Source organism: Vicia villosa, unplaced genomic scaffold (genome assembly GCF_029867415.1).
Source record: "Vicia villosa cultivar HV-30 ecotype Madison, WI unplaced genomic scaffold, Vvil1.0 ctg.002121F_1_1, whole genome shotgun sequence".
Lineage (NCBI taxonomy): Eukaryota > Viridiplantae > Streptophyta > Magnoliopsida > Fabales > Fabaceae > Vicia > Vicia villosa.
This window is the reverse complement of record NW_026705846.1, coordinates 234,372-306,460: the sequence shown is the minus strand read 5'-3', so window position 1 is coordinate 306,460 and position 72,089 is coordinate 234,372. Positions and strand designations below refer to the sequence as shown.

Below are 72,089 nucleotides of genomic sequence, written 5' to 3'. Positions count from 1 at the left end.
AATATGGCGCACCTGTCCTATCCTCTTCGTATCAATCATACGAATTGGTTCATGCTACTAATTTGACTCAATTTCACGTCTATTAGAAAGCCCCAATTACAACCCTAGAAACTCTATTCGGTCAACAATGGCAGCTCAGTATATAATGCCCAGAAATCCAATTAATTACACAAGAACATTCACAAACATCACACAAACCATAAAACATAAGCAAATCAACACATGGATGCATAAATCGTGCCAATCGAAACAAGGTTTTAAAGGACCTACCTCGGCTTATAGGAGGTTGTTCTGGGGGTGCTGATGACGCGTAAGTATTCAGACACGTTCCTAATCTCTCAACGAAGCTGTTGCAACTTTCAAATTGGATTGAAACGCCCTAATTCTCTGAAACCGATCTTGAGTTTCTTGGAGAATTTTTATGTTCTTGCAAGTGCTCTCTTCTGCAGATTTTCCGACCCCTAGTCCACTGGCTTATGTTGTATACTTATAGGAGAATAGAATTAGGTCAAGAAAAGAATCAAAAAGCCTTTGAATCAAATCTTTCCATGTTTGAGAAATTGATTTGATTTCTTGATTTTTAAGTTACTAAACTTGGCTTGTTTTGTATCAATTCTTTCCATTTAATTTATGCACGAAAATATGATTATATTTGGTCATAAACTCTGATTGAGAATCACCCAAAATATACTTTCTATCAAATATTTGATTTTTCATTTAATTAAATCATTAAAAATTAATTTTAAATGAAATAAAATTATGTAAAATCAAATAAAATGATATAATTTATGGCATATGTTTTGGATAGCTTGTGGACCAAGTTTGGGTCATAGAATGTAGGCCCATTTGCAAGAGTCTCAATTTTTGCCTTCTTATTTCACCTTTAGTCCCTCAAAATCATCTGACTTTGATCAAGCACATCTCCTTCAATTTTTAAGCTATGAGGGAGTTCTAATACTTTTTAGAAACCTAAAGAGGTCCTCTACAAGCCACTTTGGAACATATTTTTCATTTGGAGCTTTTATCTTGATCATATCCTCTTTGGGAAAAACTGCTTTTGAAGGATGCCTGAAAACGACCTGTAATCTTTTGCTTTGTATCTCTTAAATGAAGCATTTCTAGCCTTGGCTTGTGAGACACAAAGTTGTAGAGAATTCAATTTCCTTCAAAATAGGCTTTGAGTGGGGAATTTCTGATGTTTCATGTGAAAGTTATGCCCAGTCAAAGTTGGGTTGACTTTCTCCTAAGAAACCCTAATTTGAACCTTTTCATATTTGTTCATCTCTGAGTTTCTATTAATGGAATCATGATCAATTCTTGATCAAATGATGGTTATGCACCCCATACTTGATGTTTGCCCAATGATTAAGGTTTGGATCATGCCTTGATTGTGATTGACCTTTCAATTTGGATCAGTTGACTGTGAATTATCTGGATTATTTGAATGAGCCAGGTTTTGGAGTTTGCTCTTAAACCTTGTTATGAGAGAAGTGCGGAAGGTAAATTTTGGGGTATGACACTATGTATAACCGACCTCCCGGACTCCAGAATTTCTAGTCTAGGTGAATCCCCATACTTAGCAAACTCCTAGGGTTTATTTGAGATCTTTTTCCCCTTCCTCTTTCGTAGGATAATTAAAAAGTTCATGTGTTATCGTAGGAAGAACTGAAACAAAATTCATCCCGCCCCGGGCGCATTCTCCTTCGAAATTTCGCGTGAAGGGTTTAGCGTTCCGTCCTCCCAAGTGAAACGGGGAGGTAAAAAACGACACCACGCCCATAAGACGGAAAAATGGACTCACTACCAGTGTTAGGGATAAACCGGAAAGCAAATGGATAATCCTTAGCTTACAACGGTTCACGCCTAAGCCCTTGAATACAGTGATAGTGGACAAGGAACCATCCCTAAAAACAAATAAGAAAAAAATATTTGTAATAAGTGTGAAAAAAAGTTATTTGTAACTTAATAATGGGATTTGGAAATCATCTTTAGTAGGGTGCATGAGTCTGTCATTTGCTTTGTCGTCTATTTACAACCTTTGTACATATTGGAGTATAGGTAAACAAAGCATCCAACCCATAATTCCATTCGTGATTGGACTCCAAGTCGATGAAATATTTAAGGTAAGTTACATCCACGTAGTTTTTACTTTTGTCCACAGACATGGACATGTCAACCAAGAACACGAAGAAGCACCTCAGTGCATACTCCCTGTGGTAGCCAACCCAAAGGTCGTAGGCTTCCGGGTATTCGGTTATATCCAGGTTGTTTCCATACAACACCGCCAACCAAGAAAACTTTGCATGTGCACCCCTGGATTTCCTACACTGCTCAAAGGCTTCCTCAGGGTCAGCTCCTAAATAAAACACCATCATATCCATTGTATCAGCCCTGGAGATCTTGGAATGATCAAGTAACTTTCCTCTGATGGGAAGGTGTAAGAGGCAAGCGACATCATCTAATGTAATAGTCATCTCGCCAATAGGGAAGTGGAAAGATGACGTTTCACTGTGCCATCTCTAAATAAATCCAGCCTTCATGCCATGGCTAATGATGTTGTACCCAGAAGCACAAAGACTTGCAAGCCTAGAGTTTTGGAGTACATTTTGGAACCACTCTTCTAGAGGCTGATAAAGATTGAAAATCTTTCATGCATGGTTCATTGATTTTCAAACATCATGGTGCACACTGAAGGATAGAAAAACACTTAGAAAGGGGGGGTTTGAATAAGTGTAGCTTTAAAAACTTGACAGATAAAAATAAATTGCACAGTTATTTTTATCCTGGTTCGTTGTTAACTAAACTACTCCAGTCCACCCCCGCAGAGATGATTTACCTCAACTGAGGATTTAATCCACTAATCGCACGAATTACAATGGTTTTCCACTTAGTCAGCAACTAAGTCTTCCAGAGTCTTCTGATCACACACTGATCACTCCAGGAACAACTGCTTAGATACCCTCTAAGACTTTTCTAGAGTCTACTGATCAACACGATCACTCTAGTTACAACTGCTTAGTTCACTCCTAAGACTTCCTAGAGTATTCTGATCCACACGATCACTCTAGTTACTTACAACTTAATGTAATCAATTCTAAGAGTTTACAAATGCTTCTTAAAAGCGATAATCACAACTGTGATATTTCTCTTAATCGTTTAAGCTTAATCTCACTAAAATATTACAACAGCAATGTAGTGAGCTTTGATGAAGATGAAGATTCTGAGTTTTGATTTGAACAGAGTTTCAGCAAGTTGATATTCACAGAATAGATGTAGAATTCGTTAACCTTGCTTCTCATCAGAACTTCATATTTATAGGCGTTGGAGAAGATGACCGTTGAATGCATTTAATGCTTTGCGTGTTCCGTACAGCATCGCATTTAATGTTATACGCTTTTGTCAACTACCTCGAGCCTTGTTCACGCTGTGTCTACTGACGTAGCCTTTAATAGCTTTTAACGTTCCTTTTGTCAGTCAGCGTAGCTTGCCACTTGTACTTTCTTCTGATCTGATGTTTGTGAATACAACGTTTGAATATCATCAGAGTCAAACAGCTTGGTGCATAACATCTTCTGATCTTCTGACCTTGAAGTGCTTCTGAGCGTGATACCATCTTCTGAGCTTCAGTGCTTCTGATCTCATGTTCTTCTGATGCTTCCATAGACCCATGTTCTGATTCTGCTTCGACCATCTTCTGATGTCTTGCCAGACCATGTTCTGATGTTGCATGCTGAACCCTTTGAGACAAAGCTTCTGAGCGCTGAATTATGCGTACTCTTTATATATATTTCCTGAAAGGGAAATTGCATTGGATTAGAGTACCATATTATCTTAAGCAAAATTCATATTATTGTTATCATCAAAACTAAGATAATTGATCAGAACAAATCTTGTTCTAACAATCTCCCCCTTTTTGATGATGACAAAAACATATATAAATGATATGAATTTGCGATCAGAAAGAACAGTCGGCAAAAGACGAATTACACAGCTATAGCATAAGCATATGAATATGTCTCCCCCTGAGATTAACAATCTCCCCCTGAGATAAATAATCTCCCCTTGAAATAAATACTCAAAGAACTTTAATAAAAGACTTCCCTGATTATTTTGGTAGAGACGATCATATAAGCTTCTTGTCTTCAGAGAATTCATAGCTTCTGACTTCTGCTTCCATAGGACAGCTTCAGAACTAGAATTTCCTTAGATCCCTAGAACACTCACAGCTTCTGATTCCTGCTTCCATCTAGGACAGCTTCAGAACTTGAATTTCTTTGATCTTCTGAACATTCACAGCTTCTGATTTCTGCTTCCATTCAGGACAGCTTCAGAACTTGAATTTCTTTGATCTTCTGAACATTCACAGCTTCTGATTTCTGCTTCCATTCAGGACAGCTTCAGAACTTGAGTTTTCTGGATCTTTTAGAACATTCGCAGCTTCTGATTTCTGCTTCCCTCGGATAGCTTCAGAGCTTTGAATTTCTACCAACATCACTTCATGCTAGATTTGTATCAGAACATTGTTGAATGTACCAGAGCATCATCTGAGCATCTCTACATCCTGAAATGTTACAGAACAAAAACTAAACGACAAAAGTCAGCATGAACGAGTTAGAACATAAAATGTATGTTTGAACACATTATATGAATCAGAGCCATATAGGCTGAAATAATGTATTAGAGCAAATAATGTATCAGAGCCATAACATTATATGTATCAGAGCAAATAGAATTTTGTCAGAATAAATAGACAAATATAGATCAAATTCTATTATCAGTGCTTCTGATTCATTCTTCTTTCTTGCTTCTGATTTCTGAAGCTTGACAGCACTCAGCTTGCTTCAGTTTCCATGGTTTTGCTTCTTGTGTTTGCTTTGAAGATTCTCTTCAGTATACCTGCAAAACACTTAAACCATATAGAACTTGCAGTTCTTGTTAGTGAATGTGTGGGAGCTTTACCCAGCAACTGATAGATTTAATCAAATCATTTATCATTTATCTTTCTCCCCCTTTTTGTCATAACATCAAAAAGCAATATTTCAAAAGAATTAGATGCATAAAACGACAAATAGAGTCACTGGAATGTAAAAGCAAAGAAACTTTTTCATTGATAATCAAAAAAGGATTACAAGAAGATGTTTAACAAGCAGATGCAACAAGGAAAATAAAACTACTAAGACCAAATCCTAGGACCCTAGCTAAGACAACGTCTGTGCCAGCATGCCATGAAGGAGTGAAACGCCTCATTGACTGCTTCTTGGGCTTTCAGGCGAGGGATCAGGGAGACTTGGTCCTGATGCAGATCTTCCACCATCTTTACCAGAGACAACATTCTCAGCGGGTGAAGATGAAGAGATCATGATGGGTTTGCAGAAAAATGAACAGGTAGGGTTTGATATGGAAGAGAGAGAGAGAAAAAACTTGATGAGGAATGCAAAGAGATAGAGAAAGATGAGAGGGAAAGAGAAGAGTTTGAAGAGTATTTAAAAAGAAAATAAAATGAAACGAATGATGAAAAGCATTTAATGTTACGTGACGTGAGGAGAGATGATAAAGACAACTGAGGTGACTAGCACAGTTACCTATGGTCGGCGTCCCTTCAACTGCACGCGCGCTTATCCATGAATAGTAACGACAGGTTTACTATCCCGAGATAAAAACGTAACAGCTGTTTTGCTTTAAAAGAGGCTCTGAATCAACTTAGACAATGAAACGTTAGTAATAACTGAATCATAATTTCTAAAAGATTTCAATCAGAACTTCTGATATATAAAAAATAATCCATTTTCATTTCAGAAGATACTCATACATGAGAACTTCTCATCTTCTCATTCTGGGCATAAATCCATACTGATGTTCTTCAGAATGAACTTAAACCTATCTTCAGCCAGGGGTTTTGTAAAGATATCAGCCCATTGATGGTCTGTATCAACAAAGTTTAAAGATATAACACCCTTCTGAACATAGTCCCTTATGAAATGATGTTTAATCTCAATATGTTTAGCTTTTGAATGAAGAATAGGATTCTTAGATAAGCATATAGCAGAAGTATTATCACAGAATATAGGAATGTTACTCTCAAATATCTGATAATCTTCTAACTGACTCTTCATCCAGAGCATCTGTGTACTACAACCAGCAGCAGCGACATATTCTGCTTCTGTTGTTGATAGAGCAATAGTTGCTTGCTTCTTGCTGTACCAGGAGATCAAATGACTTCCAAGAAATTGGCAACTTCCTGAAGTACTTTTTCTTTCAATTCTGTCTCCAGCATAGTCAGCATCGCAGAATCCTACTAAGTTGTATTCTTTAGATTTTCTGTAAACTAAGCCAACATTAGTAGTACCTTTCAGATACCTTAGAATTCTCTTAACAGCAGTTAAATGAGATTCTCTAGGATCTGATTGGAATCTAGCACACAAACAAACACTGAACAGAATGTCAGGTCTAGAAGCAGTCAAATATAGAAGAGATCCAATCATACCTCTGTATAACTTCTGATCTACCTTCTTACTTACCTCATCCTTACCTAGGATGCATGTTGGATGCATAGGAGTTTTGGCTTCTTTGCAGTCTAGAAGATTAAACTTCTTCAGAAGTTCCTTCACATACTTGGTTTGGTGAACATACGTTCCTTCTGATGTTTGATTTATTTGTATTCCGAGGAAATACTTGAGTTCTCCCATCATGCTCATTTCAAACTCAGCCTGCATAGACTTAGCAAACTCCTTTCCAAGTGTAGCATTAGATGTTCCAAAAATAATATCATCTACATATATTTGACAAATTAAAATATCCCTTTTAAAGGTTTTACAAAAGAGAGTAGTGTCCACTTTTCCTCTAGTGAAACCATTATTCAGAAGGAAAGAACTTAAGCGTTCATACCAAGCTCTGGGAGCCTGTTTCAATCCATACAATGATTTCTTAAGTTTAAAAACATGATTAGGAGACATAGAGTCTTCAAAACCAGGAGGTTGATGGACATAGACTTCTTCATCTATATAACCATTTAAGAAGGCACTCTTAACATCCATCTGATAAAGAGTGATGTTATGTTGAGTGGCAAAAGAAATTAATAGACGAATAGATTCTAACCTGGCCACTGGTGCAAAGGTTTCTGTGTAGTCAATCCCTTCTTGCTGACTATAACCCTGAGCCACCAGTCTGGCTTTGTTCCTTACCACTTCACCTTTCTCACTGAGCTTGTTTCTGAAGACCCATTTTGTACCAATTATATTGAATCCATCTGGTCTAGGAACAAGATCCCAAACATCATTCCTTGTAAACTGATTCAGTTCTTCTTGCATAGCAATTATCCAGTCTGGATCTTCTAGAGCATGATCAACAGAAGTTGGCTCGATCAAAGATACAAGACCTAATTGACAATCTGCATTGTTCTTAAGGAATGCTCTTGTTCTAATTGGATCATCCTTCTTTCCAAGAATGACATCTTCTGAATGACCAGAGATGAGTCTGGATGATCTTCTGACAGATGGTTCTTCAGAAATGCTTAGATCCTCCAGAGAAGCTGATACTTGATCTTCAGATTCTTTGCTTCTGAGGAGCTCTGCTTCTGATGCGTTGCTTCTTGGCTCAACAACTTCTGATATATCAATATCACAATCTGCAAAATTATCAAACTGCTTTGGTTTTTCAGAACCAAGCTTATCATCAAACCTGATATTGATTGATTCTTCTACAATCAATGTTTCAGTATTGTATACTCTGTAGCCTTTTGAGCGTTCAGAATATCCAAGAAGGAAACATTTCTGTGCTTTGGAATCAAACTTACCAAGATAATCTTTAGTGTTCAGAATAAAGCATACACATCCAAAAGGATGGAAATATGAAATGTTGGGCTTTCTATTCTTCCACAATTCATAGGGAGTCTTATTTAGAATAGGTCTGATAGAGATTCTATTCTGAATATAGCAAGCAGTATTTATTGCTTCTGCCCAGAAATGCTTAGCCATATTGGTTTCATTTATCATGGTTCTGGCCATTTCTTGCAGAGTCCTATTCTTTCGTTCTACAACCCCATTTTGCTGTGGAGTTCTAGGACAAGAGAAATCATGGGCAATACCATTTTCTTTGAAGAACTCTTCAAAGGATCTGTTCTCAAATTCACCACCATGATCACTTCTAACCTTTATGATTTTACACTCTTTTTCAGATTGAATCTGAATGCAGAAATCAAAGAACATTGAATGAGTCTCATCCTTGTGTTTCAAGAATTTTACCCATGTCCAGCGGCTATAATCATCTACGATGACTAATCCATATTTCTTCCCTCTGACAGATGCTGTTTTGACTGGGCCAAACAGATCAATGTACAAGAGTTCTAATGGCCTTGAGGTAGAAACAACATTCTTGGACTTGAATGCAGGTTTGGAGAACTTGCCCTTCTGACATGCTTCACAAAGAGCATCTGATTTGAATTTCAGATTAGGGAGTCCTCTGACCAGATTCAGTTTGTTAATCTGAGAAATCTTTCTCAAACTAGCATGACCTAATCTTCTGTGCCAGACCCACTGCTCTTCAGAAACAGACATAAGACAAGTCACCTTCTGACTCATAAGATCTTTCAGATCTGTCTTATAAATGTTGTTCTTCCTCTTGCCTGTAAATAGGATTGAGCCATCCTTCTGATTTACAGCCTTGCAAGACTCTTGATTAAATATTATATCATAACCATTGTCACTCAATTGACTGATAGATAAGAGGTTATGTGTTAATCCTTCTACAAGAAGTACATTAGAAATGGAAGGAGAGTTACCAGACTTTATAGTTCCAGAGCCAATTATCTTGCCCTTCTGATCTCCTCCAAACTTGACTTCTCCTCCAGACTTAAACACCAGGTCTTGGAACATAGACCTTCTTCCTGTCATGTGTCGCGAGCATCCAGAGTCCAGGTACCATGACATGTTGTGCTTTGTCCTTTTTGCAGTCAAGGATATCTGCAATAGGAATAATCTTATCCTTAGGTACCCACATTTTCTTGGGTCCTTTCTTGTTAGATTTTCTCAAGTTCTGATTGAACTTGGGTTTCACATTGTAAGCAATAGGAGGAACAGCATGATAATTTTTAATGTGAGTTTCATGATATTTCCTAGGTTGTGTCACATGCCTTTTGGTGTGTGTTATGTGAAAACTTTGAGCATGTGAAGTGTGCCTAATATCATGGGAGTGGCCATACTTGAACTGATCATACAATGGCTTGTATGTGATTTTCATTTCATCAACAGGTTCAAGTTTGTATGGGGTTTCACCCTCAAAACCAATGCCTACTCTTTTGTTTCCAGACACAGCATATATCATAGAAGCTAGCTGACTTCTGCCAATACTTCTAGATAAGAACTTCCTGAAACTTAAATCATATTCTTTCAGAATATGATTTAGACTAGGAGTGGATTGTTCTGAATCAGAAGGAGATCCAACATTATTGGATAATTTTAAAAGTTTTTCTTTTAATTCAGAATTCTCCAACTCAAGCTTCTTTGTTTCAAATTCAAATTGCTTTTTCAGCTTTTTGTATTTGAGACTAATCTGAGACTTGAGTTCCAGTAGTTCAGTTAGACCGGAAACTAACTCATCTCTAGTAAGTTCAGAAAATACCTCTTCAGAATCTGATTCTGATGTAGATTCTGATCCGTCATCTTCTGTCGCCATCAGCGCACAGTTAGCCTGCTCATCTTCAGAGTCTGAATCATCTTCTGACTCATCCCAGGTTGCCATAAGACTTTTCTTCTTATGAAACTTCTTCTTGGGATTTTCCTTCTGAAGATTTGGACATTCATTCTTGTAGTGTCCAGGCTCATTGCATTCATAGCACATGACCTTCTTCTTGTCAAATCTTCTATCATCAGAAGATTCTCCACGTTCAAATTTCTTTGAACTTCTGAAGCCTCTGAACTTCCTTTGCTTGGTCTTCCAGAGTTGATTTAGCCTTCTGGAGATCAGGGACAGTTCATCTTCTTCTTCAGATTCTGATTCTTCAGGATCTTCTTCTCTGGCCTGAAAAGCGTTAGTGCATTTCTTGATATTAGATTTTAATGCAATAGACTTACCTTTCTTTTGAGGCTCATTTGCGTCCAGCTCTATTTCATGACTTCTCAAGGCACTGATGAGCTCTTCCAGAGAAACTTCATTCAGATTCTTTGCAATCTTGAATGCAGTCACCATAGGACCCCATCTTCTGGGTAAGCTTCTGATGATCTTCTTTACGTGATCAGCCTTGGTGTATCCCTTGTCAAGAACTCTCAATCCAGCAGTAAGAGTTTGAAATCTTGAAAACATCTTTTCAATGTCTTCATCATCCTCCATCTTGAAGGCTTCATACTTCTGGATTAAGGCTAGAGCTTTAGTCTCCTTGACTTGAGCATTTCCTTCATGAGTCATTTTCAAGGACTCATATATGTCATAGGCCGTTTCCCTGTTAGATATCTTCTCATACTCAGCATGAGAGATAGCGTTCAGCAAAACAGTTCTGCATTTATGATGATTCCTGAAAAGCTTCTTCTGATCATCATTCATTTCTTGCCTTGACAGCTTTACGCCACTGGCATTTACTGGATGTTTGTAACCATCCATCAGAAGATCCCATAGATCACCATCTAGACCCAGAAAGTAACTTTCCAGTTTATCTTTCCAGTATTCAAAGTTTTCACCATCAAATACCGGCGGTCTAGTATAACCATTGTTACCGTTGTATTGCTCAGCAGAGCCAGATGTAGATGCAGGTGTAGGTGTAGACTTTTCACTTTCATCAACCATCTTTTACTGAAGCGTTTTTCTCTTCCTGAATCTTTTCTAAACACGGTTAAGTGCTTGCACCTTAGAACCGGCGCTCTGATGCCAATTGAAGGATAGAAAAACACTTAGAAAGGGGGGGTTTGAATAAGTGTAGCTTTAAAAACTTGACAGATAAAAATAAATTGCACAGTTATTTTTATCCTGGTTCGTTGTTAACTAAACTACTCCAGTCCACCCCCGCAGAGATGATTTACCTCAACTGAGGATTTAATCCACTAATCGCACGGATTACAATGGTTTTCCACTTAGTCAGCAACTAAGTCTTCCAGAGTCTTCTGATCACACACTGATCACTCCAGGAACAACTGCTTAGATACCCTCTAAGACTTTTCTAGAGTCTACTGATCAACACGATCACTCTAGTTACAACTGCTTAGTTCACTCCTAAGACTTCCTAGAGTATTCTGATCCACACGATCACTCTAGTTACTTACAACTTAATGTAATCAATTCTAAGAGTTTACAAATGCTTCTTAAAAGCGATAATCACAACTGTGATATTTCTCTTAATCGTTTAAGCTTAATCTCACTAAAATATTACAACAGCAATGTAGTGAGCTTTGATGAAGATGAAGATTCTGAGTTTTGATTTGAACAGAGTTTCAGCAAGTTGATATTCACAGAATAGATGTAGAATTCGTTAACCTTGCTTCTCATCAGAACTTCATATTTATAGGCGTTGGAGAAGATGACCGTTGAATGCATTTAATGCTTTGCGTGTTCCGTACAGCATCGCATTTAATGTTATACGCTTTTGTCAACTACCTCGAGCCTTGTTCACGCTGTGTCTACTGACGTAGCCTTTAATAGCTTTTAACGTTCCTTTTGTCAGTCAGCGTAGCTTGCCACTTGTACTTTCTTCTGATCTGATGTTTGTGAATACAACGTTTGAATATCATCAGAGTCAAACAGCTTGGTGCATAGCATCTTCTGATCTTCTGACCTTGAAGTGCTTCTGAGCGTGATACCATCTTCTGAGCTTCAGTGCTTCTGATCTCATGATCTTCTGATGCTTCCATAGACCCATGTTCTGATTCTGCTTTGACCATCTTCTGATGTCTTGCCAGACCATGTTCTGATGTTGCATGCTGAACCCTTTGAGACAAAGCTTCTGAGCGCTGAATTATGCGTACTCTTTATATATATTTCCTGAAAGGGAAATTGCATTGGATTAGAGTACCATATTATCTTAAGCAAAATTCATATTATTGTTATCATCAAAACTAAGATAATTGATCAGAACAAATCTTGTTCTAACACACACGACTCTGGGATCCCAACCCCCGTGATAGTTAACTCCTAGAGGTCGATGCCTCTCTATTGTGAGACAGAGGGGAAACTCTAGCATGCTCATGCTAACAAGCCCTCTCGCGACGAGAAGACACAGTTAGGGTAGGTCGGCTGAGTCTCATCCTTTCGTTATTTTAAGCCATTATCCTTCAAAGAAGCATAAAAAACGATATTAGTATATGAGTAACAAAATAGTTTAGAGATGTATCTCAAAACACCTGGAACAACACACTTCAGATATACATGGAAGAAAAGCTTTGTTCATCTTCCATGGAAGAAACTTTGCTACAACTACCTTTGCCATCCAAGTATCATCTAAACTCATCCAAATCATATAAGTAGAGTCTACACATAATCTATTTCAACAGCTAATGCTATCTATTGCATTAAAACAAACCAATTTGAGCTAATACATTAATTAAAATTTAAAATAAGATAAATGAGAAATACTACTACAAAAAACAATCTAACGTCAGACGCAAAATCCGTTTGACGTCGGCTACGAAATTGAGGTAACATAGGTCGTCATGAAAAGCTACCCCTTATCACCTCGATTATTAAAACATAGAAGGGTAAAGTTAACTGCAGGTGGATTCAATTCCCAATATCAACATTTTTATTATTTTTAGAACTGGATGGAGAACCACAACAACACAAACAACAGTAATGGAGAACAACAACAAGCAAAAAATTAATAAGAACAAGAATAACATCAAATTATGCCTAAGAAGGAGTGGAAGGAATATCAAAGAAGGCAAACAAAAATTTGAAAAGACAAAGAGATGTAATCATTCAAGAGCTCAAGGTAGCTAGTCTACCAGAAGATCTTTCCAACTTCCAAGATAAGAAAACATGGAGAATTAAAGAAGAAATAATTAGAAGAAAACTTGACATGCGTGAAATATTTTGCCTTTTAGACTTTCAAAGATTAGATAAAAGGAAGAATCAGAAGAATTAATATAAAAGCGAAACAACTTCATCTAGAGAAATCAGAGAAGAGGAAGAATCAAAATGAGTACTTCTGTTGAAACTTTATCCAAAGAAATCAAAGAAGAGGTCCAAGTCATGAAAGAACCAAAACATAAACTGAGTATTTCATCCAATGCTGATAGAACATAAGCTTGTGTGGATGTAGAGGTCCAAGTCGTTAAAAGAGACCGTGCTACCCAACCTTTGAGATCCCTAAGAGCTCTCAGGAAGAGGAGAGCAAGAAGAATAAAGGTAAAGGCCAATCGTCATCGACTCCGATGATGACGATGAAGCAAATTATTCTTGGTCAAAATTTATGTCAGCCATAGGATTTATATATGATTAATAAAAAAAGACTTTTTTGTAGTTTTACTTAATGAAAGTTTTATTCTATGGTTTCTTATTTGTCAGTTTAAGGTTACAACTAATTTAGGGGTTTAATTCTATGATTTCATACACACTAATCTATCAGCTTTCATCCTATACTAAATCTGAATAAAACCAAAACAAAAATAAAGAAAATGCTTCATACATAAAAATTCTAACTTACAGTAGTCTTTCCCATATTCATTGATTCTTGAGATAATTTGTACGTGAACCATCCAAAATACCAAAACCAAAACCTAAAACAACCCAAAGTAATGTTTCTCAATAACAACAACATGCAAGAACAACAGTAATAGAGAACAACAGCAACAACAAGAACAACAGTAATGGAGAAAAACATCAAGAACAACAGTAATGTAGAACAACAATAATGAATAATAACAGTAACAATAAGAACAACAGTAATGGAGTACAACAACAACAATAATAATAATAACATACTAGTGAGAGAGTTTTTTAGTTTGTTATGACTCCCGGGAGAAGAAGTGTTCTTTCGTTGGTTAGAGAATTAGTGTTCTTTCGTTGGTTGGAGAATTAGTGTTCTTTCGTTAGGGCTCGAAAATTGATTTAGGTAGACAATTAAGGAATTAAAAAGATATAGAGTATTTATCTCGGGTAATCTAAAAAATTGAGGTAAATAATCATCCCGTAAAATCAACAAAAATTAAAGGCGCTTTTTTGGTTGAAAAAAAAATAATAAATAGGTAGTTTTTATATTGGATTTACAGAAAACTGAGGTAATATATCCGTCGTAATAACTAAAAAAAAATTAAGACGTCTTTTTGGTTCCATATAAAATATTAAATAAAAGGAGCTAAGAATTGAACCTCAAATCCTAAGCATATATTTATGTCGGTTTTATTTAAATACGATGTAACTCACTTATTATTATTATTATTTTTAAATAAAACAAGACGCTCAGGTCACATGTACCTGAGGTTTTTTATCGTACGTGGTGAAAGCTTCGTCATAAAAAGCATTGTTGTACTGAAACCTACTCAAAAATATGTAGATGAAGGTGTAAAGTGATCTGATGTTTAATGCAATAGTTAAAGGGAGTTAGGAATAACAAAATACAAGTAAATGTTGCTTCAAAAATTACCTTGAGTGAGAACCGGAAATGAGTAGAGTGAGGTAAATGAAAAGTTTTAATTTTCTGGGGGAGAGTCTGACGCAAGCTTTAAATATGATCACCTAGTTTGAAGATGCATCTCCGAAATAGGTTTTTGAGTAAAAAAAAAGGTTTATTCAGATATGTATCTCCGAATACACTGTACAATACCCTTCGAAGATACATCTCTGAATTAATGGTTAAAATGAAGATTTGGTGCATCCGAAGATGTATCTCCAAAAACAGATAGCATTTTAGAAATTTAGCACAGGATCTAAGAGAATGTATAAGGGTGCAATGAGAAATTGCCTAAGTTAATACCAATCCACGGTTTCTAAGCACGCATTTAAGACTTTGAAAATAGTATTTCAGTCTACGAGCCTTTCATCAAACTAAGGGTGGCAAAAGGAGTAGTGACACGCCGGGCTGGTCCGCGCACCCGCCAAATATGGAGGGTTGGTTGGGATTTTAGGTCTGTCGTCCACAAAAACCCGCCCCGCCGAAACACGCCATTCATCAAAGCTCACCCCGCCAAAACCCGTCGCCCGAAGTCCGCCCCACCTATTCGTTCAACTTGTTCCGCCTTAAGTCCACCATTTTTTAGTTAATTCTAGAAATTTTAATTCTTGATGGTTTTATTTTATACAGTTATTTGTGAATATATGCAATATTTTTTTTAGTAAAATTTGTTAAAAAGATACTTTATAAAAAATTATTTAAAAAATAAGTGAAAATTTTAAATGAAATATAAAAAAACCCTATTAATTTATTAAAAAGTATATGTAAAAATAAAAATAAATAAATAGGCGGGCAAGTAAGCAGCTGGCCAACAATTATATTGAGCTACTGGTCCTTCTCTCCTACTTGCCACCTTAACTAACGGATTAGATTCTTATGCATAGACTTGTACGCCTTACGCTTTTTTTACGGGTTTAAGGCGGAACGAGACAGACGACTTATTTTGTCACCCCTATTTCAAACGTGAGACCCGAAAATATTATCCCAAATGTTTGAGATGTCATCCCAATGCACATAAAAATGTAATATACATATTATGCAGTTTCTATTTGTGGTTAAATCTATAGTAAAGCATAAGAGTAGTTGAAGTTTTCAAAATATTATTCTCCAAAACAAATGAATAACTTTAGGAAAGTAGTTAAGGTTTTGTACGCCATCTTGGATCATGCAATATATGCTCCTCCCATCATCACCAACTCATCTTATATCTTTATCTCTCCACCTCATTTCTCGTTTCTCTTCCCTAACAAACTTTCACATTCTTAATTTATAAACCAAATTTATTATTTATTTTATTCCTCTCTCTCTCTCATTCACCCTCTACACTTCACCTACCATAATAACAGCCTCCTACACTCCAATATATATGCATATAAAAAAAAGATATTCTTGTGATTATTAGTTGCATCATGCTTATAAGACATTGATATAAGCTACTTTGTTTCTAGTTCATTTTCTGACATAGGATTTTTGTCATATGATCCAAATCTTGTGATGATATGATGATGCAGTTAACTGTTGCTATCAACTACTAAGTTTCTGTTTTTGTTTTTTTCCTTAAAATTTTTCTTATACTTTTCTTGCTTTGTTGTCAAAGAATTCCAAGAAGAAAGAAACTCCTCTAAAGAATCAAACAAGATATTCTTCTGCTTTATTTTGCATGAATGCATGTGAGTATATTATAAAATGCATATTCTAATAGTACATACATACATACAATATTATCACATGATGTATGGTTTTGAATTTTGATATCTAACAAATTTTAGAATGGTACTATTGAAGTGTGACATGAACAATTTCATCATGCAAAACTTTAGTGAGAGATTAAGACCTCTTGTTGGTTTGAATGGTTGGGACTATTGTGTTTACTGGAAATTAAGTGAAGATCAAAGGTTAGGTTACATAAATTACATAACTAATCATTCCATTTTTTTTTCTTCTATATATGTTCCAAAATTAATTATGATGTTCTTAGGAATCCTTTACTATTTCTTTCATTGTTGCAATTGGTTTGTAATTTTCTTTTCTTTTGTTCGAGTATATCTCGTTCTTGGTGTATCAGGCCTTTGAGAACCCTTAAGTCTCTGTTTAATATATCTGGATTACACACACAAAAAATTATGATGTTAATTTGTTGGTTTATATATATAGGTTTCTCGAATGGTTGGGATGTTGTTGTGGAGGAAGTGAAAGCAATCAAAACGGCGGTAGAGAAGAACATATTTTCGCGATCTCTTCATGTAGGGATACAATGTTTTCGCATCCAAGAACAAATTCTTGTGATCTACTTTCACAACTTAACACTTCCATTACTACGGATTCGGGGTATATCTTTTTCTTTATTTTTTTTTTACATTGATTAATCTCTAAAATTATTCGAAATTTGATGTTCTTTAATCTCTTGATTCAACAGGATTCATGCACAAACTCTACTAACAAACCAACCTAGTTGGTTGAATTATCCTAACACCTTGGATCCAAACACTCTACAAGTAAGTTCATTAGTTAATTTTGAATTTGAATTTGAATCCCATTTTTTAACTTCAATGTTTAATATGCAAAATGATATTTGATGTTGAGTACTAATTTTGTAGGAAACAATTAATGGGACACATGTTTTGGTTCCTGTGCCTGGTGGACTAGTTGAGCTCTTTGTAACTAAACAAGTATTGTCCCCTTTTATGTTCATTTTTTATTGGCACGAAACAAAGACGTGTTCAGTGTCCAACACGTATTAGTTTTTGACATCAACAGACACCGTAACACGTGATTAGTTTTATTTAATAATTTTTTCAAATTATTAACTGTGTCTGTATCTGTGTCTGTGTGGATAGGTTGGTGAAGATCAACAGGTGATAGATTTCATCACATCTCAGTGTATGGTCATGGTGGATCAAGAAGGGATGATGAACAACTCAATGAGCAACATGCAATCAAATCAAGCTATAGTCGACGAAATCGACGGAGATAAAACAAGCAATCGTTTTCATGCATCAGAGACATTGAATCTTCCACATGACATGTCTGTAATGAACTTCATGCAACAGTTCAATTACAGTTACAATTACAATCAGCAACAAAACCGAATAAAAAACGACGAAACATTCTCTGAAGAATACCAAGGTTCATTCCTTCATGATCTCGAAAACAACAACAACAACAACAACAACAGCAGCAGCATTCTCAAATCTAACACAGAAGAGGAACATGATAACAAAAGCCTAATGACAGATAATAATCAGTATATGTTTGTGGATCCATTAGACTCGAAAAGAAAACACGAACAAGTTGTTGGTAGATCGGATTCTATGTCGGATTGCAGTGATCAGAATGAAGAAGAGGATGATGGAAAGTTCAGAAGAAGAAACGGAAAAGGAAACCAGTCAAAGAATCTCGTCGCCGAGAGAAAAAGAAGGAAGAAACTGAATGATAGGTTGTATAATCTTCGCTCGTTGGTTCCGAGAATCTCAAAGCTTGATAGAGCTTCAATTCTTGGTGATGCTATTGAGTTTGTGAAGGATTTGCAGAAGCAAGTGAAAGAGCTTCAAGATGAACTTGAGGAAAATTCAGATACAGGAACCGAAAGTAACTGCATTGTTAATGGAAATAATAATCAATATATTGACGGCGTTCAAGCTCAACTAGATAATAATAATAATAACAGTAATGTTCCAAAAGAAGAACATGGTGGTTTTCATGTTGGAAATGGCTATGTTTCAAAACAAAAGCAGGAAGATGTAGGTACTGGTACTGACAAACAAACACAACAAATGGAGGTAAACCTAGCTGACAACTTATCTTATAATAAAATTTCTATATCGATTACTAAGAGTTCGATCGAGAGATAAGTAAAACCTAATCAACGATTGTTTCGGATAATGAGTGCTTCCGGTCGATAAACATTGTTCTATTTTTTCTATGAATACTAGTATTGTTTTTTCTCATAGCACCGACACCTCAGAAAATAGGTTTGTCTGTGTCCATGTCAGAGTGGACACAACAGTCTGGTGTCTGGGTCTGTGCTTCATAGATTTGTTTTGTATGTTGTGTCTATTTCTTATATATTGGAGGTAACTTATAGTGCAAGAAATGGATATTGCAGCCACAAGTGGAAGTGGCATTGATAGATGGGAATGAGTATTTTCTGAAGGTGTTCTGTGAGCATAGGCCTGGTGGATTTGTGAGATTGATGGAAGCATTCAACACTTTAGGCATGGATGTAATGCATGCCACAGTAACAAGCCATAAAGGTCTTGTGTCAAATGTTTTCAAAGTTGAGGTAAATATAATTTATTTACAAAACATAGCAACTTTATTAATCCATTATTATATAAATACTAAACAGCATAGTATTTGATCATAATTATGAGCAGAAAAAGGAGAGTGAAATAGTTGAGGCTGAAGATGTAAGAGATTCATTGCTGGAGCTGACAAGGAACAGATCTACATGTTGGAGTGATGAGATGACAGCAACATCATCTGAGAATGGTGTCATCAGTAAGGACCAACATGATCAACAAACTGTTGCTGCATATCATTCACACCAGTTTCATAGTTAATCTTTTGATAATTACTCTTAATTTGTCATTAATTATATATTTTTTTATAATGTTTATTGGTAAACAGTGCACGTATATGAAGCAATTCATATATGTCTTCTTGTTGATTGCTCTAGTTATTGTCATTTAAAAACATCACGTTATACTCCAATTCCTTTTTAGAAGTTTACAACTTATTTTTTAATTTCTTTATGTTGAATTTCAATTCAAATAGAAGAAATCTATGTTCACCTTGAAGTTGTTCGGGATTATCTCACATAGTCCAAAATTTATCACAAAACTTAGGTAAATCGGGTCTTATAAAATATTTTTTATGATTAAATCTAAGAGTGACAAATGGATATGTTAGCTGCGGTCCACAATCAAAAATCTTGAAAATAAAAAAGATTGACATAGTTAAAATGAAAAATTATGTTAATGCAAGAGTTTGTAGAAAAACACGGAATAAAACTGCAATATTAGAGAGAGCGTGTCTAAAAGTTTATCTCACCCTAAAAACATGGAGGAAAAACGAAAAATGTTCGGCGACGGAATTCGTTTTGCCAACTTACACATAGCCTTAGAAAATATAAGATAGTCTTGGTGTTCAAGGATCTCAAATATTGAATATAAAAATAACAAGAAAAATAAAAACTTATAAGAAAACAAGTTTGAATTTAAAATATTCACTCAAAGTTAGAGGATATAAAAGATCGTTTAGGAAAAAAAACTAGCTTCATGGAATATCCAATAAGCAATTATATATTCTCTTCTTTTCATCATCTGCTCAAGTCACCTTAGTTTCAACCAAAAATAAAATTAAAATATGAGTGAATAGAAACAAGAAGAAAAAGTGTATGGAGATTAATTAGTGCTTCAATATAATAAACTCATAAATTGTATGTGTATTTGTTTCAAAAAAGACGAGGGGATGAAATCTGATTTAAAACATGTTTGATTCACGAGTGGATGGGAGAAATATTATTAATAATTTAAATTTTTAATTTTATGATTTTATATAAGTGATATGATATTCAAAAGTGAAAATTTTATAAATATTATTTTGAAAATAATATTTGAAATATTAAGTGATTAAAAAGTCATAACTTACAAAATAACATTAAAGAAATTGAGTACACTTGTTTCATATTAAAAATCTCAACACAAATTAAATTGTGTGTTTTTGAATATATAAAATAATTTATTATTAAATATTATATATTTATATATATATATATATATATATATATATATATATATATATATATATATATATATATATATATATATATATATATATATATATTATATAATATAATAAAAAAACTATGGTTTTAAAACTTTATATAAAAAATATAATAGAATACATACCAAAATTAGAAAAAAAAACTAACATAAATAAAGATAAAAATAAAAATTTATAAAAAAAATAAAAAATTGTAGTGATTATAATTTATATTAAATAAAAAATATAAAAAATAATTTAAAGGTGAAAATAATTATAATCAGTTGATGGAAGAAAGAGAGAAAAATTGCGGAAAAAAAATTAGAAACACGAAAGAAAATAATAATTAAGAAATAATAAAATTAAATGAGGACGATTTGGAAGGACGCAAAAAATGTGATCGGAAGGATTTTGCTCCCTCCTCCCATAGTCTTTTAAAAATTGAATTAAACACATTTCATTAGAAATATCTTCTCCCTTCTACTTCATCTACTTCGAACCAAACACATCTTTAGAGAGTGAAAATAGGAAATATGTGTAAAAAAAAATTATACACTTGACATATTTTTATTGGAAAATAGTAAAAATCACACCTTAATTCTATCTATTTTTATTTTATTTTAATGAATTATTATTCAAATTTATCATTGTATTCATTTTGTAGATTTTAACATTTTTTGTAGTGAATATTTGTTTTTTTAGTATCAATTGAGGATGAAAAAAATTGCCATCTTTAATGAGACTATACACTACAAGAAAACAATTCAACGTTATTATGACGTAAACGTTTACAAATAATATAAAAAAAATCAAATTTTTAAGTAGAGTGAGTTGGAAAATTTTAGAAATTGTAGTAGTGACGTGAAAATCATGTCGCTTTATTAAAATTTAAAATAATTAAAAAATAGATTTCAGTTTTAAGATGGGAAAGTTTGAAATTTTCAAAAATATAATAGTGTTGTGGAAATTACGTCACTATTATATTTTTCAAAAATAAAAGTATATTGGAAAATAAAATGTAACTGACACGCTGACTGAGAAAAATAAATGTTATTGACCCGAAATTGTTTAATTTATGTAAATAGGGTTAGTATTTTTTATTTTAAAAATAAAAAATTATAATATTCAAAAATAATTTTAAAAAATAAAATATTTTTTAATTTTAAAATCTGGAAATACAAAATAAAACATAAAAATAGTTTAATAATTTTTTTTAAAAGTAGTTTAATAAATTTTTTAAGAAAAATTTAAAATAAACTAGATTTTTCTTACTTTTTATAAGAATTAAATAATATGATTCTTGTCTGTTAGTGGGTTTTAGCTGAACCCTAGGGATAACTTTGTATTGGATTGTTTTTTGGATATATATAATATCTTATTTCTCCAGAAAGTCTCCTCATATTTTTAAACAATTTCTTTTTATTTTCTTTAAATTAAATCATATTCTTCTTTTCGCTTAATGTAAATAATAAAAGAGAAAAAGGCATATGCACTTAAAGTGTAAAATTAGTTTAAAAAACACAATTAAAAAAACAAATTTAAATAATGTAAATCAATTAAAACACAACCATGTATTCAATTAAAACACAATTTTAATTTAAAAAAACTAATATGACATGGCAAGTGTAAATATTTCGATTGATTATATGTGTAAAATTAGTTTTCACTGTCATGTCAGTGCACTACCTTTAATTTTAGATACAATACAAAATAATACACAAATTATGTATAAAAAAATATAAAACTAAATAATGAACTTGTCTGAAATTAAGAAAATATAATCTTAATTAATAAAAATCTTGTAATTTAAAAATTATATAAACAATTAAAAATAAATTTGTACATAATTTGTATAAAAAATAGCATTCATTATTTATTACTCATAATGTGTATAAAAATACAAAAAACTAAATAATGAAAAATTAGTATATAATAACTTAATTGTGAATAATATATAATCTTAAATAATAAATAATGAATTGGTTTAAATTCTATAATACACTTTTTTTTAACTAAAATAGTTCTTTTCTTATTAAGAAATAATAAAAATCACGTAATTTAAAAAATATTAATAAAAATCTGGTGATTTTTATTAATATGAGATTTTTAATATTTCTTAGTAACAAATGTTATTTTTTATAAAATAATATTTACTCTCAATTTTAAATAAATCACATTATTTTAATAAGATAAATTTATATTATATTCATTTACTATTATTAACATTTCTTTAAAATATTTGATTTTTATATCAAATTTAATTTTTAAATAAAAAACATATATTTTTTCTAAATTTTCAACAACATTTTTACTATTTATTATTTAACTAAAATCATATTTTATTTACGTAAAATACACTATAAAATTGATATATTCTTAAATAACATACAAAATCATATAAAAACTAAATTAAAATGAAATTAAAACAAATAACAAGAATGATTAAACCGAAAAAATATATATATAAAGTGAACAATAAAAGTGAAATGTTTTTTTTATCATTTTTAAACAAATTTTATTTTATATTTTTTTTATTCTTTTTATTCTCAACTACATTTTATGTACTCATTATTCATTACTTAATTTTTTATACACATTTTGTGCATTATTATTTTGTATTTTATTTACAATTGAAACAATTTTATTATTTAATTTAAATAGAATATGATTTTATTTAAAGAAAATAAATAAGTGAAATTTGTTTTAAAATTTAAAAAAAAAAAATTACTTAACTAAGAATTTTGATTTTTTTAAGAAATATTTAAAATCACTTTTTTTTAAACGAATAGTTATTTAGTTGTTAGAAAAAGTGGAAAAGATTTATTTTTATCAAAAGAAGAAATTATGATTTAATTAAATAAAAATGATTTATTACCAAAAAAAAATTGAGATTATTTTAAATAAGAATCATGAGTCATCATTTCTAACCATTATATTAAAATAATATTAGAGATTATAAATGAGTGTAACTATTAGGATAATATATTTGTGTAATTTGATCTCTCCTCGTATATATAAGTGTAACTTTCCGTCCCTATTATCTTTAAAGAGACGAATCTCTAATGAAATTTTTTAGAGGACGAAAAGTAAAATTTCATAAATTTATAGGGACTTTAAACATAGTTTATTTTTTTCTTATTTAATTTGTTAATATTTGTAGTAAAATGTTTCACTAAAATTCTTGAAATTGGTTGATATATTAAAATCACTTTCGTAATTTAAATGGAAATGATTTTGTAAATATGCAGTATGGAATATTTTCAATTTTATCGTAGTTGGATGAGTGATACAACGTGTGGAGGAAGACGTGCACTCAAACAAAATTTTGAAAAAGGAGTTAAAGGGTTTATCACGTGGGCATTTGCTCAAGAATGTTATCGATGCGAAGGAGGAGTAAGATGTCATTGTCTTAAATGTTAATGTAGACCTATAATTAGTGACCCATAGAAAGTATAACGTCATTTGAAGAGATGTTTCATTAAAAATTATTGGGTTTAGACATATAATGGAGAAGAACTGTCGAGTAATGTACCAAGGACTACTAATCCAGCACATGCTTCAAGCATTCGAGCACAATGGAATATGGGGAACAATTTATTCAAATCGATGACATGGTTGGCGACGGTCTTGGGGTGAACGTGACCTATGATAAACCTCAAGATTTTGATAGGGAAGAGTTATCGAATGAGGAAGCGCAAAATTTTTTATCAGTTGCTGAAAGAAATGAATACGCCATTGTTTGAGTGGTTATCAGAATCAAAATTATCTATGTGTGTGAGATTATTGGCTGCCAAGTAAAATTGGAATATTCTTGATCATTGTTTGGAACTCTTCGCACAAATGATGATGGACGCGACTCCAATGAGAGACACCTTGCCTATAAGTTTTTAGGATGCAAAAAGGTTGGTTTCGAAGTTGGGCCTAGAACTAAGAAAGATTGATTGTTGAATTAAAGGTTGCATGTTGTTTTATGATAATGAGTTTGGTACTAAGGATGAAGCGTTGGAGGAATGTAAGTTATGTAAGAGTCCAAGATATTAAGTTCACAGTAATGCCATTAACCGTAAGTAAAAACGTGTAGCAGGGAAGTCCATGTTTTATCTTCTGATAATACCAAGGTTAAAAAGAATGTTTGGTTCAATGCACAAGGCAAGTCAAATGACATGGCATCATACAAATAAAACAAGTTCAGGCACTACGCGACATCCATCTGATAATGTAGCATGAAAGCACTTTGATCGGATACATCCTGATTTTGCTACAGAACCTAGAAATGTCAAACTTGGATTATTCTCTGATGGTATTACTCCATATGTCCAACCTTTTACAATTGCGTATTTTTGTTGGCGAGTTGTTGTAACCCCTTAAAACCTCCCTCATGAGATGTGCATGACAAAATCATACATGTTTTTGACTTGCTTCATTCCAGGACCGTCAAGTCCAAGATCCGGAATCGGAGTGTATTTACAACTTTTAATTTATTATTTGAAAAGGTTGTGGATTGGAGTATGTACTTATGATATATCTTGTAAACAAAACTTTACTTCGTGAGCTGCCTTAATGTGGACTATTAATGACTTTCCCGCATATGGCATGTTATCTTGTTGGGGTACACATGGCAAAATAGGTTATCTGCATTGTACGAAATACACAAAGGTGTTTACGTTGGAAAAGTTTGCCTTCAGAGGCAAGTCCACCTTCAGAGGAAGGTCTGCATTCAGAGGGTTGATCACTTTTAGAGGATGAACCACCATCATAGTCAGATTCATCTTCACACTCATGGTCACCTTCAGAGTCAGAATCACCTTCATATTAATGATCACCTTCAGAGTCAGATTCTCCTTCAGACTCATGATCACCTACAGAGGCAAAATCTCCTTCAGAGTCACCTTTAGAGACATCTTCAGAAATACCTTCAACTCTAGAAGCACGTTCAAAATTGCTCCAACCCCATGTTTCTAATTCTTTTACTATGACATATCTGCTGACAACAACTTTATTGGTGATTGGCCAATAGAGCTTATAGGCACATGTACAGTGGTAACCTATAAGCAGCATAACTATGCTTTTGTTATCCAAATTCCTTTTAGTAGCATCGAAAACATGTTTGTAACAAACATAACCAAACACCTTGAAATGGCTCGCACTTTACTTTCTTCTTGTCCATTTCTCAAGAGGAACTACTTCCTTTAACTTCTTTGTAGGACATCTATTGAGCACATATAATGAAGTGGCAAGAGCTTCACCCCACAATGTGTGACGCAAAATCTTTTCTTTCAACATGCTTCTTGTCATGTCAAGAAAAGTTTTGTTCATTCTCTCAGCAAGGCTATTATATTGTGGAGTGTATGAAGCAGTCACCTCATGCTTAATACCATGCTCCTCACATAACTTCTTGAGTTCTGCAAAGTTGAACTCACCTCCACCATTGGCTAGGAGGATATTCAACTTTTGTCCACTCTAAATTTTATCCTTCACTTTGTACTTCTTGGACTTAGAAAACACCTCGTGTTTGAAATTTATGGGAGTTACCCATGTAATCCTTGTGAACTCATCCATAAATGACACAAAGTACTTGTTCCCTCCAAGAGAAGGTACTTCGAATTACTTACATACATCAAAATGCACCACACTCGAGGCATGAGTTGCTCTTGGAGACATTTCTGATGAGAATGGAAATCTTGGTTGCTTGCCTCTCATGCATATATCACATGATTTCTCTGGTGCCACAATCTTTGGAATTCCACGTACAAGATTCTTTGAACTTAAATTCCCTAAGCTTGTGAAGTTTAGATGCCCCAATCTCTTGTGTCACAACTCACTTTCACCTTCAGCACCTATTGCACTAAGGCATTGTGTGCCTGTTGTTTCAACATTCACCTTGAATATCAGGTTTCTTCCCAGCTCAGACTGCATAATGAGATTTTGATTACAGTCATACATCTTCAAGAGATTGACTTTCATGGTTACTGAAAAACCTTTTTCAAGCAAATGACTTACACTCGTCAAATTGCTATTCATCCCAGGAACATACCTTACATCTTTAGTTAAAGCAGTTTTGTCATTATGCAATTTCACTTTGAAATTTCCCATTCCTTCAACATTCAGATACTCATCATTAACATATCTGATCTTGGTCTTTCTACTAGAGTCAAAATCAACCAGCTATTACTTGTTTCCATTTAGGTGATTTGAGCACCCATTGTCCATATACTACTAGTCTACCATTTTTCCACCTTCATTCTCAGATGCCATCAATCACACAGGTTCATCCTTAAAATCTCCTCTGGCTATGTTGGCTTCTTCACCCATTGTTTCTTTGTTTGACCAGCAATCAGCATGAAAGTGGCCAAACTTGTTACAATTGTAGCATTGGACCTTTCTCTTATCAAACTTCTCATTTTCCTTCTAAACATTCTTATGTTTCTTCTCATTTGGATTAGAGAGTTATGACTTTTGAGCACCACCACCATTATTTTTCTTATTCTGAAGCCATTCTTGCTTCATGTTCTTCTTGACAAAAGCTGCCTTCAAAACCTGTTCTATTTTCCTTTCAAAGTTTTTTCAGTCAGACACAAATCTTGTGCCTTTAAAGTATTATGAAGTTCTTCAATTCTCATGGTGTCGGTATCTTTAGAGTGTTCTATGGCTACAACTATGTAATCAAACTGAGGAGTAAGAGATCTTATTACCTTTTCAATGATTACTTGTTCAGAGAGCGTTTTTTCACGAGACCTCATCTTATTCGCGACCACAATCACTCTGGAGATGTAATCAGACACCTTTTCATTATCCTTCATGTTGAGATTCTCATATTGCTTGTGTAGGAACTAAAGTTTCACTTTCTTCACTAATATGTCACCCCAATTGCACCACACCGGTGTATCTCACATCGTCTTTGTTGTCGTAGCTTCAACAATCTTCTCAAACACATTCGTATCGACACACTAATGGATATAGAATAATGCCTTCTAATCTTTCTTCCTTGTTTCACGTTGCGCATTTCTCTGCGCTTCTGTTGCATTTTCTGCAACCGACGTATAACCGTCATTGAGCACCAAACAACTCACGAATCTGAATTTACCACCGATTCCAATTATTTCGGTCGAATACTGGAAGCTTTGTGTTCAAGCTACCGTTTTCGCAGGTTATCTTCTTTCTTGTGCAAATCACTCAATCCTCGCAAACACTAGTGTTTCCTAATCCCTAAGAATCAAGAAGTGTGATTCTCTTCGATCCCGATCTACAATTCAGTGTGAATTTGAAGAACAAAATCAATCACACACCTTGCGTACAATCGAGTTTCCTTACGAATTAAACCGAAACTTTAGATACCAATTGTTAGAGTTTACACCTCCATTGATGCACTAGAGGAAGAAGATGAAGTTGAAAGAAAATTACAAAGAGAAAAGTGAGAAAAAACGTAAATGCAAATTAAACACAAATACAAATGAAATTAAAGTGAAATGAAAAATTTTTGAATCTGAAATACGTTTCAATAATATATCAAAAATTTTGTTGTGATCCCAACAACAAACTTACAGTCATTTTATGGAAACAATCCGAGTCAATTTTCATCATGATATTTGGCAACGACCTTTGAAAAAAAGGTGAATTCGTATCTAGCCAACTCAAACAGTTGGGTAAAATTACATTCAGTATAAAATGTCTTGGAAACAACAAATAATTGTACTATTTTATAATTAATTAAATATGTTAAAATTAAATGAGATCTTCTGATTGGTTGAAGGTACACTAGCCAACTTTTGGCGATAGGTAGAGAAGTTGTCCCCTTACAAAAAAATATAACATTACAGATATATTGATAAAATATCAAAACTTAATAATTAATATGTTTTTAATTGATATAAAGAGTGCACAATATGCATATTGGCAACAACCTCTTCAATTATTTTCATTGTCCTTACCAAAGTATGGATTCAACAATGTAAAAAAAAAAAAACTTAATAAATGACAAACTAAGAACAATTATGGAAAATTTAACTATGAAATTGGTGTGTATGGTAGGCTAGGCAGCATTATTCTGTTGATCATGTTGGTCCTTACTGATGACACCATTCTCAGATGATGTTGCTGTCATCTCATCACTCCAACATGCAGATCTGTTCCTTGTCAGCTCCAACAATGAATCTCTTACATCTTCAGCCTCAACTATTTCACTCTCCTTTTTCTGCTCATAATTATAATCAAATACTATGCTATTTAGTATTTATATAATAATGGATTAATAAAGTTGCTATGTTTCGTAAATAAATTATATTTACCTCAACTTTGAAAACATTTGAAACAAGACCTTTGTCGATGGTTATTCTGGCATGTACTACATCCATGCCTAAACTGTTCAATGCTTCCATCAACCTCACAAATCCACCAAGTCTATGCTCACATAACACCTTCAGAGAATACTCATTCCCATCTATTAGTTCCACTTCCACTTGTGGCTGCAATATCCATTTCTTGCACTATAAGTTACCTCCATTATAAAAGAAATAGAAACAACGTACAAAATAAATCAATGAAACACGGACACAGCCACCAGACAAGACACTACCAAGATACTGGAATACTGGTAATAATTTGAAAAAATCAATAATTTAAGTGTCACTGTTGTGTCGGCTCTGACACACACAGTCAAACCTATTTTCAGAGGTGTCGGTGCTGCGAGAAAAAACAATACTAATATTCATAGCAAAAATAGAACAATGTTTATCGACCGGAAGTACTCATTATCTGAAACAATCATTGATTAGGTTTTACTTATCCCTCGATCGAACTCTTAGTAATTGATATAGAAATTTTATTATAAGATAAATTGTTAGGTATACCTCCATCTGTTGTGTCTGTTTGTCAGTACCAGTATGATAGAGAGTATAATTTAATATTTAAGTTTATTAGTAATTTATATAAGTTATAGTTTTATTTGTATTGTTATCTATTTGGGCCTTTATTAATATTTGTGCTTTTAGTTTGTTACCTAATAGTAACATTATATATTGTAGTCTCATTGAGACATTAGAGTATCAATGAAAAGAAATGAAATTTATTTTCTTTAGTTAGGAAGCAAAAGCTAAACCTAACAAAATTAGAGAAAGACTAATAAAAGCTGTAAATAAAAGCAGATAAAAACTAACTAAAGAAAATAAATTTCATTTCTTTTCATTGATACTCTAATGTCTCAATGAGACTACAATATATAATGTTACTATTAGGTAACAAACTAAAAGCCCAAATATTAATAAAGGCCCAAATAGATAACAATACAAATAAAACTATAACTTATATAAATTACTAATAAACTTAAATATTAAATTATACTCTCTATCACAGTACCAACATCTTCCTGCTTTTGTTTTGAAACATAGCCATTCCAAACATGAAAACCATGTTCTTCTTTTGGAACATTATCTAGTTGAGTTTGAAAACCACCAATGAAGTTGCTTTCAGTTCCTGCATCTGAATTTTCCCCAAGTTCATCTTGAAGTTCTTTCACTTGTTTCTGCAAATCCTTCACAAACTCAATAGCACCACCAAGAATTGAAGCTCTATCAAGCCTTGAGATTCTCGAAATCATCGAGCAAAGATTACATAACCTATCATTCAGTAGATTCCTTCTTTTTCTCTCGACGACAAGATTCTTATATTGGTTTTCATCGTCCTCTTGATCTGAGTGCAAGTTGCTCATTGAAGGAAAAAAAAACAAAAAACTTATTAGTTGATAGAAACAAAAAATGAACTCGAAACAAAGTAGCTTATATCAATGTCTTATAAGCATGATGCAACTAATAATCTGATAGAGTAAGGATTATGATTAATTAGAAGTAGAATTTATATTAGTATTTTATTTTATAATGTTTTCTAGAATGTTCTTAGGATCTTTAAATGTTGTTGAATTGGGCTTTAATTAGTATTGGGCCTTTAGTTTACTATCCATTAGTATTATTATATATATGTAATGTCTTGGACACTTGAAAATCAATCAATGAAAATCAAAAGTTATCTTTTTATCTCTATTTTCTTAGTTTATTCTTAATGTCTTTCTCTTTTAATTGTTGAACCCTAAATTGATAGTCTTGATAGGATTAGCTTCCTATCAATTGGTGCTTTCATTCTTGAACACCAAAACCCTACAATGACATATGAATTTCCCCCATCTTTCACTACTCAATTTTATCCATATCATCCCAACATCACCACTGTTACTCCATTTCCATCTTATTCCACAAACATTTCTCCTTTAACTTCATCTCAAAATTTACCCTATAATCATGGATACACACCACATCTACAACCTACATATGACTATTACACACCATTCTATCAACAAAATATCTCAACTCCTTTTATTCCTTCATATCAACCCACACCAGAGCTATCAGATTCAACATCTCATTAACATTCTTCCATTTCACCTCATTTACATCCATCCTATACCATGTCCCAGCAAACTCACCTGCCCACAGATTCATTTCAAGAAACATTTTACCAAAAGTTAGAAACTCTAAAACAATATTTGATTGAGACTCATGAGATCTCAAACAAATATAGAGAAGATTTGAAAGAACAGATTCAAAATATTTCTGATTCACTGAAAAAGTCACATGAAAAATTTAAAGAAAAATATGCTTTCAAGAGAAATGTAGAGGAACAGACAGAAGAAAAAGAAAATTCTGGTTCACACATAATTTCTCCGGCGAAATTTCCGGTGTCTACTCCGGCAAGCATTCCGACAGCATCTCCGGTACAAAAATCCGACGGTATCCCGACATCCTTTCCGGCGATAACTCAGGTGACTACTCCGGCGAAAAATCCGACGGTATCCCCGACATCCTTTCCGGTGATAACTCAGGTGACTACTCCGGCGAAACCACAGGATCTGCAACCAAAACCATCAAAGCCATCGTCTCCACCACCATTGAATTCATTAAGCATGAAAATTACTAAACCCCTTTCAAATGATTTTTCATTGTCTTGTAGTAATTTTTACATTGCTTATCCATCATCTCAGCTGTTAAAGTTGTCCTTGTACCCAGACATTTCAACTTTTACCGTATTACAAGCTGTTATGACTCCAGCAAATTTGATTTACTTTTCACCGTTAGATCACCTTCTCTCTTGCAAAAGTTTATCTCAACCATTAGGAGAAAGCACAATCTGTGTGACCATCTCTCATCCAACCATTATGTGCCCCGTGTTCTGTTCAATTTTTTTTATTCCACCTCAACATTCAATGTTGGTTGTTCAACGCCTTAAATGTGCAGATGCATCACAATCGTTACTGTGTTGTGCCATGTTTATATCTAAACACTTTATTTTCCAAGAAATGCCAATATATGGAAGCCAGCTGTTCATGAAAAGGAATATTCTACCATTTCCTTGTGTTATCTTTATTGAGCCACTTAATTGTTTTGTACGAATTATTAACTCGGAATCTCTATTTATTAATTTGTTTCAATTTAAGAGATGGGATCCTGGAAAAAAATTCGGAAAGTATTTTTAGAACCTTGAGGACAAGGTTCAAGTGAACCCGACGGCAATGATAGAGTAAGGATTATGATTAATTAGAAGTAGAATTTATATTAGTATTTTATTTTATAATGTTTTCTAGAATATTCTTAGGATCTTTAAATGTTGTTGAATTGGGCTTTAATTAGTATTGGGCCTTTAGTTTACTATCCATTAGTATTATTATATATATGTAATGTCTTGGACACTTGAAAATCAATCAATGAAAATCAAAAGTTATCTTTTTATCTCTATTTTCTTAGTTTATTTTTAATGTCTTTCTCTTTTAATTGTTGAACCCTAAATTGATAGTCTTGATAGGATTAGCTTCCTATCATAATCCCAAAAATATTTTATTTTATATGCATATATATTGGAGTGTATGAGGCTGTTATTATATGGTAGGTGAAGTGTAGAGGGTGAATGCATGGTAGACAGAATCGCGATCCAACTCGTAGGATCGGACGATTCTGCGATCTTGCATCCCTATTCCGTGCTGGAGTATGGCCAAAATCGTTTTTTGGTGGGCACGGCCAAGATCGTCGCGCTTTCTCGTGAAATCGCTGGAATCGGCGCTTATGTTCATCTTCCCCAAGAATTCGGGTCCGCGGGTCGGGTCCGCGACCCGGTTCAGAAAAAACCCTAAAAAATGAAAAACAACGCTTCGTATATTTCTTTTATTCTGAAACGCTTCCTTCTGCCAGTAATAAATAGCCCTAGCCTATTAGGTAATAATATTTCCTACTAATTTCTCCCACACGTTAATATTTCCAACTTCCCAAATATAATCCATCATTATTGTCATTTAATTTGAATTTTTCTTTAGCCACCTCCCTATGGGGGTCACCCCCAGCGAAAAACCAAAACTACCCCTGCTTCGGAAATGAACTTCCGAAGCGCTTTTTTTTTTGAATTTTTTTTGTCTTCGGAAATGAACCTCCGAAAATGTCAAAACCGTTAATATTTTCGGAAGTTCATTTCCGAAAATATTTCTGCATATACAAATTTCCCTCCTTCACTATTTCATCATTTTTCTCCAACACTTTTCCAAACCCTCTCCAAAATCCAATCAATCTCCATCCATTTTTCGTCCTAAAATCAAGTTTCAAACCGTTGATCACGTTAAAGGGATCATAGAAAGCTACAATTTCAGGTAAACATCACTTATTTCATTCCCTATTTCACTACATTGATTCAACAAAATTCTGCTGAACACTGATATAATTCGGAAGTTCATTTCCGAAATACGTTACCTAACATATTTCGGAAATGAACTTCCGAAAATAGGCCTGGCAGTAAAAAAAACAGTTTTGGCCAACTTTTGATAATTTATTCATTTGTTAGGTATGGTGCATCCGGACAACATTGTGCAAGACGATGGAGTATTAGTTCTAGAAATTGTCAAAGATAATAACGATCCGGTTATTGACGTTACTCCTATGATCAATGCGGTCGATGTTCGGCAACATTTTACAATTGATCGGAGCTTCCCGTGTCGCGAACAATTGCTTGATTGGGTTCGGAAGGAAGCTAACAAAAATGGATTTGCAATTGTTATTTTAAGGTCGGACAACGGAAATAGTAGGCGGAAAGCTTTCGTTGTTTTGAATTGCGAACGGGGTGGTAGTTATGTACAATCAAACCGGGTGCTAAAACACGAGGACACGGGGTCGAGAAAGTGCGGGTGTCCCTTTAAGTTGCGTGCTACTCGGAGGGTTGATGATTTGTGGCGGTTAACCGTAATTTGTGGAATGCATAATCATGCCTTGGATGTCAAGTTACACGGGCATCCAATGGCGTGTCGTTTGTCCCGCGAAGAGAGAAATGTGATATCGGACCTAACGATAGTCAAAGTGGCGCCTCGCAACATACTTGCCGATTTAAAGCGTAAGAAACCGGATAGCTTTTCAAATATCAAGCAAGTTTACAATGAACGGCACAATCTCAAGGTTTTGAATATGGGCCCTCGGTCGGAAATGCAACAACTTTTGAAACTTCTAGGCGATAACAATTATGTTTCAAGCTTCCGAACCTCCGAGGACAAAGTTACCGTGCGTGATATTTTTTGGACTCATCCCGAAAGTATCAAATTGTTCAACACATTTCCAACCGTTCTAGTCATGGATTCGACGTACAAGACAAACAAGTATAGGCTTCCTCTTCTAGAGATCGTCGGTGTGACCTCGACGGACAAGACTTATTCGGTGGGGTTTGCTTTTTTGGAGTGTGAAAAAGAAGACAACTTTACGTGGGCCTTGGGAATTTGCAAGTCTTTGTTAGTTGATCAAGCGGTTATGCCAAACGTCATTGTCACTGACTGGGACAATGCTTTGATGAATGCGGTCGATACCGTCTTCCCGACATCTACCGCTTTACTTTGCCGGTATCACATAACTTGCAACGTGAGAAGCAAGTTAAAACCCGCGGTTGGGACAAAAGATAGGCCGGATGAAAATGGTAAAGTTGTTAAAGCCGGTGTTGTGGTTGATAGGATAATGGCGGCATGGAGGGAAATTTTGGATGCCTACTCCGAAGATGTGTATACCGAGAAATTGGTACACTTTAGGTCATTGTGTGGTTCCCTTAAGACTTTTTGTCATTATGTCGAATCCACCATTCTTGACAAAGTTAGAGAAAAAGTCGTGTGCGCTTGGACAAATCGAGTTAGACATCTTGGTTGCACCACGACTAACCGAGTTGAATCCGCACATGCGGTCTTCAAGAGGTGGTTGGGTGATAGCAAGGGAAATTTGTGTCGGGGATGGGACACCGTGAACCAAATGCTTGAAAATCAACACAATGAAATTCAGACATCGTTCGGTCGGAGCAAGACGGTTATGGAACACCGGTTTAAAGGGCAAATTCTATTCTCCCAATTGATTTACAACATATCTCGAACGGGTTTGAATTTTTTGTTTCATGAAGCTAAGCGGTCGGAGACGACGGGGCCGGATAGTTCATTATGTGGGTGCACGATTAGAAAGACATACGGTCTACCATGTGCTTGTATACTTGCAAAAAAAAAAGAATTTGAATTCACCCATACGCATGGATGAGGTAGCCGACCATTGGAAGAAACTTCGTTTTGATGATTTTGACCCGCCGAAAGAAAATGACTCCAAAATCACCATCTCCGACGAGTTGGAAGTGATATTGGAGAAGTTTGCTAAAGCGGACGACACAACAAAAATGCATATAAAAGAACAATTGCGAAAGATCGCATTTCCGGAGACCACCGATTTGAAACCGCCATCTCAACCGGTTAAGACTAAAGGTGCACCGAAAAAGTCCAAAATTACACAAGATGACACATCAACAAAACGGTCTCCTTCCTACTTTGAACATGTTGATGCATCGTTACCGGAAATTCATGAGACACCTAAGTCCAAGGGTAGTGGTAACAAAGGTGCCCGTATTTCGAAGCCACCTCGCACACCACCGATAAAAAAATCACCCATTGTCTACATTGATGAGATGCCACTTTTTATGCACAAATATATCGATAACATCGTTGATGTTGGAGGAGACGGCAATTGTGGATATCGAGCCGTTGCGGGTTTGCTCGGTAAAGGGGAAAATAATCACACTTTAGTCCGACGGGAACTTCTTGCGGAGTTGACTTCGTATCGGGACATCTACGGCCGACTATATGAAAATCAAGAAAAGTTTGCAAAAATTCATGATTCACTTGTTCCACCACTTACCGGTATCGCTCCGGTCTCGAAGTGGATGTCATTCCCCGATATGGGTCATCTCATAGCAAGTGCATATGATATTGTATGCGTCGATTTGACGAGGTTTGGACTATGTGAGACTTTCTTTCCACTTCATAGTCGACCGCCATTGGACTCGTTGGGCCGAATCATATGCATCGGGTATCTACGATCGCGGCACTTCGTCCAAGTGTTTTTGAAACCGGGGTGTCCAATACCGGCTACTTGTTGTCAATGGACCGCACATCGTTCAAATGAGGCGGAGACTTGGCCGGATCCTTTTGTTTCAAGAATGGCGGAGTTTGAAGAAATGATGAGCCAAGAGCGCGAGCAAAATAGAGAGCGGTCGAAGAATGAGCCTATTTTGGACTTAGGATCCACCGATTGGTTCGGTGAATTTAGTTTGTTCCGGATCGTTTTTTATATGTATTGTTGTTTATCATGTAAAATCGGACCGATTCAATACATTTATAATATAATTATGTTTTATGACTTGCTTGTCTAATTTATGGTTAATGTCAATTCCATATGTTCAATTTAGACAACACACTAAGCAATCAACAAAATGCAAAATTTATGTCTGTTTCTGCATAATTCGGAAATGAACTTCCGAAATATGCTAGTCTGCCTCCTATTTTCGGAAGTTCATTTCCGAAATGTCCCCTGAGGCAGGATAAGGTTTGTTAGGCCATCAATGCTCCAATAAGTCTATAAATACACACTCTTCTTCATCCTCTCCACACCACAAAACACAAATGACACAAACCTACCCCCACCTAGCATTCGTCTACTTTGAAACCGGCTACCCGATGTCGTTCCAATTTCGCTTCTCGCGCGACACGCCGTTTGCGGAGTTGATACCGTCGCTCAACACGCTTTTGCACTATCCCGAGAATCGAAAGGTTGTCAAGCTCGAGTACCGCTCGCGATCGCTTAACGACGAGGGAGGCATTAAGTTCACACCTTTTGAGATCAAGAACGACGAAGATTTGGCGGTTTTGTGGACAACGTTCGACCGATTTTCTTCGAAAGGCCCGATCGAGTTGGACGCGAAACTTCAAAGATCGGCGGACGATGTTATCAAAATGTTGACTCATCCCCACCTACTTGTGATCAACAATATGTAACTTTAATTATATGTAATATTATCGTTGTAATCTTCACCCGATTAAATAAAGCGAATTGTTGTTGTTTTTCATTTTCTTCTGTCCAGACATATTTTCGGAAGTTCATTTCCGAATTCCCCAAGGGGGGTGCGTTCGGAGATGAACTTCCGAAACACCACATTTTCTGAAAAAGTAACTTTATTTCGGAGATGCATCTCCGAAATCAATATTTTATATTAAAAAAAACACGTTTTCGGAGATGCATTTCCGAAAACACCTTTTTTAAGAAAAAAAGTACAGTTTCGGAAATGAACTTCCGAAACAAGGGGTATTGTGGTAAATTCACCAGAGGTGGGCAAGAAGGTTGGGAGGTGGGTGAAGAAATTTTCTTTAATTTTCCTTCCTTTACTCAATATTTCCACACGTTAAACCCCTTAAATACAGATTCTCCCTCCCCTAATTCACTCCACCTCTCTCATTACTCTTTAATCCTCTCATCAATTCTCCTTTCTCTCTCTTTAATTCTTTCATAACTACATCAAATCCTCTTCTCACAATCTCACGTTAAAACAAAAAACAATTCTATGAGAAACTTTTTTCAAACATGGCTTCAAGTTCTGGTGTTGAAACTTAGAAGTTTTTAACTGTTATTTGCTGCTGTTTTGAATGTTTTGTGTTGTTTTAAATTGTCTTGAATTAGTTTCAATGAATATTATCCTATGAAATTTCAGTTTTTTAAAGTAACTTTGTTGTTATTTGAAGTTTTTTTTTTTTATATTATATGCAATATATATGAATTTTAAATTTGGTAGGATCTTACGATCCGTGTTACGATCCCCCGATTTACGATCTTATAACCCCTACCCGATCTTGCGTAGAATCTCGAGTTTGACTACCTTGGGTGAATGAATGAATGAATGAGAGAGAGAGAGAGAGAGAGAGAGAGAGAGAGAGAGAGAGAGAGAGAGAGAGAGAGAGAGAGAGAGAGAGAGAGAGAGAGAGAGAGAGAGAGAGAGAGAGAGAGAGAGAGTTGGTGATGTTGGGAGGGAGCATGTATTGCATGATCCAAGATGGGGTACAAAACCTTAACTACTTTTCTAAAGTTATTCATTTGTTTTGGAGAGTAATATTTTGAAAACTTATGCTTTACTATAGATTTAACCACAAATAGAGACTGCATAATATGTATATTACATTTTTATGTGGAAATGGATAATATTTTCAGGCCTTGTGTTTGAAATTGTATCTGTCAAAAAATACACAGATGTGCGTGGTATCCTTATAAAGGTAGGGGATACTCAGAAGTTTTAGTAGATTTATAATACAGTTAGAACTTGTCCGCGACGGCGAGATGCCCGGTACGGTGGTGTTCAGTGGCGGATCTTGTTTAAAATATTAGGAGACAAATATTTAAATTAACTTCACACAAAATAAAAATAGAATAGTTTAAAATTAATAAATATATGGTCCTCCTCATTTAAAACATAAGCTTAAACAATCACAAATAATTTCTACTAAATCAATTACTAATCAAGCAATGACATATAATTCCTTAACAACTGAAAGTAACTGCATTGTTAATGTAAATAATAATCAATATATTGGTCGTGTTCAAGCTCAAATAGATTAGAGATGACTTAAACTGCAAGAAATAGACATTCCAGCCGCAAGTGGAAGTGGCACTACTAGATGGAAGTGACAGAAACAATTTAATCGTTATTCATTTGATAATTAGTCTTAATTTATCATTAATAATACAATTTTTTATAATATTCATTGGCAAACAGTGCACACATATGAAACAATTAATATAAGTCTTATTGTTAATTGCTCTTGTTACAAAATTTCATTAAATCGGATTTCGGTATATACAAAAGAACATAATCTTGAGAAATATTGGTAATGAAAATATGATATTAAATGGCATTTTGCAATTGCAACTACAGCCACAATATTGTTTCATTTGAAATTTAAAATCATATGAAGGACAGACAGCCCAAACATGACACCGACACTAACACATCAGTGTAATCACAAATGTTTGTGTCGGTATCCAACAACTCAAACACATTTTTTTCAGAATTGTCAGTGTAGATTGATTATTTGGTTTGAGCATCAGTTTTAAAAAGCTCGATTAGGATAGCTTCATGGAATAACCAATAAGCAATTAATCATTTTATTTCATCATCTGCTCAAATTATCATAGTAAATTAGTAATTCCGTTGAACAAAATCAAACATCAGAATGCTAATAAAAAACAGCATAATCTATTCAGAATTATTGGATCTGAAAACAAATAATTCTTTATACGAAAAAATGTTTGGAGGATGCATAAAAACATTTACAAGAAGAGAAAAAACTAAATTGTTTGAGCATCAGTTTTAAAAAGCTCGATTATGATAGCTTCATGGAATAACCAATAAGCAATTAATCAAATTTTTTCATCATCTGCTCAAATCAGCACATGTTTCAACCTAAAAAAATTTAAAATATGAAGAGAAAGAAGATAAAAAGGAAATTTAAAATATGAAGAGAAAGAAGATAAAAAGGGATAATAGCTAAAGAGTATGGAGATTAGTGCTTGAATATATAAACTCATAAAACCCTAATGCCTTTATTTATATATGAGAGAGTCCTTAACTCTATCACTTGGAATTTCGAAACAACCAATATAAAATTCATTAGATGAAACCCTAGCGCCGTTTAGGGGATTGAGAACTATACCAACCTATTAAATCGGAAAATGGAATTTTAATTTATTGGGAAATGCCAACAAAAAAAATCTTGAGAATGGTGTATTCAATGTATTTTTTCTTATAATAGGTGTATACTATTTAACACTTTGAAATTCTAGAAAATTATTCTTTAATATATAAAATTAAATAAATAAATAAAAGTTAAAGAGTTAAATTTTAGTTTTTAATAAATAATTAAAAACGTAAAATTCATTGAATTTAAGAAATACTTTTTTAAAAAATAAAAATTAGTGGGAGAAAAATTCGGTTGACTATATAATTAAAACAATTAATTTAAATGAATATAAAATCATGTTAATTAAAAACATAAAATTCAATGAATACAAGAAATAATTTTAAAAAATAAAAAGAAAAGTTAGTGAGACAAAATTTAGTTTGCTTAAATAATTAAAAAGTAAACTAACTGTATATATAAAATGACTATAAAAAATAAAATCTCCAATTAACCTCATATTTGATTTTCTATATCAAATTTAATTATCTTAACTTATATTTATAATAACTTTTTTATATTTTATTATATTATATAAGTTTTTTAATTATATTATTATCTATCAACTAAGATGATCTATGAAGGACAATTAACCGGATAGACAACCCAAACATGACATCGATACTGATAATAACACTGCAAAATAATCACAAATGTCTATGTCCATGTTCAACGACGACTCGAACACATTTTTTTACAAAGCTGTCAATAGTAGATTGAAAATTTGGTTTGAGCATCAGTTTTAAAAAGCTCGATTAGGATAACTTCATGGAAAAACCAATAAGTAATTAACCTTTTATTTCATCATTGGCTCAAATTATCATAGTCTCAAACCACAAATATATATAATAAAATTTCAAATATCAATCTGTATTTCTGTAGAAAAAAATCAAATATCTGAATGCTAATAAAAAACAGCACAATCTATTCAGAATTATTGGATCTGAAAACAAATAATTATTTATACGAAAAAATGTTTGGAGGATGCATAAAAACATTTACAAGAAGAGAAAAAACTAAATTGTTTGAGCATCAGTTTTAAAAAGCTCGATTATGATAGCTTCATGGAATAACCAATAAGCAATTAATCAAATTGTTTCATCATCTGCTCAAATCATCATAATCTCAAACCACCAACATTATATATAATGAAATTCACATAATAATATGTTAGGTTATAAAAAATTATTGGATCTGAAATAAAAAACAGCATAATCTATTCAAAAATATTGGATCTGAAAAAAAAAATTATACGAAAACATTTTCAAGAGGGAGAAGAAAGGGGCTGTATGAATTGAGCATCAGTTTTAAAAAGCTCGATTATGAAAGCTTCATGGAATAACCAATAAGCAATTATTCACTTTTTTCATCATCTGCTCAAATCATCATAGGAATGAAAAGAAGGAAAAAACATGAGAAAACGATAAGCGCATGGAGCTTTGTGCTTCAAAATAATAAAATCTTGAAACCCTAATGCCTCTATTTATATTCCTGCAAGGCCTTAAACCTAGGAATACCGTTTAGGAGATTGAGAAAAACTAAGCCAAGAAAATTAAATAAAAAATTGGGAATATAATAGTTTATTATTATTATTATTATTATAATAGGGAAATGCTAACAAATTATGAAATAAAAAAATAACTAAATATTATCAAGAGATGATTTATTTTTAATAATAGTTAAAATCATAAAATTCAATGAATATAAGAAATAATCTAAAAAGAAAATTAAAAGTTAGTGGAAGAAAAATTAGTTTGATTAAATAACTAAAAAAGTAAATTAAAAGATTATAAAGACATGATAATTAAAAACATAAAATTCATTGAATATAAGAAATAATTGAAAATATAAAATAAAAGTTAGTGGTTGAAAATTAATTCGAATAAGTAATAAAAATTAAATTAAATTAATATAAAAAACATCATAATTGAAAAATATAATCTCTTTCCGAAGTTGTAGATCTTATTTTATTCTCTCTCTTCGATGTTTTCTCTGTCCTCTCTCTAGAAGGGGGTAGGGTTTGAAATTGCATTTTCTCCGATGGCTACCGATTGGCAACGGTCGGGCGGAGAATGGGAGGTGGCCAAGAGGAGGTCTTTTAGGGCTTCGACTTCTCGGTGGGATGTGTTCCCTTGGGGTGGCGGAATCGCGAGCAACGGGGTTACATCGCTGACTTCAATCTACTTCTCAAGTTTTCCAGACTCGTATACGGAAAAAGGTTTTTTTCGAATTGTTTGCGTGTATAGGGAAGGTGGTGGAGGTGGCCATTTCACCTAGGAAGAATCGTTATGGAAGGAAATTTGGTTTTGTTAGGTTTGAGGAAGTGGAGGATGGAAGACTGTTAGCTATCCGCTGCGATAATGTGATGATTTTGGGGAAAAAAATTCACGCGAATCTTCCAAGATTCGAGCGTCCTCGGGTCGATTCAGGGTTTAACAGCAGGCCGAAGCAGAACCAAGGTGTGGGAGGTCAGTCTCAGAAGGCGGAGTCGAAGGGTGAGGGGGGGATAGCTGGGAAAGTTAGAGGCTTCAGAAAATCTTATGCAGACGTGTTGAATGACGGGGAAGGGGGCAGTGATGAGGTAGCTATTCGGCCAATGCTCAATTATTCTTTAAAAGCCGAAGATATAAACATATTGGAAAAGGCATACGTGGGGTTTGTTACGATACCTAGCTCAACCTATAATGTTCAGACTCACTTTGAAATGGAGGGTTACTTTCAGATTAAAGTGACTCCTATGGAGGGAAGTATGTGTTTGTTGGAAGAGGTGGAAGAGGGAGTTATAGAAGATCTAATCGGAGATAGCGAAACGTGGTGGAAGCAATGGTTCAAAGTTATAAGGAGGTGGAACGAATACGACATTGACGACGGCAGAGTCATATGGGTTAGCGTATACGGTGTTCCAATTCATGCTTGGAATGTTGAGTTTTTTATGACTTTAGCAAATTTGTTGGGGACTTTTATTTGTCTAGATGAATCTACGGCTGAAGGATCTAATTATGATACGGCGAGATTGATGGTGAGGGTTAAGCTGGCTCATGTGTTAGATACAAAGATGGAGGTCTACATAGATGGGAAGAACTTTGTGCTCACCTTGGAGGAAGATGTTATTGGCTCGATGCGCAATAATTCAGGTACCCGTAAATCCCGTATTTCTTCTAGCTCTGTGTCTGAATCTTTGAAGTCAGTAGACGATTTGTCTGTCAATATGTTAGATGGGGAGATTGGTGTAGACAGTGGTGATGATAATTGGTGCTCTAATTCGGATCATGTTTCCAATTCTAAAACCTCTAAGGATAGAACCAGGTCTTTTTTGACTCCCAGTGGCATAGGAGGGGCGGTTAAAGGTGTGCTGGGGGGAGGGAGTTCATGATGTGAGGAGTAAAGGTGAGGCTAATTCTGAAGGAGAGTGGAATAGGAAGAAGGGGCATGAGACAGAGGCTAGTCGTTCTATTTCGATTTCTGTTTCTGTTTCTGACGGTCATGATTGTTTCGTAAAAGGGAAGTTTGACTCCACTCAGCTTTCTTTTGACGACTCTGTGCAAAAGATTCAGGATACGTATTCGGTCAAAACAGTGGAGGAGGGTAAAAACAGCAGGGAGGGTTTGTTTGATGCGATAGTGAAAAATTGTCATGGTCTTACAGTGGTGAATACAGGGCCTCTGCCATTGGAACTGGATGGTGTTTCTCCTGCTGTCCCGAACATGCTGGCAGTTGGAGATAGTGTAACAGTCCCAAAGAAGATTAGATACAAAAACTTGAGGCATATTGGCTTGCAAAAGGGTATGACAGAATTGTACAAAAAAGGGAAAACGCGGAGCATTAGTAGAAAAGTCAAGAAGTCTAAAGGGAAATATGCAGAGGTGTCGCAGCTGTATGCTTCTAATTCGGATTCGATTTGTTCCTTCAGTATAGAAGGATCGGACTTATATGGGAAGCATAAAGAGGAATCGGATATCCAACGGTGCAACAATAGACAATGGAGTTTTTTGGACGGGGAGGGGGGGTAAACTTTGGTCGGTTATAGTCGCGTTAGGGGTGGGGGATTCGGAGGGGAAAAAAGTTGTTAGGTAGAATTGAGAACACGGAGAAAAGAGGTGAGGGTAGAAGGGAGGGTAGGAAGGAGTCATCAAATTGTTTGAAATGATAATCGGAGCCATGAATATTAGAGGAGGAGGTAGCTCTTTGAAGAGAAGAAGAGTGAGCTCTATTATTACAAAGGGGAAAGCGTATATTTTCATAATTCAAGAAACTAAAATTAAATATTTCAAGGATTCGTTTGTCAAGAGTTTTTGGAATGGTTCGGATATAGGTTTTTCTTTTTCTAATTCAAATGGTGTGTCGGGTGGATTGCTAACTCTTTGGAAGGGGGAAAATTTGGAGGTGGTGAATAGCTTTAAAGGAGAAGGGTATCTAGGTATCAAAGTTAGGTGGGAGAATTTGAGGTACTATGTTATAAATGTTTATTCTTCTTGCGATATGGAAAAGAAGAAGTTGTTGTGGGACAATTTGTTGAGATTGAAGGAGATATTCAAGGACGGGGAGTGGATTATCGGAGGGGATTTCAACGCTATTAAAAATGTTAGAGAAAGAAGAGGGAGGGCGGCCGTTGTTAATCATAATGAATCGAGACTCTTCGCGGATTTCATTCACAATTCTTCATTGGTGGATATGTCGTACAAGGGGAAAAAGTACACATGGTATAGTGGTGATGGGAAGTCTATGAGTAGAATTGACCGTTTTCTTATATCGGAGGAGGTGATGGATAGATGGGGTGTGGTTGGCCAATTTGTTGGAGAGAGAGATATTTCGGACCATTGTCCAATTTGGTTGGTGGCGGATAAAATTAATTGGGGACCTAAACCGTTCAAATTCAATAATGAATGGTTTTCTTTGAATTCCTTTTATTCCTTTGTGGAAAAAGAATGGAATAATATGGAGGTGGAAGGGAGAGGGGATTTTGTTTTGAAAGAGAAGTTAAAACTTCTTAAAGTCAAATTAAAGTGGTGGAATGTAGAGGTGTTTGGGAGGTATGATTTGAGAGTGGAGGAAGATGTGAGGAATATTAACATGTATGATGAGTTATTGGAGTCGCGTAATGAGGATATGATCAAGGAGGTGATTGGTAAAAGGAGGGATGTTTCTTGTAGATTTTGGAGGGATTTGCAAATTAAAGAGAACATGCTTCTTCAAAAATCGAGGTTGAAATGGTTAAAGGAGGGAGATTCGAATAGTGGTTTTTTCACAAGGTTATTAAGGAACGAAGGAGGATTAACCACATTGGTCCTATTCTTTCTTCGAGGGGTATATTAGAATCAGTGGGAGAAGTAAAGGAGGAAGTGTTTAGGCATTTTAAAGATAAATTAAAGGAGGAAGAGATATATAGACTGGTGTTGGATGGGATCCATTTCAACAACATTATTGAATCGGATTCGGCATTGCTTGAAAGTCCGTTTTTGGAAGAGGAGATAAAGGAAGCAATATGGAGTTGTGGAGGATCGAAGAGTCCAGGACCGGATGGGTATTCTTTCCTTTTCTTCAAAAGGTGTTGGTCTTTCTTAAAGGATGATGTTGTCCGCTTTTTTAAAAGTTTCTATGAAGACGGTTCTCTTTCTAAGGCGGTTACATCTTCCTTTATTTCGTTGATCTCTAAATCTCTTAATCGTTTATCTTTAGATGACTATAGACCCATTTGTTTGGTGGGGAGCATGTACAAAGTGGTGACGAAATTGTTGGCGGGTAGATTAAAGAGAATTCTTGGTACGATTGTTTCCCCGTGCCAAAGTGCTTTTGTGCCGGGAAGACAAATGTTAGAAGGAGTAGTGGTGGCGAATGAGGTGGTCGACTTTGCGAGGAAAGAAGGTAAGGATTGTCTTCTTTTCAAAGTGGACTTCGAAAAAGCTTATGACAAAGTGAATTGGAATTTTTTGAGATATATGTTTAGGAAGATGGGATTTGGAGCCAAATGGAGAGGTTGGATGGAAAAGTTGGTTTTCAAAAGTCACATGTTGATTCTTGTGAATGGGAGTCCGACGGAAGATTTTGAAGTTGGTAAGTGGTTGAGGCAAGGTGATCCTCTTTCGCCTTTTCTCTTTGTGTTGGTGGCGGAAGGGCTCACGGGGTTGGTAAGGAAGTCTATAGAGGTGGGCGAATTTGATTTTTTCTCAATTAATCGGAGTTGTGCGGTTGATATCCTTCAATTTGCGGATGACACTTTATTGGTCGGGAAAGGGAATTGGAAACATGTTTGGGCGATTAAAGCGGCGCTTAAGGCGTTTGAGTTGGTTTCGGGTTTATGCATAAATTACCACAAAAGCAAGTTAATTGGGATTAACATAAATAGTGGGTTTTTGGAAGCGGCTTCAATTGTTCTTTCGTGCAAGATTGAAGATAGTAACTTTTACTTTCTAGGGATCCCGGTGGGGTTTAATCCGAGAAAAGCTAAGACTTGGGAACCGCTTTTATCCAAGATGAGAAATCGGTTGGCAGGTATCATACCCCAAATTTGTCCTACCCTTTAATTTCTAACTGGCTTAGACTTTTGCATTCATCTGCATCTCTCCATTAGGTCATCTAACACATCATACATCATTAACCAATAAAAAGAATGGGATCAAGATCATGATTGGCTGGTCCTTTGAAAGATACTTGATCATATAATTCATATTTATATGGATTTCTTGACCTAAGGTTTATTTCCCTAGGCATATGGGGGTCATGGACCTTAAAGGATTGTGGTTCCTTGCTGAAGATTAGTGGTGTTCATCAGTTGAGGATTCAGTCAAGGTTTCATGTTAAGGCTATTAGGGTCACAACATTAAAGCAGAGGTTTTCATTGGAAATTGAAGATTATGGCAAGGTATTCATTCAAGTTTCCTAAGGCGTTCAATCGACATAAAAGGTTTTAAGTGCAAAGGTCTCAAGCAAAGAAGTCAAACTCATCTCTACATTAATTTAACATTTTTTCACATTCATCCAAAATTTAAATACACTCAAATGCTATCAACATTCAAAGTTCATCCATTACACAAAAAAACCAATTGTGAGTCATTACACCAAGACATTCACGTCAAAAAGTACAAAGAAAAATTACACCGAAAAATATACAACACTTCCTAAAACCTATCCTTCTCTTTCTCCATTTCTTCCAAGCTGCTTCATTTGCTTTCACTTTGATAGACCTTGCTTCAAATTTGTTTTGCCTTGCATAATGCTTACAAGTTCTCTCTCCAATCTTCATGCTATATTTCTCAAAACCTACAAATTTAAGTTAAGTCATGAGAAAGCCTCACTTGCAGCCTTGCATACAAATCAAAGAAAACCAAATCAGAACATACATCATCATCATCTCAGAACCACAGTTCAAACAAGAAAAACCATAACAGCCCTGCACCCATTTCAAGCTGCCTAAACACTGTCCAGCCATTTAATTCAAACCTGCATATACACCAGTACTAAACCAAAAAAAAGACTAACAGCTTTTGACTCTAACTGTCAACAGAAATTCAAGCAGACATCCATCTTCAAATGCCTAAATCGGTTCCAAACCATGCCGCATAGTCGATTTGATCACCTGCTGCAAGACAAACATTTCACAGTTCATTTAGCATTCTAAAGGAGAATCTTCAACAAGACGAAAAATTAGAACTTGCAACAAGTCAATTCGGTTCAGATTCAAAAAATACATACAGCAATCAAAACATCTCAGATAACAAAGCCTTGCCGCCGATTCACACACAAATATCCAAGCCATGTTCCACAGAAGCTGCCCTTGTTGTATCGGCAATACGTCATTTAGCTCATTTTATCCCACCGATCACATCCAACCTCTTGCGGTGTGCCACATTGGGAAACATACTGCAGCCTGTATATACAATTCAAAAAACGGCTCAGACCCATCATACCTACCACAACAAAACTCAAACAGCTTCATAACATTCCTTACTAACAGAAATAACAGTTACTAACAACCTAACATAACTGCCATTCAACCACCCTTAACCCAACACCAAACAAAATTTCACAACCCCTTTTAACCAATCCCTGACTGAATGTAACAACTTCTTAACCAATTCTCAACAGAAAATAACCAACTGTCAAACCATTCATCAACCTATCCCTAACAACCTATAACTACTAAACTTCACTCCTAACAGAATTGCAATCTCTAACCAATATAACTACTGCCAGCTCTTCCTAACCAATATAACAGAATCAACCAAATTCAGTTACAAAAAACCTAACTAACTTCTACTAACCTTCAAAAAAAACCGATCTTCTCCATCTCTATATAACAGAGGTCTTCTTCATTCTTCAAGCTCTCTCTCTCTATTCATTCTTCACACAAAATTCTTCATTCATCACTTTCACAATCTTCAATCCCTTCACTTCCACCATTCTCTCGATTCCTTCTCATCTTCACCGTAATCTTCAATCTGAATCTTCTTCATCTCACTTTCTCCATCATTCTTTCACTCCCCTATTGATCACATCTCATCTCCACCCTTCTTCTTCTCCACACTCTCTCTCTCGGACCATCATCTACCTCGCATCATCACATCTATCCATCTTCATCACTTCAATTCTCTCTTCAATATCCATCTCTCAAATCCCCTCGCCACCTCCATTATCACACAAAAATACGTCAAACTCGGCCTAGCAACATAACAGAAGAGAAGAGCACAATAGAAAGAGGAAGAGAATTCAGAAAATGAGGAAATCACCTTGAAAAAAACCTTGGCTCCAATCTTCGTCTTCATCGATCCAGAGTTCATCATCTTCAACGAATCTCCAGCAAGCACTTGCAAATCGGAAGCACACCTTCGACATCATCGCACCACTCACGCCAAACGATTCCAGATCGCAACCTTTGTACCGATTCAAGATCGCATCCACATAGTAACTCTTCGTCATCCGATTCGCTTGCGGACTCAAGATAGAGACGAGGAGGATTCGAATCGGAGAAGGATTGAGTGTGGGACGAAGACGAACAAGAAGATGAACCCGAGTTATGAGGCCTAAGCGTTGAAGATGAGAGAAGAAGTTTGATCGGAGAGAAAGCTTCGTTCCGGCGCCGCCGTCGAGAGTTCGCGAGAAGAGAGAAGAAGCTCTTCAGAATTCCAACAGCCGCTCAACAAGTAAACCTAATCCCGTTCCCTATTTCAATTTTTCTTTTCTTGTTAATCGGTTTAATTAGAATTAATGGAGGTTAACCACTGTTAATTGAGATTAATTAAAAAAATCTGATAATAATCTAATGGATCATGTACAAGAAATCATCCCTGGGCCGAATTGTTAGGTCACACCCCCATAGGCCCACACACCATCGTTTTTGGCCACAAAAATCTGAAAACAAAAAGAAAATACTGAACACACCATGGGCCTGCGCCCAAATTGCTTCATACACCTCCATAAGCCCATAACGTCACTTTTTGGCTAAAATCTGCATACAACAAAAAACCTGTTGGGCCTCTGTACCAGCCCTGCGCCTATACTACTTCCAGCACCATTAACTTTAATCTTACACCCCCCTGTGTACATATTTTCATGTTAGATTTTGGTTCTTTTTCATATAGTTTTGTATGCTAATTTTTTAGATGATAGAAGACACAATAAAATCAATAAAACTTGTTAGATTTTTAGGCCACTTTTAGGTTTAATTTTAGTATCATAATCACCATTAAAATTTGTTAAGTTTGTAGGTAATCATTGACATATAAAAGAACTCATAAAATGGTAGTTTTAGGTTAATTTTGACACATAAAAAATACATAAAAAATAGTAGTATTTTTTGTTTAATTTTGCACTAATGTTTGAATTGCTTTTTGTGCTATATTCATGTTATTTTTGTATAACTCTTGTGTGATTTGTGTTACTTGTTTTTGGCCATATTTTGGCCTACTTTGTTAATACCATTTTAATGCTCCTTTTAGAATTTATCTCATTACCATGTTAACTTTAGATTTAGAGTTCCTTGTACATAGACAATAATCATTAGGTTAAGGTTAGGCTAGTCCCCCATTTCATTCTTTTTCTTTTCAACTCTTTAAAATACTTAATAAAAGGAAGATGCGAATCACATTAAGCAAGTGATAGAGAAATGAGTGGGATTCATTCCCTAATCTATTTCTCAATCACTTAGTGGCATAGAAACGAGTGGGATTCATTCCCTAATCTGTTTCTCGGTCACTACTTAATGGGAGAGAAACGAGTGGGATTCATTCCCTAATCTATTTCTCAAACATTAATTAATGGGAGAGAAATGAGTGGGATTCATTCCCTAATCTGTTTCTCGAACATTACATAATAGGATGGAAGTGAGTGGGATTCATTCCTTAATCTGCTTCTCGATCATTATGCATTTTATGTGATTCGAATCGAAAAGTAAATTCCCTTAAAAAAATACACAACCAAAAACACTTTAAAACATCTAACAATGGTTCAGACTAAAGCAAAGTAGAGAAAGTGGTGAGTGGCCCGGTATTGGGAACTGTTCACCACTCATCTACCCTAAAAGACACAAACCAATCATTTCTTTTCCTTTTGCCTCGTTGGCACCTAAGGGCAATGTCATTTCCGCTTGTACGCATCCTAGGTCGATCCCTTATGCAAAAGCGTGAACGTTGACTCCGCCCAATTAAAAAACACAAAAACAAACAGAAAATCGTGAGCCGAGCTACGGTAACTCTGATTCCTGAAAAGGATACGTAGGCAGCGGGGTAGGGCCCGTGCGAGTACAATTCTTTATTTTCCCTACATTTTGCATTCATTCGCATATATAGACATAGTACACACCCTTTAGATAGAAACAAACATAGGTGGATACCATCGAGTACGATGGGCGCGAGGGGTGCTAATACCTTCCCCTCGCGTAACCGACTCCCGTACCTTGATTCTCTGGTCGCAAGACCTGTTCCTTCCTTTGTTAGGTTTTCTGATATTCCTTTCCCTTATGGGATAAATATATTAGTGGCGACTCTGTTCATTTTTCGCGAGCGTGCGACAGCAGGTTGGAAAAATAGGTTTCTAAACTTAGGAGGGAGGATTACTATGTTGAAATCTATTTTGAGCTCATTAATTGTTTTCTCTATGTCCTTTTACAAGATGCCGGCCAAGGTGGCGAAGGAGTTTACGCGCCTTCAAAGCGGTTTCTTATGGGGGGAGGAGAGGAGAGGAGATGTATTCATTGGATTACTTGGAGGGAGGTGACTCAACCTATTGAGAAGGGGGGATTAGGCATAAAAAATATTGAGGACTTCAATTTATCTCTCTTGTGTAAATGGAGATGGAAGATTATTCAAGGGGTGGACTCTCTTTGGTATAAGATCTTAAAGGAGAGATATGGGGATTTAGTGTTGAAAATTATGGGTGGAGCCTTTTGTTCTAAAGAGAGGAGGGGGCGTCGTTTTGGTGGAAGGACATATTGAAAATGGGGACTAATTCTTATTTTGACCCGTTTGTTTCTTCTTGTAGGTTTCTAATTCATAATGGCTTTAATACCTCGTTTTGGGATGTAAAGTGGTTGAATGGGATGGTTTTGAAGGAGGAGTTTCCAAGCCTTTCTGAGGCATCTTGTTTGAAAACGGTTTCGGTGGCAGCTATGGGAGGATGGGTAGATAATAAGTGGATATGGGGGGATTGTGGCATTTCGGGGTACCGTTTGCAAGACACATCGAAGGCGGCCGAGTGGGGGGTTTTTCGTTGAATCATGGAGGATGTCGGAATGATGGGTGTGGATAAGGATGGGGCGGATTCGGTTTTAAATGGGGGAGACGGTTTTTCGGTAGCATCTTGTTATGAGGAGTATGCTAGTTATCGCACTCCATTTGGGCCGCATGGTAGACACTTTGAAGCGAAGAAGTTAGTTTGGAATTCGGATGTCCCTTTCAAGATTAAGGCATTTGGATGAAGGCTTCTTGCAAATAGGCTTCCAACAAAAGATATTCTTGTGCTAAGAGGTATTCCTATCTCCTTTGATAATTCCATGTGCTCTTTTTGTAAGATTGATTCGGAAAATCGAGATCATTCTTTTTTTGCTTGCTCTTTTGTAAAGAATATTTGGAGGGATATAGCGGTGTGGATAGGTACAGATGGGATAGGGGAAGAAGAGAGCTTCTCGAGTTTTATGGATTGGCACTCTTTTTGTATATCTAAAAAAGTATTGGTAAAGAAAGTAGATATTATTTGGTTGGCTACAACTTGGTCTATATGGTTAAGTAGGAATGGGGTTTGCTTTCGGGAAGAGGATTGGAATTTAGATGACTTGGTTTGGAACATCAAAGTGTTGGTGTGGAGGTGGTCTTTTTGTGGAGAGATTACACATTCCAATTATTCTTTTTATGATTTTGTCAAAGAACCGTTGTGGTTCTTATCACAATTTTAACTGGTATGTAATTTCTTGTCGGGCTTGTGCCTCCCTTTTGTAAACAGGTTGGAGAACCCTTAGTTCTCCGGTTTAATATATCTTGTTTACTAAAAAATAATCTCTTTCCTAAAACCTAAAACAATATAATAAAAACATATTGTCAGGGGGATAAGATCAATTGATACCAAGCTGTCATGACATCAAATTCTATCTGTTTATTACTATTAATCTAAAGGCTAAGATATATTCACTTAAAAACAAGCACATGAGTTTTTCAAAGAATTTATCTTAACCTTTAAATTAATAATAATAATTGTGAGATATTGGATCGAACTCTAGTATGGTCGAAGGATAGCTTCTTGGTTCGACAGGATTAAGCATGAAGTCGAAGGTTGTTCACATGCTTGTGTCGAAGATGCTACGGTCTTTAGCATGTTAAATTAGGTTTTAGTGTTTAAACCCTAATTTGTTAATTTAGCTTGTTTATTAAGTTGGCTTGCGTAATGGGCCTTGTGGAAAAAGCCCATTAGTTAGTATGTTAGGTTTTATTATAAATAGCATACTAGTCTCTCATCATTGCTAAGCTGCAAATCCTAATTTAGGGCGAGAGAGGTTATTTGTTATTCTTGTAAACTTGTAATCTTGTTTCAAGAGAAAGTAAAAGAATAGAAGTTATAACCAATTCTTGTGTTCTTCTTATCTTCCCTAATTCCTATTATATTTTGTTCTTGACATCGTTTTTCACAACAAATTGGTGCGGTGAGCATGGAGAAGATGCCTTCAACAAAGTATGAGATTGAAAAGTTCACCGGAGTGAATGATTTCGGTCTGTGGCGCTTGAAGATGAAAGCCTTACTGGTTCAGCAGGGTTGTTTGGAAGCGTTGAAGGGAGAGGTAGCCATGAATGATGCATTAACGGCAGCAGAGAAGACAACTATGATCGAGAAAGCACACAGCGCAATTTTGTTGAGCCTTGGTGATAAGGTTCTACGAAAGGTATCAAAGAAGACGACGGCATCAGGGTTATGGGCGAAACTTGAAAGTTTGTATATGACCAAATCGCTGGTAAATCGACTCAACCTAAAGCAGGCTTTTTATTCATTCAAGATGATTGAAGACAAAGTGTTGGTTGAGCAGTTAGATATGTTCAACAAGCTGATTCTTGATCTTGAAAATATTGATGTGAAGATCGATGATGAAGATCAAGCGCTGTTACTATTGTGCGCTTTGCCTCGATCACATGCTCACTTCAAAGAAACTCTCATGTATGGAAGGGAGTCCCTGACCTTTGAAGAAGTTCAATCAGCCCTATATTCAAAGGACCTGAATGAACGAAAGGAGCATAACCCTTCGACTGTTGGTGAAGGTTTGACCGTTAAAGGAAAACTCTTACGAAAGGATGGTAAGTTTGACAAGAAGAAGGACAAAAGCCAGTCGAAGTATTATAGTGGCGAAGCATCTGGTATTCGATGCTATCATTGTAAGAAGGAGGGTCACACAAGAAAGGTGTGCCCTGAACGCCTGAAAGATCATGGAGGTAAGGATAATGGCAATGCAGCCATTGTTCAAGATGATTTCGAATCATCTGATGTTCTTGTGGTTTCAAGCAGTGACTCTAGGAAGGAGTGGATTATGGATTCAGGTTGCACTTGGCACATGACTCCAAACAAAGACTTGTTCGAGGAATTATGTGATTAAGATGGTGGATCAGTATTGCTGGGAAACAACAAGGCTTGCAAGATTGCAAGTGTTGGATCTGTGAATTTCAAGCTCCATGATGAGTCAATAAAGTTGTTGACTGAAGTCAGGTATGTTCCTGATTTGAAGAGAAATCTGCTTTCTCTTGGTGAATTCGACAAGAAAGGATATGTTTTCTAAGGAGAGAAAAGTATCCTAAGAGTAATGAAGGGGTTGAAGGAAGTCTTGAGAGGCGTGAAGAAACAAGGCTTGTATACGCTTGAGGCTGAAGTTGTAAGTGGTTCGACAAATGTTGCATCCACGAAACCGTTGTCGAAGACAGAAATCTGGCACAAGAGATTGGGCCATGTCAGTGAAAGGGGTCTGATCGAATTAGGGAAACAAAATCTGCTTGGTGGAGACAAAGTCGAAAAGCAGAAATTTTGTGAATCCTGTGTACTTAGAAAATCTTACAGAGTGAAGTTCAACAAAGGCAAATAAAGAACACATGGATCCCTTGATTACATCCATGCTGATCTTTGGGGGCCTTCAAGGTGTCCATCACATTCAGGAGCAAGGTATTTTCTATCCATAGTTGATGATTATTCTAGAAAATTATGGGTATTCATCCAGAAGACTAAGGATGAAACTTTTGAGAATTTCAAAAGTTGGAAGACTCTGGTAGAAAATCAGACTGGTAGAAAGGTCAAGAGGTTGAGAACCGATAATGGCCTTGAATTTTGCAATGAGGCGTTCGACAGTTTTTGTGGGGGCTCTGGTATTGCAAGGCATAGAACTACTGCAGGTACTCCACAGCAAAATGGTTTGGCTGAAAGGTTTAATCGAACTATTTTGGAGAGATTCAGATGCATGTTGACTAGTGCGGGTTAAAGAAGGTATTCTGGGCTGAGGCTGTTTCGACAACAACATATCTGATAAACAGATGTCCTTCGACAGCGTTAGATATGAAGACACCTGAAGAAGTTTGGTCGGGACATCCACCAGATCTCGGGAAACTGAGAGTATTTGGCTGCGTAGCCTATGCTCACATTAGGCAAGACAAAGTCGAACCTAGAGCTCTGAAATGCAAGTTCCTGGGATACCTTGAAGGAGTCAAAGCTTATAGGCTATGTTGCCTAGAGCCAGGTCACAGGAGGTGTATCACCAGTCGAGATGTAGTTTTCAATTAAGCTGAAATGGCTTTCAAGAAAACTGATGATGATGATGGTCGAAGTGCAGAAGAGCTGGAACAGGTAGAGATTCCTATTGAGGTGGAGCATGTTGATGCTGAATTGCATATCCCTGATGAGGTCGAAGAAGAAGCAAAAGATGCTGAGGAAGTTGAGGAAACTGACGATGACTACCTATTGTCGAGAGATAGGTCAAGAAGAGTAATCAAGGCACCTTAGAGACTTAGGTATGCAGATCTTATAGCTTATGCATTAATCTCTGCAAGTGAGGTTCTAGACGAAGAACCTAGAGACTACAAGGAAGTTATGAGGAGTCGAAATAAGACTGAATGGCCGAAGGCCATGGATGATGAGATGAAATCTCTTCATGATAATCATACTTGGGAACTGATCAAGAAACCTGCTGGGGCAAGGTTAGTCAGCTGTAAATGGATTTTCAAAGTTAAGGAAGGAATTGAAGGAATGACGTCGAAAAGATAGAAGGCAAGGTTAGTTGCAAGGGGTTTCACTCATAAAGAAGGTGTCGACTTCAATGATGTGTTTTCTCCTGTTGTGAAGCATAGTTCCATTCGAATGTTGCTTGCCATGGTGGCACAATTCGATCTTGAACTGGAACAGATGGATGTGAAGACTGCGTTCTTGTATGGTGATCTAGATGAAACGATCCTAATGAGGCAACCTGAAGGGTATGTCGAAAAAGGGAAGGAAGATTATGTGTGCAAGTTAAAGAGATCTTTGTATGGGCTGAAACAATCTCCTCGGCTGTGGAATAGGAGATTCGACAAGTTCATGGCACGCATAAGTTTCATTAGAAGTCAGTTCGACCACTGCGTTTACTTCAGATTTTGACCTGGTAATTCATTTGTTATTTTGTTGCTTTATGTGGATGATATTCTCATAGCAAGCAACAATGTTGAAGATGTAGTGAGGGTGAAGGCTGAACTCAATAAGGAGTTCGATATGAAGGATCTGGGAGCTTCTTCTAGGATTCTAGGAATTGACATTCGAAGAGATAGAATGAAGTCGATGTTATGCTTATCTCAAGAGGCATATCTACGAAAGATTCTAGAAAAGTTTGGTATGTCGAATTTGAAGCCAGTTGTGACTCCAACAAACCCTCAATTCAAGTTGAGTATTGATCAGTGTCCCAGTACTGATGTCGAAATAGCCTATATGAATAGCATCCCATATGCTAATATAGTTGGTTCTTTGATGTATGATATGGTCTGTACTAGACCCGACATAGCATATGCAGTAAGTCTTGTAAGCAGGTACATGGCGAACCTTGGAAAGGCTCACTGGCAAGCATTGAAGTGGATTTTAAGGTACATAAATGGGTCTCTGAATAGAGTCCTAATTTATGGTGGAGCCTTGGGTGAATATAGTAAAGCAGTAATAGAAGGATATGTCGACTCTGATTATGCAGGTTGTATGGATTCCAGAAAATCTATTTCTGGATATGTTTTCACTATGTTTGGCACTGCAATTAGTTGGAAAGCAACACTTCAGAAGGTTGTTGTGTAACACCCCAAATCTACCCCGCAATTATAAGCGAAAATCAGAGTGCCTTTAAAAATATTCATCAAAGATGGGATGTGACAATTCGACTTAAACCAACAAACATACTCATATCGCAATCAACACGGATACATAGCATTCGGAAAACAAGACTTTAACCAACATCTTCCAATTTCAACTTATAAACATCTTTATTTTCAACTTAACACAAATGTCATCATAGAATACAACAATCAAGTAATAAAGACTAATCCCCCCGAGTGCTACGTATCAGAGCAATGGACACCGACTCGACTTGCCATAAAGCAACATCAAGACTTCACATCAATAACCTCGAACATCCACGACTAATCTTGAGTACCTGCCCATTTCCCATGGTAGGGGAAATATCAGCAAAGGGGTGAGATATCTTACAATATAAAGGAATGCATGATAAATAATATAGCAGATATAGATCATACATAATTTCACCACTTCGCATCACATAACATCTTACAACAACTTTCATCACAAAACAACTCATCAATATTATACGACTTTCAAGATAGCAACAATATCGTTAATCAATTAAGACAACATATTCAAATCACAATTATACTACCATCACGTCACAACAAGCATATCATCGTCTCAACAATTCAAATAACATAATCAACTTATAAAATGGCAACAATGTCAACAATCAACCATGACAATATATGCAATTCACAAGTATGATTCCAACACATCACAACAAACATCTCATCATCAAGTCATCACGTCACCACAAACATAATCAAATAAGACTCAAATGCAATTCACATGTGACTCGACTTATGCAAATGCATGTGGTACCATTTGGAGTAAAACTCCCACCGTCTCAAAATTTGCCATTGGGCACACCGTCGCTATTTGCCATTAAGGCCACCGTCGCATATTTGCCATTAAGGCCACCGTCGCTATTTGCCATTAAGGCCACCGTCTCTTTATGCAATGGATGTGACTCAATAAATGCAACATCCATACAAACCACATAAACAATACGTCGCAACATCGTCTAAATCACCATCGAACATTATCAATATAATGTCGAACTTCAACAACAACAAAATCATCATCATTCATAAGAATGCATCACCTCACAATCACATCACTATGTTGCATCATCATACAACAATAATTCACCTCACCATACATCACAATACAACTTATCAACATTATATAACTTATCATTAGTGACCATAGGGTCTACAACAACAACGACAAATTCATCATGTTATAGAAACAATAACAATTCAACATATTGCACAACAACAACAATTCATCATGTTAACGACAAACATCAACAATTCATCATATCACCAACAACATCAACACATTCATCATTATCCCTTAATTCAAGTAATTGTCATAACACGTCATATTCAACTTCCTAATAAAGACATATATATTCTTAATTCATCACATGGCATCGTCGTCGACTTATACATATCAAATACGCACAATTAATCACATATAGCATACAACATCTTTATCAATTATGCATATCATCACATATCTCATTATCTCATCATAAGGAAGGCACATATTATCATTCCAATAACATTGTATCATCATAAGAAAACATACATCAAGATATACCACCACATAGTTATGTCAATTCATCGCAAAGAGCATACTTCATATATTATTAACACAACATAGTTCATAACTTAATCCTAATAAAAATAAAAGGAAACTATATCATATGAATCATTTTATTACATCATGGTATAGTTCATTGCATTAGCTTTCCAACGCTTCAAACGGCGCCTAAAACGGAGTTACGGATCAAAAGTTACATCATTTCAAAGTTTAGAAAAAGTTCTGCAAAACAGGGTTCGCGGCGCCAACAAAGTTCGCGGCGCGAACTGAGCGAATTCAAAAATTCCTAACTTTCTGCCAAGCAGTTCGCGGCTCGAACAGTAGTTCGCGGCGCGAACTGGCAATTTCAGAAAATCCCAAATCTCAGAAAACAGCATACGAAACCCATCCTAAAACCCCAAAACTCAACCCAAATCAAGCTGAAAACACCAACCATCATGAACAACAATAGAATACATGTTATAAACACAAATACAACACATATTATGGATCTTCTAACATCATAACATCATCAAACATCAATTAAAACACATTTCAAATCATAAATTCATACACTTGTTCATAAACCCTAACATCTCTACACACAACTTCCATGGAGAATAACATACAATCTAACCCACCATATGCATCATCATGCCAACCCTTAGAGAGTAAGAACCCCACCCTTACCTTAGCAAAAGCTTCATCTTCAATGGAGTCATCCCTCTCTTCATGCCATAACTTTCTTCTCTTCCTCTCTTCTTTCTCTTCTTTCTCTTCTTTTCCACAAAATGAGTTATGAGGTTTAATCTCTAAAACCCTAACTCTTTCTATCTTTTCACTAATGGGCTTAACCCATAACCCATCCATTGTGTTATATTCTTCCACTTTGGCCCAATTCATAATATTCCTCTAATTACTCAATTAAGCCAAATAACACACATAATTGAATAATCACATAACATCACGAATATTATTCCCAATAATAATCCACAACTACAATTGCTCCTTAACTTAATTAATACCAACTTATAATTGTATTTCTCCGACTAATTAATCCGACCATAAACTTAACTGCTCAAATCAACATATTAATCCAAATTACGCCTTTAGAATAATACCGATAAATCCCAACTTCAACTAATTCCAATGAATAAATCCTCGATCAATTTAATTAAATAATTAATTAAATTCGGGGCGTTACATGTTGCCCTATCAACCACTGAAGCGGAGTATATTGCCCTAACTGAAGCTGTGAAAGAAGCATTGTGGCTTCAAGGTTTTGCGAAGGAGCTGAAACTTCAAGGTCGAGGTATCACTGTTAAATGTGATAGTCAAAGGGCAATACACCTGTCGAAGAATTCAGCCTATCATGAGCGAACTAAGCACATTGATGTGAGGCTGCATTTCGTCAGAGGAGTAATCGAGCGTGGAGAAGTCCAAGTGCAGAAGGTTTCGACTGAAGACAATGTTGCTGATATGATCACCAAGATATTGTCGAGTTGCAAGTTTTTCCACTATATGCAGTTGATAAAGCTGCATGAAGAAAGCTAGTTTGTTCCCTTGATGTTGTAGAGTTAGATCCAAGGTTGAGATTTGTGAGATATTGGATCGAACTCTAGTATGGTCGAAGGGTAGCTTCTTGGTTCGACAGGATTAAGCATGAAGTCGAAGGTTGTTCACATGCTTGTGTCGAAGATGCTAGGGTCGTTAGCATGTTAAATTAGGTTTTAGTGTTTAAACCCTAATTTGTTAAGTTAGCTTGTTTATTAAGTTGGCTTGTGTAATGGGCCTTGTGGAAAAAGCCCATTAGTTAGTATGTTAGGTTTTATTATAAATAGCATACTAGTCTCTCATCATTGCTAAGCTGCAAATCCTAATTTAGGGTGATAGAGGTTATTTGTTATTCTTGTAAACTTGTAATCTTGTTTTAAGAGAAAGTAAAAGAATAGCAGTTATAACCAATTCTTGTGTTCTTCTTATCTTCTCTAATTCCTATTATATTTTGTTCTTGACATCATTTTTCACAACAATAATAATAATAACTTGTAAAAAATATATATAATAATAATAATAAAGGTGTAGAATTTGATGTCAAAATTAATATTTAACACCGGTGTCAAATGATCTCCTCCCATTGATAGAAAAAGGTGAAAATAATTAAAAATTTAAATTAAAAATTTGTGGGAGAAAATTAATTTTAATAAATAATAAAAATTAAATTAAATTTAAATAAAAACATGATAATTGAAAAATATAATCTCTCTTTACAAAAACCTAAAACAATATAATGAAAACATATTGTTAGGAAAAGGTAAAAATAATAATTTAAAATGGTTAATATGAAATTAATTTTGTTAAGAGAAATAACTTAACAAAAAATTTAAGATATAATTAGTCACGGAGTCCTAAATTTAATTTTATGTTTTATTTTAGTTCATTATCTTAAGTAGTGAAAATTCATCTCAATGTTCTTGTTTCTCTCAAGTGCAATTGGGTTCTTAGCAAGATTAATAGCGGAAATATTATCAACCATGAGCGTTAGCGTCACCCTCATCGCTGCCCAGCTCCTTCAATAAACTCATCTATCACACGGCTTGGCACACACACAACGAAGCGACAATATATTCGGCCTCACAAGACGAGAGTGCTGCTACAGGTTCCTTCTTCGAACACCATAGATTAGTGCTTCATCCAACATAAAGACGTATCCAGCTGTAGACTTTCGATCATCTTTATCTCTGCACCAACTGAAATCGGTAAAACCGAGTAAATTGCATCTTTCTTTCCATGTCCGATGCGGAAAAGAGAATTCAGCAGCCAATAGATCATTTGACGTATCTTAGGATCCTCTTGACTGCTGCCAAGTGAGGCACCCTCGATCTCTCCGTGAATCTACTCACAATACTGAAACTAAACGCCAAATATGGTCACGTATTACATAAGTAACGCAAAGATCCAATAGGTCTCATATATTGAGTTGGATTCACCACTTGCTCATCCTCATTCTTAGATAATTGTAACATTGGTTCAGCTTTAGTAATGGCAGCTTTACAATGTTCTATTTCAAACTTATTCAATATCTCAAGAGCATACCTTTTTTGGTGCATGAGCAGTCCCTTTTTGGACTTGTGGAACTCAACGTCAAGGAAGTATGTCATGATACCAAGGTCGGTCATCTTGAATTCTTTCATAAGTTCACTCTTGATTTTAAAAATACACCTTTCGTCTCTGTCCGTGATCAATGAATCATCTATGTATACACAAATAATAATCACCCCTTCACTTGTATCTATCTTTTGTAACACCCTAAACCCCATACATGAAATATCTCATGATTTAACTATAATTGCAACCACGTAGGGTGTCACACACATCAAAAACACACACACATCATGTTTCGTAACACGGGTTTCAACATAATAGTTTCAAAAATACACATTTATAATTTGAATGTTTACACGACATCCAACTCATCTGAAGCTTACCTAGGATGTTTACATGACATCCAACTCATCTTATGAATATCACATATTCATATGATAAGACATTTCATAACTTGTCATCGCACACTCAATTCTATTTTAAAGTATCATTACAACGGAATTGTCATCAACAATTATGGAAGATAAAGTAAGTAATGACGTTAAGTCTCAACCTTCAACTTTAATAACAAAATAAGAGAGTTGTAATCAATCAACTTAATAGCTTAATAATGCTCAACAAAAAAATTAGTCTTATGACTTCAACATAACAAACATGAGGTATAAAACAAGCGTTCTCAACCCGATGTTACATAATTCGAACAAGACGCTACTAAATAAAACGATAAACTAAGAAGCAACTTCATGGGTTGGCTTCAACTTACTTCCGCAAGATCTATTCCTGATTATCTGCATGATGTCCGTGTAAAGGCAACATTCAAATAGAAGGGGTGAGAATACAATTCAATAATGAGCGGTGAAAGATAATTGAAGTAGATTAACTAACAACATCACACACTAATTACAACAACATAAACATATCAAGTATTCTCATCCACACATCATAACACCAAAATAATCACTAATGTAACACAACATAACACCAAAATAATCACCAATGCAACACAATACAAATGTACTCAACTATTGCCTCACATGAATGTGGTACAAAAATATGAACACTTAGTTCCATTTCGCTCCATGATCCCCACCATAGGATCAATTCCCTCTTGGAACCGGAGCACACCAAATCGTCACCGTCATTATAAGTAACGCTTCACTAATTCTCCATAATAGGAACTAGTTACTCGCACCCGATCCATCACCGTAGGATCGAGGCTTATCATAAAGAACTGAAGTTTAGACAACATAATTCCATGGACTATTAACATGCAACAGTAACACATACACATTGACCCCTATTTTGACCATGTATGTCACCGACAACATAATCATCATCAACATAGCATGCATATAATTGAACACACAATATCATTAACAACATCATCATAATAACATCGTCAACATTATCATCATAACAACATCATCATAATAACATCGCCAACATTATCATCATAACAACATCATCATAACAACATCATCATAACAACATCAATATAACGACATCACCAACATTAGCACCATAACAACATCATCAAATTATCATAACATAACATCATACACCATACGCAAACCTTAATTAATATTACTACAACCTATAGCAACATCAACTACAGAAACTCAACATATGCATACTTATAAACATATAATCATCTTATTTTATTATAGCATCAACAATATTTACATTGTCATCCAATTATAATTAACATTCTCACATCATAACATCAACAAATATGAAAAATTCTCATTAATTATTGATGCTATCACGATACATTCAGCACCTGAAACTAATTCCATTTGATGGTAAATTGTGTTAGCCTACCAACACTTCAAACAGGACGACATTTGGACTTACGGATCAAGAATTATGGCCAAAACAGTTTCGGCCAAAAAACACAAACAACAGCTTTCGCGCAGCGCGCGGCCCCGATGAATTGAATGCAGAATGTTTTGTGTTTTTCATCATTGGAGGCCTTTCGAACCTCCAATTTTGATTCCCTAAAAAATCCAAATGCTCAAAAAATTACAACCTATGCAATACCCCTAATTCACAATTTTAACACAATTAAGTCATGAATCATCCATCAAAGTCATGCCCTAAAACATCTAATTCACACCAATTTCATCATAATTTAATTAATCCATGAACACCACAACAACATATCAATACACATGAACATAATCCATATTATTGCATATCAAAACAGTATTATCATCATAATTCAATAGAAAACTGAAATCCTACTTTACCCTTTCATCACACACCTATTACTGAACCAAATTCCCACCCTTACCTTGAATTCCTATCGAAAATCCAAGTTTTTGGCTATGGCTTCTCCTTCTTATAGATGTCCTTAGGTTTCCTTTGCTTTTCTCTATTCTTGTCTCTTTTTCTCCAATTCCAAAAGTTTCACGTACTGTGAAATTATTCCCTCATTTCTCCCATTATAAATAAAAAACCTAATTCTATCTTTCTAATATTCCACTAAGGCCGAACTTATTACTAAGTTACATTATTTATTTTAATTCTCAACAATTCGCACTTTCAACCTCAAACTTATTATTTCCTTTTATTTTATTATTTCTTTTAAATAATAACACTAAAATATTATTTTAATTATTTAAATAATTTAAATAAATTTATCCACCTCTAATTACTTTCCACACTCTCTACCTAAGGGTCACCCATCCTTATTGCCCCAAAATATCTCAATTATCACACAAATAATATCATTAATATAAATAATTTCAAGAAAAACGGGGTGTTACGTCTTCACATTTACACCATGTTCGGATACACATTCCTTGAAGTCAATCCCCTTTAGGAAACCATCTATACTCTTGTTTCAAGCTCTTGGAGCTTGTTTCAAACCGTATTGTGAGATATTGGATCGAACTCTAGTATGATCGAAGTGTAGCTTCTTGGTTCGACGGGAGTAAGCATGAAGTCGAAGGTTACATGCTTGTGTCGAAGATGCTAGGATTGTTAGCATGTTAAATTAGGTTTTAGTGTTTAAACCCTAATTTGTTAAGTTAGCTTGTTTATTAAGTTGGCTTGTGTAATGGTGTCATACCCCAAAATTTGCCCGATCGAATATATGCCTGTTAATCCATCAAGATTCAAAATTAAGAGTCATGGGGCTTGACATTTCTATTGTCAAACTCGCCCTCTTATAAATCAGGATGAGTTAAAACAAGGGCGTAATTAACAGATGTTTAGGACCTAAACGTTGGGCCCAATTATTACAAGGGTTATCATTTTTGGGGGTATTTTGGGTTTTAATAACATTTGTTTCGATTATTATTAATTTTTATTATTATCTTTATCGACTAAATATTAGTATTTAGCATTATTAATTTTTATTAATATTAGGATTATTATCATGTAGTATTAGGATTAGTATTAGGATTAGTATTAGGTTTTAATTAATTAGATTTAGTATTTTTAATTAAGTTTTGTTAATTATGTATTATTAGTATTAATTTAAATATTATTATTAGGATTATTTTTAGTCTTTTTATAATTATTAAGTTAATTGGGCAATGGGCCCATTAGTTGTAGAAAACCCTAATTTGACTAATATAAATACAACATTTTTGTACACATTAGGGGAGGCCAACTCCATCCACAAACCCTATTCTAGAATATACACGTACATAAACATTACTCTTTACTAATATCCAGCACTATGGTCTGCATAAAGAAATTAACACAAAACCTTTACCACTAAACCATAAACAACCACCACCAATTTCTAGACCTTTGACATTACAAAACCTGTAAATATTTTTCATCAAATAAATTTCAAATTGATCTATCACTATCATTTTTTTGTTGTTGTTTGTTGTCCTTGTTATTTCAGAAAAAGAGGAAAGAAGAAGCGGAAACAATTTTGAAGACGGATCCGAAAAAACAAACACCGAAGCCCCCTCCGTACATCCACCGCGGAACAAACCGTCTACCGCAAGCACTCAGCCACGTTTTCAACAAGCTTCAACAACACAATCGGACAACACAACGAATCGCACAATCCGAGCATCAATCGCGGCCATCTCCCATGCCTATGATGAGACTCGCCGCCATTAACAATGACAACTGCGACACTTGCCGAATCAGATCCAAAACCACCTCAAGCTTCCGCCGCCGACTGCTCTGACATCGCCCACCCGCGGCTCCGTCGGAGACCACCATCCCCTTCGTCCCAAAACATGCATCTGAATCCATCACGATACAAATCGTGAATCATAGGGGGGAAGAGAAGTATGGCGAAGACGAAGAAGAAGGGGGCTGCGCGTTCCTCTGTTTTCTTTAAATTCTGGTTTATTCGTTGTTTTATATATCATAATGTAGGATCATTATTTAGCAAGAAATGAAACGTGGTTCAGTGGTGGAAGCAAGCGGCCATACTCTCTTGCACGTATCGAGTTCGATACTGTCCTCCGACGTTTGTTTTTCTCAATTTATTTGCTCGCAGATTAGGTGTTGCACCCAGGCACAAGACCTTGGATCTGCTTCAGCTAAGATCCAACGTTCCAGGATGCAGTCCACCATGGTGCACCCTCAAGGCCTCAACATACAGGATCAGCACCCAAGGTTTTCTTAATTGTTTTTTAATTTATTTATTTGTTTGATAGCTTAATTAATTCAATATATTTTTTTATTGTATATGATTGTTAAATTAAATAATTAAATTAGGATTAGGGATATAATTATTTAGAATTATTTTCTCGATTTGTTTTCCCAGTTACCTGATTTAATTAATTTAATCTAAATCACAAAAAAACCTATAAAGGTTATAAATATTAGGGTTCGCCCAATCCCACTGGCATTTGGCAAAAAAAAAACTTAATTCTTATTCAATTGATTCGGGATTAATATAATTTTCTCCTCAGTCCGACTAAACCTATTAGTCGCATTGGCGAGAAATAATTTTAATTGATCCTTTGTTTAATTCTCTTCTCGACCCGACTAAATCTATTAGTCGCATTAGACAAGAGATAAAAATTACAAGATTAAAATACACTTCATTTGCTGCCCGTGACGATCGAATCTATCGATCAGAGCAACCAACAATACATTATTTAATCCGTTAACTATAATGATCAAACCTATTGGTCATCGCAACTAACGGTGACATATTAAATCAGGGTTGTACGCCCAAAACTTAAAACATTCAAAACACTTCAAATCAAATTACGGATTTTCATCCCTTCGATCAGGCAATTCAAAATGCCTTGCAAACCACAACATTTCAAAACTACGATAGGCCATTCAAAAAGCCTTCAAACTATTTCATAATCAATTCAAAGGCGTACAACCATGTGCCCAAACTACGTAGACTCTGATCCTCCATAAGGAGGTACGTAGGCACTTGGATAACCAAGGCGAGTCCCCTTCCCTCTAAATCTCATTTTTTTCCCGATTTATTTCCCTTAATTATTAATCCTTGAAAGCATGATCCTTGCCTTAATAATTTTAGCCATAATTGTTACCTTAGATTCAAAGCCATAGGAAAGGGTTGAGGGTGCCTAACACCTTCCCTCGACCTGATTATAATAACTTACCCCGAATCTCTTAACTGCGTAGGGTTTCCTATTCGCCCTGGTAGAATAGGTGGTGACTCTAAATTTAATTTTTAGGGCAGGTTGCTACAGCTAGCGACTCTGCTGGGGACAACTATAATGGTGAATTATTATGTTCCTAAGGCTTGAGAGGGTTTAGGTTTTGGCGAATCATTTAGGGTTTTGGCGAATTTTTTAGGGTTTGGCTAATTTGCCAAAATTAGGGTTATGGATTAGGGTTTAGGTTTTATTTCTTTTCTTTTTATATTTAACTATTTAATTTTTTATTTATATATTTATTTGCAATTTCTATGATTTAGGTTTTTTTTATTTTATATTTAAATATTTAAATTTTTATTTATATATTTATTTGCAATTTCTAGGGTTTATGGTTTTTATATAAATATCTAAATATTATTTATTTATTTATTTGCAATCTTATTTATTCGCTGCAATTCATTTATTTACTGCAATTCAATTAAATGTTTATTTATTTGAATATGTGTTATTTCATTGTTTTTTGGTATATATAAATTGTTGTTAAACCTAAGTGTGGGAATTGTATTTAAGACCAGAGGGGAATTACATCGCCTACGAGTCTTATTATAATTCCACTCAGAGTGGGTTGAATATTCGGAAATGTCTGATACGAAGCTTGACTTTGTTGAGGGCAGGACTTGGTATTTAGCTGATCTCTCTGAGAACCTACCCCTAAAACTTGAACCTCATGGATAAAATGAGTCGTTCTAAAATCCAAAGAGACAAAAAGTCTCGGCGGCTACGAACGACCCCATGAGACCTTCTAGAACATACCAATGGGAAGGGTAGGCACCCTAAGCCGTTACGTCGAACCTATGAACCTAGGGCTTATGTGCCTATATGCTTATTATGTGGTTGCAATTTATACTGCGAATGTCTTGCGTTAATTTTTGCAGGTATTCCTACGCGTTCCCTGGCCTGCAGGGACTCTATTTCCCAAACCATGTCCTTCCCACGAAGGACACCTCCATGTATGCACGTCAATTGGCCTCCCGATGGCCATGAGACCGAGTGACTGTCTTGAACAATCACCCCACGCCTACATCTACGCACTCCCTAGCCCGTAGGGATTTTCTTTTATGTCCACGTGTTTCTACAACAACGTGTCCTTCCCCTGAAGGACATCCTCATTAATGCACGTCGATTGGTTTCACGATGGCCATGAGAGCTGGTAACTGTCTTGAACGGTCAATCCGTGCTTGCTCCCGCACACCTCCTAATTTATGTAGGGTTTTGGATTTCCATCTATACATCGTTCATCCCTAGCCTATAGGGGTTTCACTTTGTCATATATCGTCCTTAGACAGGTTGTGTTCCACACAGAGAACCTTCCCACGAGGGACAACTTCATTGGTACACGTCGAACGGTCTCTCGATGGCCACGAGACTTGGTGACTGCCTTGAACGGTCACCAGCCGCTACCTTTTGCATACTCCCTAATCTAAGGGATTTCCATTGGCGTGTCATAACTTCTAGCTTGCACGTATTTCGTTAGGGTACAATGTCACCCCTAAGTCCGCATAGGCTATCCTTAGGATTACATATGTCGCACTTCTGCATTGCATTGCATACAAGGAGTTATAATACAAGGAGTCTCTCGCATACGCATGCATTTGCATTTTCATGCATTCATCTACATTGGCATTTGCATCTCTACCTTCACCCGTATTCGTACTTACCGCGCTAGCCGATTTCCCAAGACTCGCAAAGAAGAATAAAAAGGATCATAAACTATGGAGAAAAGAGGATAAATTATTGGGAATGAGTTTGAGAAACAAGGATGTCTTTCACCATGCCAGACACATGTCCAGGCCTTGTCATAACAGGATCGTAAATACAACAAAGGTTATCATCAAGCAAGGATTAGTTCAACAAAGAGTTCCCTCACAGATACACTCAAGGGGTATCTAATCATAAAAGGGTTCATCTTAGAACATATCAAAACTTACAAAGACACTCTACGATAACCTGGGGGCAAGGATTAGTCCAACTGGGGCAATATCCTGAACGAAGATGCATAACTACGATGGAGGGAAGGCGACATATGTTGACTCCACACCAAGGGGCAAAAGAACCATAGGTTTTCTTCATCAACCTACAAACTCCGAAAATTGCGAATGGTGTGATACTATCCTTAGGACAAGCAAAAGAGGTTCAGTCAAAGGAAATTCATGAAGTTCCGATACGACGAAAACCCATCGCTAACCAAATTTATTCCCGACAGGTTTGACGTGCCCAAGAAGAATTCAAGGTTACCCTTCACTTCTACAAGTCCATGAACTAAGGAGTAAAACAAGGTCAACGGATTTACAAAGGAGATTGTCCCTAAGATTAATGGGTGTTTATCATGCCAGAATTTCAATCCCTACGATCGCTAAGTGTTAATAAGGATAAAAGTTATACCTTCAGATTAGCAATTCTAATGGGATGACCATGCAGGTTCTGGAATCAATTCATTCGCTTCATTCGCTCGCCACTACGAATTTTCACTCGCACACTTCTATTCTATTTTCAATTTCAAATTTAGGAGTACTAACAAACTTAAGGGAGAATGACAAATACGAATAACTAAATCTCGCTAAACATATGCTTTCGAGGTAAGACCGAGCCGACGATGTACAGGCATTGTTTTGATTCCTAAACAGTGGAGGTATAAGGATGTTAATCCCTCGTCACCCCCTCAAGCCAGGAGTTGGAGTTCGTTTCTACTTTTCAAATAAACCTTGATTTCAACCAGGGGTAGGGTAGACTTCGATTAATTCAATGGTGTATTTTAATTGTCAAGAAAATCAATCAATCCAAGCAAACGTTCAAGCATAAGGATCAAGCAAAGCAAAGGTTTGAGCATATCTTCTTCCTCGCGTTCATCCAAGATTGAGGAAGCAATGGAGATAACATTCACAACATCTTCTTCCTCAACACATCATTCAAGATCGAGGAGGTATCAAAGTCGGAGCATACAAATCACAATCAACATGGAAGTCACAATATTCATAATCCAAGGATCAAAAAGAGCATTCAAAAAAGGAGGAAAGCGCCCGCTAAGTCAAAATGAAAATTCCATGAAAGAAAATAAAATGACTTAGGCAAAATTTAGGGCATCCCAATGGATCAAATTCAAATGAATTGGTTCATGCAAAAATAAGGGATACAAAAAAACAAAGGCGAAATACCAAGGATAATCTTGTGACTGCTGACTCATCAAAGCTTCTCATGAATGCTTGGATCTTTACAACACTTTTCATCAGTGCTTGGATCTCTACTAAGGTTTCTACTCAACATCAAAACGGAAACGATTCTCTTACATATAAAGCACATTCATTGGATTAGGCGAATTTTTAGGATTTGGAGAACATCAAGGAGAAAGGGGTGGGTTAAATAAATTTCGAGCCTTATATCCATTGTTTCTTAAAACCGTGAACCAGGCCAAGTTACAACATTCAAAAGTCCTAATTGAGGCAAGGTTAACTATGAAAGCATATTAAGCAGGATTTTGTTATACTGACTCCTAAGTTTGTTAAAACTATTTCTAACCACTGCGCTTCTTCAAGCATTCATTTCCAATCATCCAGTCTTAATTCATAACGGACTTCGATTTCAAAACTTGCATACGCATTACATTGGAGTTACTTCTCAAAGGGTACAACATCATCTACGAATATACACTTAGCGTCAAGGAAATCTCGAAATTGGTTAATCAAGGGTGATCACTTCTAATAAAGACCTTTGCATGGTGGAACCACTTCTAGAGGGTTCTCCTAAACAGGGGCAAAATTTCAAGGATCACAGGGGCATGCAATCAAACATCCTATTAACTAGGGGCATTCATCCTAAAGGTTCAATTGACTTGGGGCACACCTCGAAGCAATAACAAACAGGGACATGTCAAACATGGTAAGAATTCAAATTCAAAGGATGGAACACCATGGATAGCCCTCCATATCCTGGAAATCAAGGGCGCACCCTTCAATCTAAACGTCGAAGCATCTAACAAGGATATTTCTCGGGGTACTTCCTTCATTGCTCGGAGATCATAGGCATCCTTCTCCACTAAACACTGGGGCATTGGATATCAAATCCATAAGGTAAACAACTCAAAGGGTTAAAGGCGTGGAGAACCTCAAAAGGTTAAAGGCGTGGAGTATTTCAAAAAAGCCAAACTGGGCAAGGCGCACAACATAAGGAAAAGGCGTTCTCGCACTTTACAACATCGAACAAATCTTTCTCCTGACTACGATCTTCAAAAATTCAAAAGCAGCGATTAGGAAATCGCGCTAGCATCCAACAACCCTACAACTCCAGCGAACTATATACGCTTTGGTTACCAACAACCTATCATTGGAGCATCAAGCAAATCATGCATTATATACATTGGTTGATACATTACACCGCACCATTTTTAAGCAAGTCTTCTTTAAGACAAATCTTACGATCCTTTCTAGGAACCTCTTCAGGTAGTCTTCTTTAAGACATTCTAAGAACCTTTCTAGGTAGTCTTCTTTAAGACATTCTCTTTCTAAGAACCTTTTTAGGTAGTCTTTTCTAAGACATTCATCGTCCTTTCCAAGAACCTTTTTAGGTAGCCTTTTTTAAGACATCTTTCAGCCTTTCCAGGTGGTCTTCTTTAAGACAAATTTCTATCATTCCCAAGAACCTTTTTAGGTAGTCTTCTGTAAGACATTATTTTTCTAAGAACCTTTTTAGGTAGTCCTTTCAGACATCTTTCAGCCTTTCCAGGCAGTCTTCTTTAAGACATCCCTTATCCTTTGCTAAAAAAAAAAGCCCTTTTCAGGTAGTCTTCTTTAAGACAAATTTTATCCTTTCTAGGAACCTCTTCAGGTAGTCTTCTTTAAGACAAATTTTCATATCCATTCCAGAAACCTTTTCAGGTAGTCTTATAGAAGACATTACTTCGTTCCACTCGTTACATCAGCCAACATATACATGAGCATAAGCGTTATCCACATACATAAACATTACCAAGCCGGCATAAGCATAGTCGTGGTGTAGGTGCAAATATGGTTTAAACAGAGTCCAACAGGTTCAATAAGGAGATAAAATCTTGGGATTGACATCAGCATCAGCATACGTACGCATTGACATACGTATATCATCTAGCGCGTTCACATACTACAAAAGCCCAGTTTCCAACCCTCGTGTTGTGATAGGTGTGTTTTTCGACCCTCGAGTCGTGAGCTTCCAACCCTCGTGTTGTGGTAGGTGTATTTTCCGACCGACGTGTCGTGAGTTTCCAACCCTCGTGTTGTGATTGATCTGTTTTTCGACCCACGTTTCGTGAGTTTCCAACCCTCGTGTTGTGATTGAGGTGTTTTCCGACCCTCGAGTCGTGAGCGTCCGACCCTCGAGTCGTGAGTTTCTAAACATATTGTTTCCTTTCCGACCCTCGGGTCGTGAATATTTGACATGCTATTTTCTCCGACCCTCGAGTCGTGAGTCTCCAAACAGGTGAATCTTTTTCATGCAGGTACGCTTGTCAGAACCATGGCAGGTAATTCCTGTGGTGCAGGTAAATTTGTCCGAACCAGGGCAAATGATCCGAATGGTGTAGGTGAAATTTGTCCAAACCAGG

The 72,089-nt window shown here is 35.6% G+C and overlaps 2 protein-coding genes and 5 non-coding genes across 7 annotated transcripts; 2 read left to right on the top strand and 5 right to left on the bottom strand.

The window, feature by feature from the left end:
* Window positions 1-16,352: 16,352 nt before the first annotated feature.
* Window positions 16,353-19,288, top strand: LOC131637960 (transcription factor ABORTED MICROSPORES-like). The gene is made up of 7 exons (XM_058908526.1): window positions 16,353-16,482; window positions 16,742-16,915; window positions 17,004-17,082; window positions 17,185-17,256; window positions 17,425-18,366; window positions 18,693-18,869; window positions 18,964-19,288. The coding sequence occupies exons 1-7, from the start codon at window positions 16,358-16,360 to the stop codon at window positions 19,147-19,149; spliced, it is 1,755 nt and encodes a 584-aa protein (XP_058764509.1). The 5' UTR covers window positions 16,353-16,357; the 3' UTR covers window positions 19,150-19,288.
* A 19,516-nt stretch (window positions 19,289-38,804) lies between these two features.
* Window positions 38,805-38,889, bottom strand: LOC131637968 (small nucleolar RNA SNORD36). The gene has a single exon (XR_009294549.1). It is a non-coding gene; the product is annotated as a small nucleolar RNA SNORD36 (small nucleolar RNA).
* A 175-nt stretch (window positions 38,890-39,064) lies between these two features.
* On the bottom strand, window positions 39,065-39,149 carry LOC131637965 (small nucleolar RNA SNORD36). Its single transcript, XR_009294546.1, has one exon. It is a non-coding gene; the product is annotated as a small nucleolar RNA SNORD36 (small nucleolar RNA).
* A 1,024-nt stretch (window positions 39,150-40,173) lies between these two features.
* On the bottom strand, window positions 40,174-40,257 carry LOC131637970 (small nucleolar RNA SNORD36). Its single transcript, XR_009294550.1, has one exon. It is a non-coding gene; the product is annotated as a small nucleolar RNA SNORD36 (small nucleolar RNA).
* A 212-nt stretch (window positions 40,258-40,469) lies between these two features.
* Window positions 40,470-40,554, bottom strand: LOC131637966 (small nucleolar RNA SNORD36). The gene has a single exon (XR_009294547.1). It is a non-coding gene; the product is annotated as a small nucleolar RNA SNORD36 (small nucleolar RNA).
* A 184-nt stretch (window positions 40,555-40,738) lies between these two features.
* LOC131637967 (small nucleolar RNA SNORD36) lies at window positions 40,739-40,822 on the bottom strand. Its single transcript, XR_009294548.1, has one exon. It is a non-coding gene; the product is annotated as a small nucleolar RNA SNORD36 (small nucleolar RNA).
* Window positions 40,823-43,601: 2,779 nt separating this feature from the next.
* LOC131637959 (uncharacterized) lies at window positions 43,602-51,147 on the top strand. Its single transcript, XM_058908525.1, has 6 exons — window positions 43,602-44,217; window positions 44,368-44,561; window positions 44,693-45,932; window positions 46,148-46,302; window positions 50,547-50,647; window positions 50,916-51,147. Exons 1-6 carry the CDS (start codon window positions 43,602-43,604, stop codon window positions 51,145-51,147), a joined length of 2,538 nt encoding a protein of 845 aa, XP_058764508.1.
* The last annotated feature ends 20,942 nt before the right edge of the window (window positions 51,148-72,089 follow it).

Coding starts and splice junctions, on each gene's coding strand:
- LOC131637960 (XM_058908526.1), top strand. CDS start 16,358: ATGGTACTATTGAAGTGTGACATGAACAATTTCATCATGCAAAACTTT. Junction 16,916..17,003: donor TCCATTACTACGGATTCGGG/GTATATCTTTTT, acceptor TTGATTCAACAG/GATTCATGCACAAACTCTAC. Junction 18,367..18,692: donor AACAAACACAACAAATGGAG/GTAAACCTAGCT, acceptor TGGATATTGCAG/CCACAAGTGGAAGTGGCATT.
- LOC131637959 (XM_058908525.1), top strand. CDS start 43,602: ATGAATATTAGAGGAGGAGGTAGCTCTTTGAAGAGAAGAAGAGTGAGC. Junction 46,303..50,546: donor AAATTGAAGATTATGGCAAG/GTATTCATTCAA, acceptor TCCTTTTACAAG/ATGCCGGCCAAGGTGGCGAA. Junction 50,648..50,915: donor ATTGGATTACTTGGAGGGAG/GTGACTCAACCT, acceptor TTCTTCTTGTAG/GTTTCTAATTCATAATGGCT.